Below are 72,089 nucleotides of genomic sequence, written 5' to 3'. Positions count from 1 at the left end.
CTTACCTTGAGCTGGTGGGAACAACCAAATCATAAGCCACCTGGACACCATCTCCATACTGGTCAAATATTCATCAGTAGCCAGTGAGAAGAATACCAGTTTGTGGGCTTTAAGGCACTCACACCTTAAACCGATGCTTAGCCAAGCTTGTGGTCTCTTCCCTGGGCAGTGCAGGAACCTCCCGGCATCCTCCTTCTTGTCCCCACTACTGAAGCTCAGGAACAACGAGATCTGCAGGAACTGCTAGGAACAACTGCCTCAGCTACAGCTTTTCTTCATCATTAAGGTACTGTGCAAACGTGGTGTGGAAATCCTTTCTGTCATGGTGAAAGTTTGTGAAACTTTCCCAAGGTTGGAGTCTTGTTCGCTCCTAAACCGACATATAAATCTTTTTCTGGCAAACTCCTTCCTCGAACATTGGCAAAGACTTAACCGTTTACTACCAGCACTATGCTATTATATACAAGACTCTGAACCATTGACTTTGTCACAGGCCTATCAAATTGAATTTCTGGTTGTAGTGAACTGAAACTATTTGCCCTGCCTATGAATGTAATTGTGCTTTAAATTCTTTTAACCTTGTCTTTCTCCCCCTTTTGAAAGTAACTGAAATACCATTTTGCTCCCACTTCAGGGGAGCTTAACTTGTTCAGAAACCTATTGGTTGTGTACTGTATTATATTAGAGTGGGATATTGAGCTGCTTTCTTACTAGTGGAATGTTTTCCAACTGACAGCAAAAAAAACACAACAAAAGAGAAAAAGAGAGAGAAGAAAAGACAAAGAGAGACAAAGAGAAAACAAAGTGAAAAAAACAAACATAGCTCCAACTTTTAACTTTCAATTGTCTGACATATGATTTTTAGATGGTTAGGCATCCTACTAAGCACTTCAATGGAATGCATAATGTATTTTTTCCAAGCCGGCATAGGTGGCAAACTGTTTCTGTGAATGTTACTTTATCTAGCCACTTTAACTGCTTCTGTGTGTTTAGTTTCTAAATTAGCTTCTGCATTTATTAGTTTTTCCACCATTAATTCTAAGAAAAATGTTAGTTCAATTGTTAGACTACGATCCAAGTCTTGAGAAAGTTGTCTCCACCATTCTTCAACAGACAGCGATGGTTTTGCCAATATGAATCTTCCGAAATGCTTTGTGCGCTCTTGTGTCAGATTGGAGCATGCTAGCGTTAGATGTTTCAAGGTTTCCTTGTCTTCTCCACAAAGACGACACGTTGTAGATCTTAGGCCACCGGTGTCCCGTATGATCATATTTTCTCGGGTAGGAAATTGGTTAAGGTGATATTTCATGAAGATCGCTCTACGATTTTTGTCTGGAAAATTGAGTAAATATGGATGAATCTCATTCAATTTTCTCTCTCCATTTGGCATCAGCTTCATTATTCTATGGTTTCTGCACGTGTCTCCAGTGTCGATCCAATCTTGTATCCAGAGCAATGATTTAACCTTATTTGGATTTTCTAGTAGCATATTTTTATCTACTCCTATATCACCGAGAATTTTTTCACAGTGCTGGACCCACAATGAGAGTACATTGTCACCATGCTCTTAGGATGTTATATTGTATAGTCAGCTTTTCTGCGGATGCTTTACGATATTCATTTAGGGTGTTCCACGTAATCCTCCCATTAATGGATAAGAGACTAAGCTCAGATTTTATACAGGCGGTTGGTATGGCAGGAGGTAATCGCAGCACCTTAGAACAAAAGGAATGTTCCAATGAGGCCCACACTTCCGCAGGACATCCGAACGCACAATCAGCTCCATGGATTAATGCTGGAACAACTTTCATCTTGTAAAAGGTTATAACAGGTTTTAGGGAATGTTTCTCATATTTCATATTCAAGATGCAAGCTTGCGCTGTCAATTGTTTGCATTTGGACTTGACTTTTTCCACCCATGGGGCATCATTGATGCTAGAGCTCATCATCATACCGAGGTACATTTTTTTGTTCAATTGTACCTTCCCCCAATTTCCAAGTAAACTTTTTTTTCCCCACGGCTTCTTTGTTCTTTTGCAAATCTTGCAGGATTAGGATTTCTGATTTTTGCGTGTTGACGTTTAGGCCATTTAGTTGATTAAGTCCAAAAGGACAAGGTCGTCAGCATACAGTAACCAGTGTATCTTATTTCCATTTACTTTTGGAGAGAAAATGTTTGCATTTTTGTATGCATCACCCAGATCTGAGAAAAATAGATTGAAAATAGTCGAGGCCAGCGGTCATACATTTTCTTCCAAAGTAGTTCTCTGTCAATGTTGTCAAATGCTTGTGATAGATCCACAAAAGCAAGATAGATCTTTTTGTTTGTTTTTATTGTGTCCAACTTGAGGATATTCAGCAAAAGGAGATTCAGCTCACAGCATACGCCCTTAACAAAGCCTGCTTGTCGGCAATCCAAGTGGTTTGAGTCTTGAATCCATTTAAGAAGTTGTTTCTGTAATTGAGTTGAAAATATTTTTCCCAACACGTCCAATAGGGCAATAGACCTATAGTTTTTAGGTTCGGCTCTATTGTCTTTTTTAAAGATTGGGATGACAATCGCAGTTTTCCAACTGGTTGGAACTTTTCCTTCTTCGGCGATTACAGCAAACCGTTTTCATAGAAAACTAGCCCACTCTTCAGGGTTTTGTTTAAGTATAACGTTTGTTAAACCATCTGATCCTGGTGCCCTTGATGAGGAGCTACGTTGGATGCTCAGTAGGATATCTTCTCTATCAAAGTGAAGGTCCCATTTTGGAAGCTGGGGCAGCAAAGGAACAATGGTGTTACTTTTCTTTTCTCATGGTGTTTGATCCAGTCTCTTTCACACACCATGCTTAGTTGAATTGCATCTTGCTTGCAATCAAGGCTATTTATTAACTTCCAAAACTCAGAAGAATTTTTGTTGTTGAGACTAGCAAGCATTGATTCGCTGTCATTTTGGAGCATACTAGCTTTATGGGAAATTTGCCAGTTTTTATATTTTTGTTTACTGATTTTGTTCGCCTTATTTCGTTGTTCGGGTTTGAGATGTTTGTGTTGCCTCAATTCTTTCCGAAGTTGTTGCTTTCTTTCCAAAACTATTTTGTCGAAGTGATGTTTCGGTTGAAATAATGGTCTTCTCATTCCGTTATCTATGGTCATAAATTGCTCTAGAAGGCAATTGTATTCAACTCTCTTTTCTGTAGTATTAATCACATGATTATCATATGAGTCTGTTAGGATCTTGACTTCTTGAGGTTTGATTCTTAGTCGAGATTTATTAGGGTCAACGATAACGCGGTTGAGCCATTGTTGGGGCTTCTTATTGTTTGCCATCTTTAACATTAATTTTAATTGGCTGTGATCACTGTTGGAGTTCGCTGTAATTTTCAGAGACACTGCTTCTTGTTGTAGACTCTCCGATACAAAGAAATAGTCTATAGTGGAAGTCTGATTCATACCTCTCCAGGTTTTTTCTGGAAGAATATCACCCGTAATATTTCCATTTAAAATATTAACGTTTCTTTCGTCAAGATCGGTACACCAGTTTTTGCTAAATAAGTTTTGCTCCAAGGGTCTTTGACTCATTCACACAGTCTAGATTAAGGTCACCACAACCGATGATGTTCGGATTTTGCTGAGCACTATTTATTTTGTCAATTGTCTCACACACCATTTTTATGAATTTATATGTTCCTGCATTTTTGTGGTGCCAGTACATGTTGATGATGTGAATTTGATTTATGTTGTTGTTAGTCTCATTTCTTGCAGCGATCACAGAATACTGTATGTACGGACATAAATTTACTGATTTTTTTAGTTTCCAGCCAGAATTTTTTCTAATCATGGTCAAAAGCCCAGCAGAAGGGCGTCCCTTGGATCGTGTTATTGCAGGATTTATGACGATCTCAAAAGCATCTGAAAGTGGGCAGCTTGCCATCCATGTTTCTTGAAGACAGATGGCGGTTAAATCGTCATTCCAGTTTTTGGTGTCATTGAATAAATGTGCGAAGCCTCTCGTGTTCCACGATATGATATTTGTGGTAGGGCCGAGTGGCCCTTGTTGGCATTAGCTTGATTTACCTCCCAAGACACCTGCTAGCCAATTCCAGTTAGTGTTTTTGTTTGGCTTCTCTGTTTCTTGTATTTCATTATTTTCATTTCGCGGAAGATTGGCATTTCCATTTATTGTAATTTTGATTTGTTCACCAAGTGTGAATTGTGTTTGAATTTTAACACTATTCTCATTTTCAGACTGATGGCTGTCGCGTCGCTTGTCGACTTGGTTTGTCATTGTCATTGAAGATGTCTGATCACCAATGATTTTCTCAGCATTTTTTACTTGATTTTTATCTATTTATACACCTTCTCTCGGTGTGTCTTCAGGGATTCCTTCTATCTGGGATATGGTGCCTTCTTCATGAATGTCAAACCCTAGAGACAGCAAGAAGTGAACAGCATTCGTGAGTAAATCACATATTAGTCTGGAATCGATGTGGAGCCGGACTTTGTCATTTTGAAGGTCATTGACAAATTCTACAGTTTGAATATCATTTGATTCTATCGATCGGAGACCAGAGACATGGTGTAACAGGCGTAGTACATTATTTCTATTTAGAGTTAAGCCATCCTTTGTGTCCAGGATCCGTTCTAGAATCAAAACATGCCATCCAGGTTTTTTATGTTTCTCAGCTCGCGGGCTATTTTTTTACTAGGCATTCTCAGAGTTTCATCATTTCTATTGATAGTTGTTTTTGTTATGAGATCCCTCGGGCATGGTTTAATTGTGGATTCATATGGTGGATTATGGAAGCCACGAGTTCCAACGACATCAATCGCCTTGGGGTCAACCTCTGAGAGCCTTGACAAATTTCTGTCATATGGGAATTTATCAACTGCACTTTGTGCATCTTGCCGCTTTCTTTTTTCGTCCATAGTCTCGAACTTAACCTCCTGTTGTATTATCTTTGGAGGTTTAGTGTCATCCTTGGGGAGTATTAATTGACAGATTCTTCCGGATTTTGACAATTCCTGTGTTTTTTTTACCATTGGGTTGTCAGCAGGCTGGGGTTCAGATGGTTTTACACAATTCTCAACTGGTTGCTCGTCAATTTCTTCGTTACAAGATTCTTCTTCATATGTGGATATATTGAGAAGCTCATTTAGTGAACTTTCCTCATTTTCATCCACAATGATTGTTTCTTCGCTAATTGATTTTTCAGTTACTTTGGGATTTGATTTTATGATTGTCACTTGTCTGTTCTGTATTTACAAATACATTCACTGCCTTTAGGTTTCTAAGGAATTTCCTTGATCCCAGGTTGTTTCGTTTCCTTTTACATTTTTGTTTTTTTGTTTTTTTTTCCTCCAAGGCTTGAATAGTAATTGTCGAGTTCGGCTTTTGGAAAATGTCATAAGTTTTATCCTTGTTTGGGTTTTGGTCAGGTAATGTGCCACAGTTTGAGCCGAGACAGCTGACTCCGCTTGACGAGGATGTTGGGGTGGTATCGATCTCACTTGGAGCTTTGGACACGCTCCTGGTCTTTTCCTTTTCACATTGGTCAGGAGGATTTCGCTCGGTTTGTTGGCCTTTTGAAATGGCATCATTAGCCCCTGTAATGCCTTCGGCATTAGCAGATGTAGATGGAAGGGCCTCACTTAGAAGTGTACTGCCGGCGTCTGCTACAGTCCTCTTTTTTTCAAGATGCTTAGAAGTATTTGTTTGTGATTGAACTGGATGACCTGTGGAGGAGTCATTCACAAGGAGGGAAGGTGAACTCATAGTGGGTGGACAGTGATTCAGAGTTGCACATGGCTTTCTTACGTTGGGCATGTCCTTTACTGCCACTTCCTCTGGCTGAATTTGCACCACTTCCTTGTCAGTTTGTCCAGATGGTGACGGTGTTGGGATAGCAATAAGTCTCGCAGACTGTTGAAGCAGTCCATAAATGATTGACTTTTGATTTAGTGCAGACTTCAATAGCGAATGTGAGATTGATATCGCAGCTACATCTGCTTCATCCTTTCTTGCTTTTTGAGTTTGTTTCAATAGTCCCAGTGCTTCTCTTGTCATGTCCGCTAGCACTCTCTTGTCCTCGGTGTTGTTTTTCTTTTGATCTGCAAAGTCTCTTAAGGACTGGTCTATTCTTTGGATATTTCCCCAAGGTTTGGCAGTTGTCGATGCTCCTTGTGTATCAATCAACGGCATTTTTGAATTCATCAGGGCAGATAAAATTGAAAGATCCTTAATATTCTTGTTGATTTGCTCATACATCTTTAGCATGGGCGCCATTGCTATTGTCAATGAGGACATGACAAAGGGTCTTAAGTCATTTACCGAGTCCTTAATCAGTTTTTGGACATGAGCGTCTCTCGTAATTTGGTTTGGAAGAGCTCTATTAGATGTGCGTTTCATTTTCGAGTTATATCTTGGTTTCTCTGGAGAATTTGAGATAGACTCGTCATTACTCAAAGACTCTGACCTCTCCTCTTTATTCAAATTGAAAGTATCCTTCGAAGGAGAACTTCTCCCCGGGTAATCAGGATCAAATTTTGGGGGAGAATTCTTGTTGGTTTGCATGGCTCTGTTCTGTGAGCATTCACAGGGGGTTGACAAACTTGATGCCACATGTCTTCTTTTTCTGGCCCCCATTGTCCGGTAATTCCACGGAGTGGATTCTTTGGCCGGCAACCATGGTGGTAGTTGTGGTCTCCCGGATTCATTTATGGGCATCTCCGGGTTAGATTTTTTGTCACTGGGGGCTGATGATTTTGTGATTAGGGATCCATTCATTTCTGTCAGGTCCAACAGCAATTTGTTCACAATGGCTAGAGAATTTCGCCTTTCGGCGGGAGATTGTGAAGTTTCTTTCTGTATGTTAATCTTTGGGGAGGATGATGGATCTACATTCTCTTGTGTGGTAGAACTCCATGCCTCATTTTGACGAGAGGCGTCATTTTGGTCTACCGAATTGCCCTTTGATGCTTTATTGATTTCAGGGTTCACATAGATTACATCTGCTGCTTCCAATGCTAATTGATCCTCAATGATCTCCTTGTTATTTTCAAATGTCTTTGGCATATCCTCATTGTTTTCTACTAGTTCAAATATATAAATTGGAAGTGCAGGGTCTATCTCATAAACATTTTGAGCATTCGCGAGGCCTCTTGGATAAGTCAGCGCGCACTCTAACCAGGTGCCTGTAATCTCAGATGTCAGGCGCCTCTCCCTCGATTCCGCGATCTCAGACACCGCCCCCACCATTTGCCTTCCAGCTTCCGCAGACCGCGCGGCCAGCATTCGCAGCTGCGGCGGGAGAGCGATTTTGGCAGTGCCACCCTCGACAGCTGCGGGAGGATCAAACGCCCTCCCCCGCTCGCCCCGCTCATCAACCAGTTCGCGGCCAGCTGGAACAGCAAGCTCGGCCTCTTCTCCAGAGCACCGACGGCCGGCTGTGGCTTCAGCATGCCCCCCCCGCAGAACTCATCGCCCCCGTCCCCACAGGTGAGAGCTCGTTAGAGAGCACAATAAAAAGTTTTTTGTGAAAAGTGAGTTTGTAGTAAGGCATCAGTTGAGTGAGTCATATGTGCATTCATGTGAATCGCCGTTGATATTTGTAACCACATTCGAGTCCCTCACAGTGGGGTTATTCAGTGAATATCGTGGTAAAGAAATTATGTGAGGTACAGGGGAGGAGAGACCGCATGCATTTCTTACTTGCAGGCTCGTAGTGCTTGTAGTCTCAGGCATCATCATGGACTCTCCCTTCGCCGTACGTCGCATCTGTAATCTTGTTAATGGGTGATGGATTGTACGTTGAGACAACTTTCGCGGTTGTCACGGTTCATGCTGAACACACGCAGGGTATACTAAAGGGTGCCTCACAAGCCTCGTGAGCCTCCAGAGACTCACGAGACTCTGCACCATCTCTGCGCCGCTCCACGGGTGACACAGATTTTTATGATCCACACCCCTTGCAGTGTAGTGGAGATAGAAAGAGGACAGAAACTTCACTCGCTTAAACTCCAGGTAAGCAAGTTAGCAGACTCACAAGACTCTGCACCGACTCCGCCAAATTCTTTTACCAAGATACCTTGAATAGTGTTTGTTTTAACTACTGTGATTGCAAGTCCTTTGTGTAACATCTGGTACTGCTCACATTGTACTTGAGATACGTCTGGCTGCTCAGCCACTGCTAGCACATAACGGTGTAGTATTGGCTTGTACCAAAGGTGAGATTTTGCTTACACCTGTAGTCTTAATTGTTTGTAGTGTTCCCAAAGGGTACTGCATGTAATTCTGCCTAACAGTCTGCACTGTTGATTCTCTCCAAATGTTCTCATGCCATTGTTTCTGAAACATAGCTCTGCACTGGCCAAAGGCACTATCTGTAGTGGACCTCCTCTGTCTTCGACCCACATCAGAAGCTTTGCAAGCCTCGGCCATAGAGGTTTGCATCCATTTTCCACTCGCTCAATAACTGGCTTGCGATGACCAGTTACTACCACAGCTCTGCATACGACTACACCTTCTTCCCTGCCATCTGGACAAAGTATTTTTCCCCAGATTTGCATCTGGCCTCTTTCCTTGCAGCTTTGAATGTCTTCATCAGTGGACGAAGTTGGCGGGAGCGGTTGGGAGCGGTGCTCCTCTACTTCTTTTAATTAAGATTTACCATTCCTGTACTAATATTTTAAAAAGAAACCTTTCCGGAATGGTTTTGTTTTAAAACAAAAGTGTAGGAAGAAGTTGAACCGTGCACTTTCAGTGCACTGCACAGGACGTTTCCTTAAAGAGCAGGCACATGTGTTTGGGGGGTTTTATTGTGCATGGGAGGGGGCGCGGCGATGGAGTCTGTGGGGAGCGGTGCAGGCCAGTAGGGAACATAGTTCCACAACTTCTTTTCGTACACTTCGACCACTGGTCTTCATCAGTCTTCTCATGACAGTTAAGTTTCTTGTTTAACTCCCATCTGATTCCATCTCCTTTCATGTCATGTTGTTCATATCTGATCACATGGTTTCTGATGTGCTCTTTCTCTTGTCTTTAAATCTTAAACATTATCATCTTCATCTGGAGATGTCAATTCTGTCACCCATACCAAGCATGACGTTCAACCCTGAAATGACCTCTAGTATGACAGAGTTCAAGGTGAGTGAGGCAATAAGCTGTCTAAATAATCATTCAATTCATAATCATCCTCCATTGCACTTCTCTTACGCCTCTTTGTCTGTTTTTCTCTAAGAACCTGTATCTGGTGCTCAGTAGGATATCTAAAGAGTCCCTCCTACAAAAGGAATTCTAGGGACACTTGTCACAGAAATCGGTGCATTCTCATGAGCTGCTGGAGTAGGGACAAATAGATAAGGCCTTGGCCTTCTCACAATCGGCCTCATTACAACCCTGGCGGTAGCAGTACCTGTAAAACAGTCACGGCTGCCGCCGGCGTTGCATTTTTTCCGTCTCCCAGAAATGGGTAGTTACTGGGTCCTTATGGTCTTTCTGGACCCGGTATTTGCCCATTCTTGGGCACCAGAAAAAATTCTTCCCCATTCCCATTTGATCCTCATAGGGCTCAATGGGAATGGGGAAGCCGAATGCACAGGCACCTTTTATTAACGATGCCTGTGCATCCGAAATGCTGTGCTCGTGGGTGCCTTTCATTCGGCCAAGGTCAGACCTGGTGGAATGAAAGGCACCCATGAGGACAACTCAGAGTTTGCCTGTCCGGATACAACGGTACTGGCAAGCTTACCGGTACCGTTGTATCCGGACTGGCAATCTCGTAATGAGGCCCAGTTCTGCCAAGGTGACTAGAGTGGGAAGGATCAATGGAACTCCTTTCCTATTGAGCCCATTAAAGTAAACAGCATGAATCAATAGACATTGAAAATGATAATGGATGCTGAACAGGCATAGATTATGCACCTATACATTAAGCTCCACCACAATGTCTTTCCACACGTCGCTGACTCTGCTCACTTTCTGGAACTGCTATGTGCTCAATAGACCACATGCCTGTAATTAGTTTTCAGGAAGTAAAAACTCGTTTTATTCAGGCAATCTTGTTAAATGCTCCGGTAGCTGTTGAATTTGCTCTATGATCTCCACAAGTAATCTGCTGATTGCAGGACGATTTATAGGATCTCGCATGAACACATAAGTGTTGGTGTTTCTCCAAAAAGAAAAGGGTGTTCTTGAAGCAAATAGTAAAAGATCATGACAAGTAGTTTATGGACATCATCGTTAGATAGGACCATCTGTACGTCCGGAATGATGTTCAGGTTATAGTCTAATCTTCTGCAAAATTGCTGTCACTAGCCGTCTAATCATCAGGCCATTTTTAGGATCCTGGACGAAAGCACATATATCAGTGCTTCTCCCAAAAAGATCAGGGTAAGCTCTGAGTATAAATATGAAGACAGCAAGAAGTAGTCTATGTATGTCAATATCAGACAGCACCATGGGCACCTCCAAAGTAAAACTCAGTGCGAAATGAGTCAGAGAACTGCACCCTTTTCCAGTCGTCGAACAGAAAATCTAGATCAAGCATTTTTCCATTTACTTAAGCACTCCACAGTCCAATGTCAGCAAACTCCTGTGGCTCAAGAGCAATAGCTTTTCTCACTACTTGTTATAGAAAATACAAAGATTGTCTTCAGGGAGCCACAGTCCAAATGTACATTTTCGCCAATCTACTGAATAGTCTTTGCGTCCTTCTTCCTCGTCATCGATCTAGTCTGCATGTGCTGAACTTCTTCTTCTTGACTTGCTTTCGATTGGGTTGGGGTTGCGATGGCCTCTCCAGCGTAGACTTTCACATCTCCTAGATGTATCCAAGCTCGTCTCTCTTGGACTTTAACTGTTGACAAAGTAATATCCTCTACAATTAAAGGGCCTCTAAATCGGGGCTTGTGCCACTTTCTTGTGAAATTCCTTATTAGAACCTGATCTCCAGCAAAAAGTTTAGGAACACATAGTCCTTACGGCCCGGTTGCTGTATGGTCTTCATCCGTGTTTTGAGACCGACACCCCATCCGCTTGACTTTATCTGAAATGACAGAGATCACAGCGGTCATTCATGTTAAGTAATCACGTAACTCATCCCCTAACAATTCTGCAGTTGTAAGGGCATTACACCTAGTCCCCGATGGAGGAGTCAGAGGCGTTCTCATTCGCCTCCCTGTAACTAATGTATGTGGTGTGAGGTGGTGGTAAGAACCAAGCTGATTTCTCAATGCATATAATGCAAGGGGCAGGCAATGCAGCCACCGCTTTTTCAGTGTCAGTTTCAAGTTGGCTATTCTCTCTTTGAGCAGACTGTTGAGTCTCTCACATATCTCCCGCATTGGTTGGCTGTCCCTCATGTGGGTTGACTATCCACAAGTCCTGTGGCGGTTTCAGGGAGCCTAAGCAGACTCCCCGTTCGTTCCCAGAGGGAGAAGGTGTAACGCAACCAAGCCATAGTGAATGGATGGTCAGGGGTTGTCAACCATAGCCAAGCCCAGCCTGGAGCTCTGGCTGGGATGCGTTACAGCCTTTCCCTCTGGGGAAGAAGGGGGACAATGTCATGGCTCCCGGAATTGCCACTGGACTTGGAGACGGTCAACCCACATGGGAGACCGGTGCCCAGGCCGTAGACATCACCTCTGACCTTCCTGGGAATCTGGCTGGCCTGAGTTACAGCTGGGAAAGGACAGGGACCCTGCCGGGGCTCCCTTGACCCACTGCTGGGCATGGGGATGGTCACCCGACATGGGAGATAGCCACCCAAGGCCAGGCATATCAACCCGACCGTCCTGGATCTCCGGCTGGGCTGTGTTATAGAATTTCTCTCTGGGAAGGGATGAGGTCCCTTCCTGGGCTCTCTGGGACAGCCACTGCACTTGGGGCTGGTCACCCCATATGGGAGAGAGTCACACAAGGCCAGGGACATTACCGCCAACTATTCTGGAGCTCTGGCTGGACTGTGTTAAAGCTTCTCCCCGCGGGAAAGGTCGGGCCCCTGCTGGCACTCCCTGGGAGTACCACTGTGCTTGGGGATGGTTGACCCGCATGGGAGATGGGAGTCCAAGGCTGGGGACATCACCCGTCACCATCCTGGATTTCTGGCTGGGCTTTGTTACATAATTTCCCTCTGGGAAGTGTGTGGGAGTGAGGGGTCGTTTGTGCCACCTTCGCACATTCGGCATGTTATGAACCACTTGCTCGTGTAATAGCGGGGGATGCCTCCATTGCCCGTATGCTAACATTAGCATAAGTGGGGCTATTGCGGGAGACATTTGGCTTCCATTTTGTGTGCCATCAAATCCATCTTTGGACTAGGCCTCACTTCGATAGTACAAAAAGGCTTCTCTCCCCTCTGTAGCGCCACACACAGCGCGCTCATGGCCTCCACGTTTTCCTCCCTGTCTGAAAGCTTCACAACTCCCTTTCTCACGGATGTGCCGGAGATAATTGAAACAAATAACTTAATGTATCATCTCACTCTTCCCCTGTGATCACTGTCATGTGTGTGAACCGCTCGAACCATGCCTTGTAACGCATCCATCTCCACAAACCTGCCCCTTCCCCCGTGGCTCTGCTGTTGGAAAATTGCTGTCAATATAACCCTGTGCCCTCCTAAGGTATTCTCTTGATGTACCAGAAGTGTGACCCTGCTCTGCACCCCACCCCACAGTGCCCCCAATAAACCCAGACCTCTGTCTCTGTATATATAGCACCCTAAAACCAACACATATCATTATAACTCCCCACTTGCTTTGATGTGCTAAGAACCACCCAGTCACCCAGGTTATCACAGAGAACAAGCCCTCTACACCCTGTACCCCGTAAAAGTCCCAATGAAAGATGGTATAATCACATACATGCAATTTATAGGTTTTCTAGATGTATTCAAAGGTATACTAATGATCATTGTTTATTGTATGACTAGTGGTAGTTTTTCATGCTAGCTTAGTTAGTGTCCGCGCTATCTCACCGTGACCTAACCCTCACCCTGCCCGGACACAGGCAGATGGACCTTGTGACGCTCACCCTCCCGCAAAATGAGCAGCCAAACTGGAGGAAGCAGCACCTAAAGATACATATGTTACCTTGCTTTTCGTCCAATCCGGAACTATTGTAATCCCTTATGTAATGATGTCACTGATGATGCTTTTCCCTTTATAAGTTCACGTAATTGTGTTATTTGTTAGAGCGCTCTTGAGGCAGCAGAGTTCTCTGGATGCCAACTTTATATAAACGTATCTAAATCTTGCAACCTGTCCTCCTAGTCTCATTCCCCACTGGGGTGTATTATATTTTACGAATATGCATGTGTAAGTCGGGGAGTGAGCCTTTACATTTGGTGACCCCTGCGACGTGATCGAGACAGGTGCGCTGAGGCCCTGTGCCGTGCGGCGAGATCCGGGACGCGCCCAGCAAAACCATTGCCTCCGCTGTTGACCAGTGTGCACACAAAAAGAAAGAATTCAAGGGTCCCTGTCATCTTTGCAAATACCCAACTAACTGCTCGCCGAGGCAGGTCATGGCTTGGTTGGGGTGCGGCCCCGATTGTGGATAGACCGTGAACAGAGGCTCTCGGACCACCTGGCTGAACACATGAGTACTGGTTGCGAGATTCTCAGGGAAGAGAGAAAAAATTCAGGAATAAGGGTGTAAAAGACACGGGTGATGAAAATAGTGGGAAGGTGAAAACTGGAAGTTGGGTTTAGGGTCTGCCAGAGTAAAACTGTGAGGCTTTTTCTTATCTATCCTTTATATGGCCATTAGTTTGTTGTGGAAAACAAGATAAAGAGGAATATGGGATCCTAGCTCTGAAAGGGGGTAGAAGGCATTGCCGCCTAGGATTGTCTCGACCAGTGCAGGGAAGAAGTGGAAATAAAAAGAAAAAAAAGTAGGAGTCTCATATATTTAGTAGGCTCGGAGTAGTAATTTAGAATATTCTTTTTCTGTGTGAGCAAAATTCTTTAAAGAGGTAGCCTAATGGGGCTCAGAGGTGGGGAGTGAATGAGGAGATAAGAAGGAGGAGTAAAGAACTAGAACAAATTAAAGGTGTGATCTAAAGCAAAAAATAGTACATGTTACAAGTTCAATGTTGTTGAAGTACATTGTGTTGGTTTGTCGATAAGTATATGTGTGTCTATGTGTTCTCTGAAATGAGCTTTGATGAAAATTGCTAGTAATGATTTGTGATTCCTGCAAAAAGGTGTAAGTAAAAAAAAAGGTTACTGGTATTTATGATGATGACAGTGAAATAAGGTTGAGAAAGGTGTCAGAGAGGGTGTGTATTTGATGAATTGCATTGTGTAATTGCACTCATGAAAAGAGTGAATACCTATACGAATACAAAATAAGGTGTCATGGGGGGGGGGTACACCGTTAGCGCATATCTGCCAACACCTCCCTTTGTATAGTGAAATAATACAGAAAAACCACGAACAATAGCTAACTGAAATAAAAGGAGAACAGTCATCCACAATATGGCCAGAGGGAGGGTCCTTCGAGAAAAGAGTTAGATCTTATAGCAACCCATTTGCTGGCCAAATACAGTGGGAAGCAATTGCAAAATAGGTGGGAAGTATTAGACTTATGGAGAATGTTTGAGGAGGCAGCCCCTAGCGGTGAGGGAAGTAAAGAAACATCAGTGGAAAACCCAATAGCCTCATAGGGGGTAGAGGGAGCCACAGGGGATGCATGCACAGTAAAAACAGGAGAGAATGACCTCACTAAACTTTACCCATTACTGAAAAGGCCTGCTGTGGGATATAGTGAGCCCCGGTATGTGCCGGCACCGACCACTCAGGCAGCAGCAGGTGCCACAGTACCCCCACCGTATTAAACAGGAGGACTGTACGGACCAACTAGTGCCCTTCCAGTGAATTTAGCACAGTTAGCTGGAGATTTAGATAGGCAGCTCGCTCATGCCCAAATGGAAATAACACGACTAAGAGCATTGTGTGATAAGGGCCAGATGTTGCCAGGGGGAGGAGAAGTACCACCATTGGTAGCAATAGATTTGACACCTCTGCCAAGTGTAGCGAGGGGGATCTACACTGTCCCCGCCGCCACCAGCGCAGATACCGAAAGGGCAAGAACAAGAGTGGCAGTCAGGAGAGTTCCTCTTCCATTTAAATGGCAAACCTGTAAGAATAATACGACCGGAGACACCAGAACACCAAGGAGGAGAGGGACAGGGAGTCAGAAGAAGAAATAGATGAAGTATAGAGCGATTTAGATGAATACGAAGATGGGGCAGCAGCGGTGGGGTCTCCACTACCATTTCGGTTTGACCAAGAGGATGGAAGCCTCCCAAGGTGGCAAGGGAGGATGAGGCAAAGAGTACGAAACATGTTGGTAAGTAAAATAAAGAAGGGAACGGTAAGTAAAAAAGGAGGTAAGGCCAAACTACAGATGGCTTCGATACATAAGGGAGCAGGGAGAACACACTGCATACCATGGGCACAGATGGACAAAAATAACTGTTGAAACTCCTCCCTACACTTTTGGGTGGGGCAGGGAAGTGTATACACGCATTCGAGAAGAACACAGCAGGGGTACCATTAGCAATAGGGGATGTAAAAAGTTTACTGGTGTCCTCCGTCGGTGACCAAGCAGACAGATGTGGGAGAAGGCTGGCTTCCCAGGGGTAACAATGAACTGTGACCGCCATGATGGGTTGTCATTCAATAACATAAGGGCACAAGTGTGTGATGTATTACGGAGAACTTTTCCAGATACTCCAGATTTACATTTAGTGATTCAATGCACTATGGGAGAGGAGGAAGAGGCTACGCAATTCATCCTTCATGTGCAAGACCTGTGAAGATCTGAAACGGGCACGGCGTGGGACCAATCCACCGTCTTGTATTTACTTCAAAATTAAAAAAGGGCTCCCGAAGGAGGTACAGAAGGCCTTGGATAAAACAGCTGGGATAGAAGCCAAAGGCTGGCTGGAGATTGTACACCATTGTAGGAGGATCAAAGAAAGAGAAAAAGAGATAGTACAGAGAAGGTTGACAGATGAAGCAAAATTGGTTAAAAATAAATTAGTGAAGGTCGTGGTAATGAATTCAGCACAACCCACTGACAGGCAGGGGGAAGGAGAGGAGGGGTCAGGAAATAGACCAGCAAAGATGGCAGCAACTTGGTCCACAAACGGAAAGGAGCAATGGGAAGGAGAGGAGCAGTACGAAGGTCCCCAATGGCAGAGCAGACCCACAAGAGGACGAGGTGGGTACTGAGGACAGAGAGGAGGATTTGGGGGAATGGGAAATAGAGGATTTGGAGGGCAAGGAATGAAGGGAGGACCACAAGGGTCATGTTGGAATTGCGAGAGGTGGGGACATTTTACTAGAGAATACAGAATGCAACTAATGGGATATTACCAAGGGCATACTCCCATGGGAAACGCACAGCAGTATGGCCACCCACATCCAGGCAGTCCCTATGGGTTACCAATGGTTGGAGGGGACAGACAAAAAATGCTATAATGAACAGCTGAGGGTACAGCAAATGCCACGCAGACAACAGCAAGGGATGCAACAACAGGTAGCACACCAGAATACAATGGGAAACGCAAGCACTAACATTTTTGCAACAAGCGCAAACGGTGTGCCAGCGCCTTTTGGTGGCGTAGCCATAGTGGGGGTCAATGGGCCTCATTACACGTTGTGCGGTAAAAATCAACATTTACCGGCATGGCGCTATTAACGTGTCCGCCTTGGTAAGAGGGTGCTAATAGCGTACCATTACGAGTACGCGGACACGAGCATAGCGCCATGCCAGTAATGACCCTACCGCCATGCCGCTAAAGACCCAAAAAAGTCCCTTACCGGCTTCGACGAAAGTGCAGATAGTACCTCCGCCCTCACTCTGCATGCAAATAGCGGTCACCGCTATTAGCGGTAACCGTTAAAATGCGGAACCGGAAATAGCGTCATCGCACAGGAACGGGAAGGAGCACGGCGGCCATCTTTAAAAACACAATCCATTGCCTTCCTCTGCATCCAGGACCTCTTTCGGCAAGACTCCAACAGAAAATCATCCAGGACAGTGCGAAGATGCCCAAGGCCGTCAAGAAAGGCACTGATCGCCAGCGAAAAGAAAAATTCAGCGACAAGGAGCTGATCATGCTTACTCAGACACTTGCGGCAAATGCCAATGTCGTTTTTACAAATGACATGCAGCGGGAGACCCTCCTCAAGAAAAAAGGCCATCTGGGCAGAGGTTGCCCACAAAGTCAATGCGTTGGGCACCACCACCCGCACTGTCAAGGACTGCCGAAAGCGGTGGGACGACCTACGGGTCCATGTACGAAACATCCTGTCCGTGAATCGCAAGCTGGCAATGGCCACAGGAGGTGGCGCAGATTCCCCTATAAAACTCCGGGAGTGGGAGGAGACCTGCGCCGCCACAATTGGTGTGGAATCGATCGAGGGTGTTGGAGACTTGGAGCATGGTGTGCCCACTTCATCAGATGGAGGTGAGTGTATACATCAAACAATGCACAGTGAAGGGTGATGGGCCCCCCAAATATGAGTCCATAATCAGGCCATCGATCCAGCCACAAACCTACATGCACGCATCACCACATACACATGCAACACAGACCCATTCATGCATGACCCACCCAACATCCCCATTACCAGATTCCAAAATAAAGAGGCCCCAATGCATAGAGCGGCATGACGTAAACATTCTGCATAAGGCACGTAGAACCATAAACGATGATATTCCCTATTTTTGTCCCCTACATGGTCACAGACAGACACTGATGAACCGGGCACTGTGACACCTGCTCCACCAGCTAAGAAAAAGCCCAGGACACATGACAGAGGGGACACCGCCACCACCTCAAGGGGAACCGGGAGGAGTGATCAGCAGCAAAGGGTCAAAGGCAGCAAGAGCACCAGTTCTACACAGCCTGAAGCCACGGCTGCTGCAATTGTTCCACCCACGGCAGTGTACCCCATGACATTGGAAACCAGCATGGAGGGCCCGCACTCTGCTGCCACCAGTTCCACTGGTGAGGCAGCAGCCACTGCCCTGCTTTCGGACGTTGAGGAGGCAATTGACTTTCAGATTCAAAGCCAGACCCCCAGCCCACCACGGTCCATTGAGCCAAGCCCAAGGCCATTATCATGATCAGATAGCCAGGTAGAATCAGGCAACAAGACTGTGGAAGGGTGATGGAGCCCCCAGGTGTCCTCACCTGATGCCAGAGGCATGGACCAGGGCGCAGCAGCCACCCCAACAGCTGGATCCAGTCAACACAACCTTGCTACCATCAGCCAGAGTCAGGTTGAAATCACTGCGCTGGTTGGCCAGCATGTGGCAGAGGCAGCCCGTCTGAGGGATGACCTTAGTACGTAGGCAAGCCAGACAAGGGTGCCATGGAGGGGCCTGCACGAACAGGATTTGTGAGGAAATGGCCCAACTTAGGCAGGCACTCACACGTATTGCGGACGCCATGGAGCGACAATACCCCCCCACCACAGGATCAACCTCCTCCTCTGCAAGTTCCCGACAAACAAGCCCCCGGCGCCGGCCTCTGCGCACCATGAGGCGCACGCCATCCCAACCACCCAATGGCTGAGGAGCCCATGAGAATTAGGGCCATCAGGAACTTGCTGGCACATGTCGAGCAGGACACCTGCACACTATGAAACTCACATGGGGGTGTTGTGGGGGGAGGGGGTAAGGGGGAAAGGGTGTTTTTGGGAGTGTTGTTGGGGAGGGAGGAGGGAGGCAAGGGTGTTTTTGGGAGTGTTGTGGGGGAGGAGAGAGGGGGAAAGGGTGTTTTTGGGACTGTTGTGGGGGGAGAGGGGAGGGAGGAAAGGGTGTTTTTGGGAGTGTTGTGGGGGGAGGGAGGACGGGGGAAAGGGTGTTTGCAAAGTTGGGGCCATGCACTTTTTGTACACATTATGATCACAATACACTGTTGAAAATTTGAAACACAGGCTTGGTCTCCATCATTGTGTATGTGTACTTCATTGGGGACAGCGTCCTTTGTGGGCCTCACCACATACATCAGGGCAACAATACCCATCTCCATACATAATAGTTCTCCCTTGTATCTCATTGCATTTGATACATCAGATGCTGATGCTTATCGTGTCCCTCCTGGCAATGCAAGAGGAAATGGCCAGGATGTTGCCATGCTGTGTTGCATCACTTCAGTGGTGCTATAGGTGTGTGGTTCAATGGTATGGCTAGGGGTGTTATCTTTGCATGCATTCAAGGGCGCATTGTTGTCTTGATGTTGTGCTGTGCTGATCCTGTAGTACCATCCTGACGCCATGTTGATGATTTGTGTGGTATGTGGTGTGGCATGATGTGCAATGTGGATGTGGATGGATGTGCAATATTCGGAAACCTGGATTGTACTCTATGTTGTGCAGCTCATAATTGCATGTGGGTTCTCCTCAAGGATATTGCGGCCTTCCCTGATGGACATTGGCCTACATCTGTATGTCCATTTGTCCTACAGACGACAGTCAACACCCAGTAGGAGTATGTATCTCTCCCCACCACATCACACTGCGATGTGCTTGCCCTGCTACTCACCAAATAGCCAGGAATGTTGACCGGCTTGTCACTCCATGTAGCGTGGCATGTCTGAGTTACGCAGGGCCATGGAATCATGGGTCGATCCGGGAAATTGGGCACAACAATGTGTGATTATCTTCTTAGCGTCAGATGCCATTTGCACTTTGATGGAGTGGAATTTTTTTTGTGTTTTGGTAGACTACTTCATTTTGATGTGGGACCACCAATTCCACATGGGTAGAGTCACTGGCCCGATGCAACTTGGGATGCCTGCCAGTGAATAGGAGCCAACTTTGGTGTTTGCGATCTCCTGGGCAGTCCGTGGCAGGAATATGTGTTCCCGTGCATGATTCAGGAGGGCATCGAGTACCTGGTTCAGCGTGCGTGAGGATACTGGTTGTGATATGCCATGCATCTGCCCCACTGTATGCTGGTAGGTGCCTGTGGCCAGGAAATGGAGCACAGTCACCACCTTCTGTAGAGGGGGGAATGGCAGTTATGATGTCTATGAGGCTGACAATGTCGTCATGTGTCATGTACATGATGCTGGTGATGGTATCCCGGTCCAGACGGTACAGGGTGTGTATCTGCTCAGGGGTTAGGTTTAATGGACTGGCTCGGATCCTGGGGATTGGTGGCTGTCTCTGTGGTATGCCTAGGTGCCCTGGTGGTGCTTGCTGCGCCTGTATTGCCATCCTCCTCCTTCTCCTCCTGCGTCTCCTTTGTGCTGCCTGTTGTTGTTGCTGATGCACTGCAATCATGTCCTCCAGCCCATGTAATGCTGGTGTGGGAATGGGTGTGTGAAGGGGTGTGGTGTGCTCCTTTTGTGCTCCCACAGTCTCCATTGCCTACACCTGTGCTGATTTTTTCCACCTGTGGCAGGTGGGAACACTGCTAGGTTCTGATAACGGGTGGTTTGCAAAGCCGGTATTTACTCCATGCCGGTAAGGGGTTTTGGGGGCTTTTCCATGCCGCTATTAGCACGGCCGCCTGGCTTGTGATGATGTGCTATTAGCGGCATGGTGTTATTTACGGAATCGAGGGTCGTGCGCCCGCGGACTGGCCGCTATTAGTGGCACCGTACTTAGCGGTGCCGCAAATAGCGGTGAGCCGGGTCGTAATTGGCATGGGGATTTAACGGTACCAGTATTCCCTTACCGGTAACGTTAAATCCCTACCACACAACGTGTAATGAGGCCCAATGTCTTTTCTGTCCCTGGAACAGACACAGATTAGGACAGCCCACAGAAAGCACTTGCATGTCCAGTGCTATCAACTACCCTACGTGCAGAAGAGGAACCACTGGTGGGGGCGGAGATAGGCAACAAACAGTTCATCTTTATGGTCGACTCGGGAGCTGAAAAATCATGCCTCATGGAAGTCCGGTTCCGGCTCTCGGGAAAAATTTGGAAACACAGGGGATCTCTGGGGCTATTTTAAAAGTTCCTTACACAAAACACATCGACGTAACGGTGGGAGGGAAGACGGTGCGAGCCCCACTACTGTACCATGAAGACTCACCAATTAATTTATTGGGGAGGGACCTCATGAGCAAATTGAATATGACCATCTCATTTACAGAACAGGGATAGTGTACTCTACCCCAGGGGTAGGTTTAGTAAGGGCCATGCTAATGATCAGCACCATGACGAATGAGAGTGCAGTGCGAGGGGTACCCATTGATATTGATTTGTTCATTTATGGGATAAGGGTACTTGCCAGAGTTGTGCCCGAGATAACACGAAAGGAATGTGTTCCGCTCCATTGTACACTCAGATGTTGTACCAGGGACAATTATGTCCATTGATTTGGAAGTAGTGCAAGTTTAAAGCAAACGTGTTGCGGTTATAGAACTGGACAGACATGGATGTGAGTGGAAAACAGTGCTGTGCATAGACCCAAACATAGCATTGCGTGATTTGACTGATGAGGAATTGCTCACTGACAATGATAATGATAGGGAAATTATAATGGAAATAAGTGTACCCTGTGACATAATGATCCAACACCGAGAAATACACAACCCTCTCATGGCTAGTGTAAGTGTGCTGCCCACTATATTTGAAGAAGATATGGAAAAGGTGCTGCCAGAATTATGGACTACCGGCCCCCATGACGTAGGGCTATTACAAGATGTCACGCCCATAAAATTAAATTTGAACACCAGGTGCAATACTGCCGAGAGTAAAACAGTACCCATTATCACGAGAAGCAGAGGAGGGAATAAAATAAACAATAAACACATTATTAGAACAAGGTATAGTAGTGCCGTCAATTTCTCCTTGTAATACAGCGATTTATCCAATCAAAAAAGCAAGGGGTGGGGCTTGGAGGATGATACAGGACCTACGCTCACTTAATGACATCATAAAGAAATAATTCCCTCTAGTGCCAAATCCTGCATTCATTTTATGTAGCATACCTAAAGATGCTACTTGTTTCACGGTAGTCGATCTGAAGAACACCTTCTTCTCAGTGCCACTTGAACAGAGTTGTCGGTATCTCACAGTATTCACATTGGTGGGCAACAGATATGAGCATTGTAGATTACCACAAGGGTACTGTAGGAGCCCTAGCATTTTCAATAGAATATTGCATGAAGATTTTGGAAATGTGGACGTAGAGAGCACAATAATCCAGTATGTGGATGCCCTGCTCATCTGCAGTAAATGTGAAAAACAGTGCAGGGCTGATTCAATATCATTGCTAAATTTACTAGCCACAAAAGGATACAAGGTGGACAAAGGTAAACTGTAATATTGCTTAGCACAGGTACTCTACTTGGGGCAACTGATTTTGAAAGATGGCAAAAGCATCATACCGGACACGGCAGCAGCATTACGCAACTTGATGATACCAAAGACAGTTAAAGAAATGCAGACATTTCTTGGCATTTGCAATTACTACCGCACATTGATACTTGACTTTGTAGCAAACACGCACCCACAGGGCTTAAACGAAGCACAAAAGGACAGCGTCCCCCTAAAATGGACACAAGAAATGATGACCCAATATTTCAAATTGAAATACCTCATTGCGCATGCACCAGTTATAGTGAACCCGGATTAAGACCGGGAGTTCTACTTGTTTTCACATTGCAATGGCATATTAATGACTGCAGGTCTAACACAAAAGACATACTTAGGCCACATGCCGTTGGCCTACTACAGCAGCACACTAGACTTGGTAATGCAGGGCCACTTCGCATGAGAACAAGCTCTCACAGCAGCGGCCTTTGCTTTAGAAAAAAGTGCCACCATTGTGATGGGTTGTTCCGTGACACTGTACGTGGAGCACTCACTGTTTGGCATTTTAGAAAGGTCCAAATACACCCTCACCACACAAAGGGCAACAGCATATGAGGGTGTATTTGGATCATAATATCGAGTCCAACCGTTCATGTGGTGAGATGTAAGACAGTGAAACCAGCCACATTCATTACTGAGCCATGCACGGTAGAAGACGTGCAGGTACATGATTGACACACATTTGAAGAAGAAGAAGATGACATTCCAAAAGCAAGTGAAAATGCACTAGAGGAGGGGGAAATATATTGTGTGGATGGTTCAGCATCAATAGACAGTGGGACAGGTGAAAAACATGTTGGGGCGGCCGTGGTAAGAATGGAAGAAGAAGGATATGAAGTTATCGTACAGAAACGCCTCCCTTCACATTATTCAGCGCAGGCAGCAGAACTTATAGCGCTAATTGAAGCACTATATACAGCCAAAGGATGTGCAGTGACAATATATTCTGACTCTCCATATGTGACAACAGTGCATTCAGGGTTGTCACAATGGCGACGAAAGGGTTCAGGAGGGCAGATGGATCACCAGTACAGCATGCAGCACTATTGAATGACTTGATTGAATCACTAGCAGAACCATCAGTGGTAGCATTGGTGAAGTGCCAAACACATACCAATAACACAGTAGCTTGGGAACGCGGCAGCGGACACTGCTGCAAAAGAAGCAGCATACTTCAATGTTCTACAACCATTAGAGTGCATTGTAAAAACAACAAGTGCAGAAGTACAGGAGGAAGGATACAACTGTACACCCATTCTACAAGTTATAGAATTGTAAAAGCGCACACCATTAGAAGAACAGGAATTATTGGGAAAGAGAGGATGTAAACAGTCTCCAACAGAGTTATTATGGTGGCAAGAACTTACAGGGAAGCTGGTGATGCCAGTAGAATTATTATTGATTGCTTTCTAACAGCCCCACTTCCCAAAGCATGTAACAAAACAACCCATTGCAGCAGAGATTCAGGAAAAATGGTTTGTACCAAATTTGCAGGTACACTTATCAAAGTTAACAACTGAATGCACTACATGCCAAACATATAATTCAGGAATGACTCTTTGAACACTATGAGGAACACTACCACATCCTGTGGGGCCTTTTAGAGAGCTCCGCATAGCCTATGCAGACATGGGAGAAAGATGCAATGGAGCAAGATATCTTGTGATAATTTGTCCCTTCTCATGGTGGCTGGAAGCTGAGCCATGTCCACATCCAGATGCAAAGTGTGTGGCAACATTTTTGGTGTGGGAGGTTTTCTCCAGGTGGGGTATATGCTATGTGATCAGATCAGACAATGGCACCCATTTTGTGAATGACCTCTTCAAGGAGGTGACCACCTTGTTAGGTGTAAAGCACAAATTATGTTCGATTTGTCACCTGCGGGCTAACAGACTGGTAGAAAAAATGAATGGCCTGCTTAAAAGTGAATTGTCCCAGTTATGTAACGCACTTAAAAAGAACTGGGTGTATTGCTTGCCCCTAGCACTGTTCCAACTCTGAACGCAACCAAGTAAGGACCATCATTTGAGCCTGCATGAAATAGTGACGGGACGACGCATACATACGCCATTGTCACCAGTCAGACGAGCATCAGATGCCCACAGAGCTGCCACAGTGCTGGGGGATGAATTTAAGGAACACCTTACCCAACTGACACGTGCGGTACAAAGTATAGCAGGACAAATAGCATCTGCATTCACACGAAATAATGAAACAGATACAACACCAGCCCAAGACAGCCCCACAGGACAATTAATGTCAGGAGAAAATGTGTATGTGCGTAGCTTCATGCAGAGATAGAACTCCCCACGATTCCAATACCCATACGAGGTCATTTACTACATACCCACTGCAGTGAAGGTTAAGGGGTTGAAATATTGGTTGCATCTCTCAGATGTGAGAAGAGCATGTGTAAAGACTTGTTCTCAAAGTTTACACAACCTCTCTCTCTCTTTTTTTCTCTCTCTCTCTCTTTTTCTCTCTCTCTCTTTTTCTCACTCTCTCTCTGTCTCTCTCTCTCTCTCTCTCTCCATTCTTCTGTCACTGCTTCTTTCTCATGTCATCTAAATAAAGTTCATCTTTTTCAAAGGACATTTATGAAGTTTAACAGAAATGAAAGAGATAGAGGTAGAAAAGGTGATTAGTAGTGAAATTAGGTATTAATGTGGTCATGTTTGAAATGAAAATATGCACAGAAGTGTAAAATGTTTTTGCAATGTACTTAACCATTTTATATCGCTGCTTCAGGTGGAAATATGACAGAAAGTAGGGCACTCACTAACAATGATTCAAATGTAGATAGTGATAGAGTCGATGGTAGACTAAATAAATGGTACAATTATGAATGCGGATCAGCATTTGCAGCAATAGTATTTTCTGTGATGTTATTTTTTGCTGCCTTGTAATGGACATTTACTTTCATAATTGGGATATGAAAGGGGGGAAGAGTGGGGTAAACCTGATAAGGGAAGGCTCAAGCCTCATATGGGCTGGACCTACAACAATTTGGAAACACAATGGCTCTGTAAATGACAATCTCACTACGTTGCATAAAAAACAAACTGTCAAATGCCCCATTTTTTCACTTGCTGCTGTGGGGTTCGACAAGGATAATGAGACTAATGTATACAATGGTGATTATTCCTGGTTTGGTGAGCCTGACCTGACACATACAAATGTACATGCAACCTCAAAACCTACCTCACAAGGCACTGTAATGCACTTTAACACTGATACTCCAATTACCCAGGACCCTCCAATATCACAATCTTGGCAAGCTGCTAGTGAACTAAGGGATGTAACGTGGGCAGATGCCTTTCCCATAAAGTACAGGAGAGTGAAAATGATAAATAATAGTGAAGCGGGTGGTGGAAAAGGGGTGTAGGAGCATAAATTTATGACGCATACCATGGCCTGGGATTAGGTGATATTGAAGACCCCCGCAACCTAGATCAATCAAACAAATGGTACTCGGACATGAGTGCAACAGCCAAACAAGCAATAAATGAGAGCTGTTATGTCTGCTCTCTTATACCACATGCCTCAAGCACACCTAAAATACTTATACCCCAAGAAGTTCCCTTGTCAGATGCCCAATGTTTAATTCATCTCGTATTGTATAGGATTCGGAGCACCTTCCAGTCACACACAGTTACAATAGAAATGCTGCAGAATGAAAAAACCTGCACGAGTAAGCCGCAAGGAGTGATCTGTATCAAAGAACCATTTTTGTTATCAGAGGGACACGGTTCACAGAAAACAAATGGCATGATGAGACGATCACGTGCAAAGCAGAGGCGTTGTCATGACTTACTGAGGAGATCTTTCAATGGGTCAAGGAAACATGCACTGCGGTCTGGTCCCAACACATTGCAAAGCTCACATGGGTCACAACTCTCGAGAAACCCATCAAAACACAGAAAGAAAATTAACACCAAGTTTTCTTCCATGGCGAGGGAAAGGTGCAAATGGGCTCAAACAGAAAATGCAACAAAACAATTATCATTCCGGACATGAAAAAGGGCACAGCAGTGCTTATGGACATGTATTGGGTATGTGGAAAACCAGCATACCTGCATCTCCCACCATCCTGGAGGGGTACATGTGCCCTAGCCACACTGCACTCAGCGCTAATGGTGATTCCTGAAAGCCATATCCAAGGGGGAGAAATTCGGCTGACATATCGGCAGCACCCCAGCCAGCAATAACAGAGCCTTGCACATACGACATTCTGTCTGAAAACGAACTACAAGACAGGGTGTCTTGTAGCTCCAGCAAATTATCCGACCTCCTTGCTGAGATTCCAGGCAAATATAAACTGTTAAATTCTGCTGAAACCTTCTTTGCTTCCCTCCTGGTGCCAGGACCTCAAGCATGGACAAATGCCAAAGGGCTGCAGATTGTGCACTGGGAGCTGATCAAATTGGCCAATGACACTGAAGAAGGGTTCAATGTTATAAAGGTGGAACTTCGCGCCCTGCGCTTAATGCCAATGCAGAACTGGTATGTCCTGGACCTCCTCACAGCAATGGATGGCGGTGTTTGCCGAAAAATAGGGAGTTGCACATTCGTACCTTCTGAAGACGCAGACAATGGGACCCTCTCCCACATCCTCTCGGCTGTGCACAGTTTGGGGGAGAGAATGCGGAAGGAAGGAGGAATAGAGTCGAGCAACTGGTTACCATCATGGTTCAGCGTCATGATGAACATTTTTGTTCAAGTCATTGTTTTTCTTTGCTATTTTTCTGTGTGTGCCAGATGGGCATACGATGTGCAAAATCTATGCCTAGTTCAACAATGATCATGGTAACAATGGGCAAATCAACAACGGTAGCAACCATGATAGATGCTCAAATGCAGGCTAGGCAGTCAAATCCACCAAAGTATCGCCTGACAGTGCATATCACCAGCACGGGGACAGGGTAGATAACTTATACTGTGAAAACATAAAAATTGATATGAGGCTGGGAAGCCCAAAAGAAACACACCAACACAGGTTACAAAGGACATACAAGTGCTTTATTAAAAAGCTACAACAGTTACCAAAGTCAATTGACAAATGGATAGCTATTCGGTTCTCAGAGTAACGAAACAAACTTCAACGAGGGTTCGATGCATTAGTAGAGAGAGCGTACATTCGGAATACTTGGGCTTTTATATCCTTTATCCAGCCCTTGGCCAACCCCCTCGCGGGTTATCCATTCTTGGGATCAGGCCTAAGGTTCCTTGCCAGGTCAATCCTATAATGTATGCATTTTGATTAGTTCCGCTGATACAGTTGTTCATTTACACATAGGTCAGGGATAGGACAAGGTCTCAGTTCGCGACCCCGACAAGTGGCCTGCAGGCATATTAATTATTCGTGTGTGCGGAGGTCACAACGGCCAGAATCTCACTCAGAATGTCATTCAGCCTCCATTTTGATGTTCAGGGTGACTTCCACATTACAAGAGAACCTAAAATGGTGGCTAAATCCAAGATGGCGACTTACATTATTTTTCGTTAAGGTCAAGACCTTGCCGCGGAGTCTATTTACATGATATTTTAGACAACTTGGCGTAGGCCAATACACATTCAATTACTGCGATAGGAGGAATAATATTATTTCAATTCCGACAATACCACACCACCATTAAGGAGCCACATGAGTTACAATGGTACAGGAAGGTGTGGGAGGTCCTGGATAGGGATGGGAGAATAGATATGACCTGCACACCTGATGAATACGCCAGGAGAGGTCAAAGCTTACAAAGTGTTTGCAAGGCTTGGATGCCAATTAAAGGGACATCCGCATAGGTCGAAGCAGTGCAAGAATCAGAATACTATCGAAATTAAAATAACCATAAGGATTTGTTTGTTATGTTAGTTCTAACAAAAGGGGGGAATGTGTGGGAGTGAGGGGTTGTTTGGGCCCCCCACGCACATTCTGCATGTTATGGACCACTTGCTTGTGTAATAGCGGGGATGCCTCCATTGCCTGTATGCTAACATTAGTATAAGTGGGGCTATTGCAGGAGACACTTGGCTTCCATTTTGTGTGCCCTCGACTCCATCTTTGGACTAAGCCTCACTTCGATAGTACGAAAAGGCTTTCCTCCTCTCTGCAGCGCTGCACACAGCGCGCTCATGGCCCTCACCTTTTCCTCTCTGTCTGAAAGCTTAACAATGCCCTTTCTCATGGATGTGCCGGGGATAATTGAGACAAATAACTTAATGTATCATCTCACTCTTCCTCTATGATCACTGTCATGTGTGTGAACCGGCTCAAACCATGCCTTGTAGCCCATCCATCTCCACAAATCTTCCCCTGCGCCCGTGGCACCGCTGTTGGGAAATTACTGCCAATATAACCCTGTGCCCTCCTAAGGTATTCTCTTGATGTACCAGAAGTGTGACCCTACTCTGCAGCCCACCCCACAGTGCCCCCAATAACCCAGATCTCTGTCTCAGTATATTGTACTCTAAAACCAACACATGTCATTATAACTCCCCACTTGCCTTGATGTGCTAAGAACCACCCATTCGCCCAGGTTATCACAGAGAACAAGCCCTCTGCACTTTGTACCCCATAAAAGTCCCAAAGAAAGATGGTATAATCACAAGCATGTTATTTATAGGTTTGCTAGATGTATTCAAAGGTATACTAATGATCATTGTTTATTGTATGACTATTGGTAGATTTTCACGCTAGCTTAGTTTATGTCCGCCCTATCTCACCGTGACCTAACCCTCACCCCGCCCGGACAAAGGCAGATGGACCTTGTGACGCTCACCGTCTCACCAAATGAGCAGCCAACCCGGAGGAAGCAGCACCTAAAGATACATATGTTACCTTGCTTTTCGTCCAATACTGAACTATTGTAATCCCTTATGTAATGATGTCACTGATGATGCTTTTTCCCTTTATAAGTTCATGTAATTGTATTATTTGCCAGAGCGCTCTCGAGGCAGCAGAGTTCTCTGGATGCCAACTTTATATAAACTTATCTAAATCTTGCAACCTGTCCTCCTGGTCTCATTTCCCACGGGGGTGTATTATATTTTACGAATATGCATATGTAAGTCGAGGAGTGAGCCTTTACAGAAGGAATGGGGACCCTGCCGTGGCTCCATGGGACTGCCGCTGTGCTTGGGGATGGTCAACCCACATGGAAGACAGCTGCCCAAGCCAAGGAACTTCACCACTGACCATCCGGGAGCTCTGGCTTGCTTGTATTACAGCTTTTCCCACCATTGAGCCCCGGCAGTGTGCCAATACCTCCCAGAAGGGGAAAGCTGTAACGCAGCCCAGCCAGAGCTCCAGGACAGTGGGAAGTGATGTCCCTGGCCTTGGGCATCCATCTCCCATGTGGGTGTATGATCCCCAAGCACACAGCAGTTCCAGGGAGCCCAGCAAGGTCCGACATCCGTTCCCTGAAGGAAATTATGCAATGCAGTCCAGCCAGAGCTCCAGGATGGTTGGGGGTGATGTCTATGGCCTTGGGCACCTGTCTTCCATGTGGCTTGACCATCCCAAGTGCACTGGCAGTCCCAGGGATCCCCGGCAGAGGCCCCTCTCTTCCGAGGGGTACATTCTGTAATGCAGCCCAGCCAGAATATGCCTCATATGGTGAGATTAAAGCAGAGAATTTACCTCCCTGGAACAGTTAGTATGGCACCACCCGGTCCTGAATACTATGAACAGCATTGGGTTGACCAAGAAGGAGAATGTGGCTGTACATATCTCACGTGTACCCTGGAGCAGTATTCTCAGGTGTCAGAAAGTTTGCGTTCAGTTTATAAGATGTGGGTAACCAAGAAAGGAATGTGGAGGTATGAAGAGGATGAAAAGATGGCAAGGGAGTTTGTTAATATTGAATTAACTAAAGGTGGGACTGTTAGGGGCCGGGCAGATGTCCCAGGCCCCTCAGCGATTTAGGATAAGGCGATTGTAGACAGAGATGTTGTAGGGGAACTGGGAACCTAAGGGGGGAGTGCATCACCAATAGAAGGTGGATTGTAGTTGGAATATAGCCAATTTTGGTAGAAAAATCACAGGTGTTATGAGTTGCTATTTTAGAAGTCATATGCCATCTTGAAATTGAGACCTATTGCCATAAACATGCCAGTACACCTCATTCTGTCCCGAGTAATATAATGTTGCATGTGCATCTTATGCTTGCACCCCTGCTAGCCCTGCAGAAGGTTAATTTACTGAAGACACCACACAGCTCTCCATCGTGTCTTATCATTAGTACTCAGAACCCAGAAGGAATGAGCCCTGCAAGGCTAGAGGAGGGCTGCAATTATTATTTGGAGAGCTATCCCACGAGAAGGTGGGCTAGGGCTCTAGGGATTTTCCAGTCCAGATCTTTCAGTTAAAGTGCACAGGGACCCACGGGTCATGGCCAAAAGCATTTGAATGCATTAACAAGACAAGACCCCTGGCCATAAGCCTATAAATTGGCCAATTTATCAGGAACATCAAAGAATGGTGATGGGTCACCCCCCACCATCAGTTTATTTGTGCTGTGAGGCACAAGAGCAGAAGGTAACAAATGTAAACTACGGGTGGGAAAGTTGTGTATGCACTGTCGTGGCTGGCATAAGCAAGGGGGGGGCTCATGAACTTCTCAGAAGTTATTTGCACCTTAAAAGTATACACCTCAATCATGTCCTCATGACCAGGTTCACTGGAGAGCTATAATATATTGATTTGTGCAACTAAATTACCAAGTACAGTCTTTTTATCTGATGACGGAAGAAGAAGATCCCCAAGTGGAAGAAGACAGACAGAAGATGCTGGGGTCAATCTCCTGGCATCATATGCGCAGCAGACTATATATGTATGTGGTTGCACCAACAAGCTACATGGGTTAAAACCCATTGCTTGTGCCGTTTTTGTCCGAGCACTCTGTGGCAGAAGCGTTTTTTATGATGCTATGTGCTTGTATTTTTGTGAGATTAAACCTTGTTTTCGTTGCAAGTGTATAAGAGGTACTAAACCCCTCCCCCCTCAAACGGAACACAGATAACATGATGGGCTGATCAATGGTTCCAGTTTTTCAAAAATCAGAACTATAGTGTTTTTTAAAGATAAAAGGGTGTATGTGGGGTGACATTTATTTTGGGGGCAGATTGACCCAGGAAGTGAAGGGTGCCTCAGATATTAAACGCACACCATGAATATGTAAAAATGTATTCTGGAAACCAGATAGAAAATGAGTTTTGCTCAAAAATAAATTGAATTACCATTTGGTAGCGAGGCTGCGATAGATTCTAAAATTGATGCCAAATACAAAATGGTGTTGTGAGACCTGGTGTGCAAAACCCTTACTCATGCAGAAAGCAGAGATTATTTGGCAGCAGTTCACTGTAGATAAGCATGTCTGGGATGGTATATTTAGAAATGTTGGCAAGGAAAGCAGACATGCTTCATAGTAAATCCGATAAAGGCATGGGAGAGCTACCAATTAGACGGAACAGCTGCTTACTTGACAACAATTAAAATTAGCTCATGAAGTTTTCCACAGTATGAACTGCCAATTAAACTTGGCTGGACCACGAGAAGCAGATGATTGGCTCTTGGCAGGAATTAAGGGATGTGTAATTATGTCAGGCTGGGACTAAAATAGGTTTATCAGTCTATGTGTCAGTCAGTTGGTGCTTGCTAATGTGGTCTTTGTAAGTGACCAATAAGCCAACCAATCAAGAATAATAGGGCTTTAATTCTGGCTGAAAGAACCAATCGGAGATGCATTCTAAAAAAGTGCATGGAGGTATTGCATCATTTAAAAAGGCCTATGAAAGCAAGCTGATTGTAGGAGCGATGTGTGCCTTCCAGTGTGTCTTATTGGACTTATATTAAAGATGACTGTGAACTTGTACCCGGGTGTCCGTTCCTCATTTGTCCAGTCTCCAAAGTCAGAGTCCACAGATGCCAGAAAACTTGATGGGATGGAAAAAGACCCTCCTGCACACAAGAGTTATGTTGGGCCATATTCCCTTGTGTGTTGTATTCTTTATGATGTGGGAGTTAAAGGGCCACTCAACAGTATTTATGATTAGCCAGACATTACCACTGTTGCTTCTCAGAACAAATAGTATCAGATGGGTGCAGCCAATTTCTTTTTTTCTGACAGAAATTGCCTTTGGTTTACACAAAAGATAGTGACCGGATTTTTGACTTCTTGGAAGTAGACACAAATAAAGAAGAACATTATTTCTTAGAAAGGGCATATATCTATGTGTTCAAGTGGCTCCTGAGCTAGTGGCAACTGTGATTCTTTTACTTGGGCCAGATAAAATGTTGATGATATAGGTTGTGCATTTTCCCTAGGCTACAGTTGTACATATCAGAGCTGACATTTTCAATTTAAAATTGCGACTTCATGTGCTCTGTGATATTCATTTGTACGATTGAAAGGAGCCTTTCCTCTATTGAGTTAGTCAAAATGGTCAAAAACGGATGATGTGTGTATTTGTTATTGGGAGATCCTTTTCCAGAGTATTATCTTTATTTACATTATTTAAAAACTTGATCTGGGAAGCATGTTTTACTATCTTCAATGTTATGATGACATGATTACTTGCTGGGTTTTGAATTCTAGGACGTAGTGATTTGAAATTGCCAAGCGTGTAGTTTCCCTCCTGATTGTGTCATTAAATGGATTTGGGATACCTGCTTGAAATACAAGTTAACCTTCATGTTGACTTAGCATGATCCCTTGACCCAGCTCTTACGGGCAACTATGTAGATAGTGAAGCCATTAGGAACACAGCACATGTATGACAAATAAGCATTCAGCATAGGTAGGCAGATGCGCATCTCTCTTCACAGAAACATCTTCGCATTTTGTTTCAGTATTCTGCACCCATTGCGTGCCCCGTATATTAAGTCCCAAAGTCCTCTATATTAAAAGTCTTTAAAAAATTGGTGAAAATTTGCCAGCCATATTCTTTATGAATATCTTGACTGAAATTATTACTCCCTTAGTTTGAATCCCTGCATTATTGATATGTGTATTCCTTTTTTAGCAAGCATCACTCCTAAGTAAGTGAACTACATTTCCAGACCTCTATTTTCCAACCTTAAGCTTTTGCATGTACTCTGTAGTGCTTGTGGGCCCCACAACATTATCTTGGACTTTCATTGATTTGTGTTTTTTGTTGAAAATTACATTTTGCCATCAAATGCAATTACGATTGGAGGGAATTACATGTCCTGGTGGTAAAGATAACTAGTAAAGATAACTAATCCACATATTTCGAGATTGGTATGGATACAACATTTATATCAGAAACGTGTGTTCCAGCTTTTAGGGATTGGGCAAATGGTTGTTTGTGTATGGGTTAAAAAGAACCGGGTCTATCAGACAACCCTGCTTGAAGCTGATTTGTTTAAATAAAAACTGTTATGTGGCTCTGTTTGCAAATCTAGTCATATGAATCTACACATTACACCGGGTTCATTTCTACCATAAGTTGTTTCATTCCAACCACAGTCATGACCCATCCAACTGCTGAACATCCTGGAAGAAAACCAGAATGTTTTTAAAGCTGACTAACTCATTTTCTGGTGACGTTTTCCCAAATAATTTTCTCAAACATTAATAGTTGATGTGTTATGTCATTGTGATTTATACTGTGCACTGCTGCCATTTTCATGGTCTCCAGGAGCACTGGTGGATTTGAAAAGGAAAGGGGTTGGGGGGCTTAGTTAGTAGTATTGAGAGAGCAAAGCAGAAGAGAAGCCTTGATGTGCTGTTGGTAGTTCCAACTAGGGAAATAACGGTCACTATGTGCTGGTTTGTTTTTAGTTTGTCCATGCTATTTAGTGCATGAGTGTATTTGGGGTGATTTGTGAGCGATTGGTTACATTTCCTGTTGTGTGTTGTGGTATATGTCTGATCTATTCAGTGTTTGAGAGTGAGCATTCAGAGTATTTGGAGATTTTTTTAGGGCTAATTGGGTAGTCATCTGAGTATTTTTCTGCAGAATATGTTGTTATGATGAGTTGGTATTATTCTGTGGTGGTTTGCTGATAGGATGCTTTATTCCTTTGGGTGGCCTGGTTTCGGGCAATTAGGTTTTCATTCTCTTCAATGTTTCTGTTGTGCTTTGTTACTGGTTTCCTTCTATGATGTTTCCTAATTAGCTTGGTGAGTTGAAGAACCATGTTTATAACAGCATTCTGAACTTTAGGTTATCTTATGTTGTTTGTATATCCTTAGAGAGCAAGTTCCAGAGTCATGCCGCTAGTCAGGAGATGCAAATTCCCCAAATGTATGCTTTTTGTATTGTTTCGGTTTGAAAACAAATATTGTTGCTGGATCTTAATGTTTGTTTTGGTAGTAGATAGAGATATTTCCCTGTATGAGTTCTGCTCCTTGGGTGTGGATTGCTCTATGTGTTATGCAGAGTGTTTTGAAGACAATTTGTTTTTTGACTGGAAGCCAATGTAGTGTTCTCAGTGCTGGTGCGATGTGTTCTCTCTTAGTAAGTCTGAGGAATAGTACTGCTGCTGGATTTTGTATTCATTACAGTTTTTTTTTTCAGCAGGTATTCTGGCATTACAAGATATATGCTGGTGGTGTAGTCTATTCTTAACAAGACGAGAGAGATAGCAGTGAGTGTTATGTATGGGAAAATGAAGAATGGGAGTATCCTATTGATTGTATGTAGGTAGAAGAAGCATTTCTTTACTACTGTGTTGACTTGTGGTTTGAATGTTAGTTCATTGTCCATTAGTGTCCTGAGGTTTTTGACCACTTTGGAAAGTTATGGTAGTTTTCCCAATTCAATTGGCCATGGAGTGTGGTGATGGTTCAATGCGTCATTGGGTGCAATCATGACTTCTGTTTTGTCCGGGTTGAGTTTCATGCTGTTGGTATTCATCCAATGTTTTTTTAATTCCAGGCAGTTGATAAGGGTTGGATTTTGTTCTTCGCTAGCATAGATTTTGTAGATGATATGTGTGTTGTAGCAGATGGGCAGTGTCTTTTGATGAGGTTAATGGGGGAGGTAATTTATATGTTGAATAGTAGTGGTCAAAGTGGTGATCCTTGTGGGACTCCACATGTTGTTTTGCGGGGTGTTGATTCCAATGGTGTTATCAGAGTCAATTCTGTTGTTTCTCTCATTAATGATTTTATCCAGAGTAGCGCAGTGTTGCCGATTCCTATATCTTTGAGTCTTTTGATGAGTTTTTGGTGCTGGTCTGTTTGGAAGGCTGCTGATAGATCAAGTAGTATTAGTAACGATTTGACGCTGGATTCTGCGTTGGTTTCTAGATTGTTCCATCTCGATAGTAATGTTGTTTCCATTTCTCTCATGGGTCTGAAACCTGCTTGTGCCTGGTCTAGTGTCTGATTGTTTTCTATATGTTCCAGTATTTGTTTATAGATGTAGCTTTCTAGTAACTTCAACAGTTACTTTGCAGAGGGTCAGGTGCCATCCATTATAAAACAGGCATTGATTACTGCCCTGCTAAAAAAAAGCCATATCTGGACCCCAGTATTTTGGCTATCGTCCGATTGCTAATGTGCCTTTTCTGCTATAAATCTTAGCTTGAGCTGCCTATTTGCATATTTAGGAAACATCGAATGAACAATAACATCTTGGGCACTTGGAAATATGGTTTCAGACAGGCACACAGGACAGAGACAGTGTTGTTAGATTTGAAAGCAAATTTAATGCAAATAATGGATAAGGGCAGTTTTGTGTTTTTAATGTTACTGGACTTATCAGCTGCATTCTATGTGGCCGACCATGCTATTCTGGTTGAAGGGTTAATACACTCAGATGACTTCATGCCTTCAGCAGGAAATTGAGTAGAGTCATTTCTATCCAACCAATCAGCTAGGGTATTTAGTTGTGTCGCAGTAGCTGATGTGGTCAAACTATCCTATGCTGTTCCAGAAGGATCCTATTTATTGCCCACACTGTATAATATCTTAACTATGCCATTATTCAAACTGCGGGATAAGAGGCCTATAATTTACACCAACTACGCTGACGACACACAGTGCCTGATCCCAATTTCGGGAAACTATGAGAAGGACACAGAACTCATCATCAAAATTTACTACCTTATTCAGAATTGGATGATTACCAATGGTATGGCCCCGAATGATTCAAAAACTGAGCTGATGCTTGCAGGAACAGTCAACAGATTAACTAAACTAAGTGCTCAATATGACAGCTTCACCGTGGCTGAGTGCACCATTTCATTGATTAAAAAAGTACAAACCTTTGGCTTGTTTCCTGACTCTGAGATGTACATGAAAGTGCATGTGTCTAAAATAGTCTCCACATCATGGTCTCGAGAGGATAGCTCAGGAGCAACGTGCTCGCCTTGGAAGCAAGACGACACCTAGCAACACAGGTTCGATCCCCAGGTCCGTGCTTAAAAACCTCTGGGTATTAAGCGCATTATAAATAACGTATCATATCATATCGTAATGGGGGAGGTAATTTATATGTTGAATAGTAGTGGTCAAAGTGGTGATCCTTGTGGGACTCCACATGTTGTTTTGCGGGGTGTTGATTCCAATGGTGTTATCAGAGTCAATTCTGTTCTTTCTCTCATTAATGATTTTATCCAGAGTAGCGCAGTGTTGCCGATTTCTATATCTTCGAGTCTTTTGATGAGTTTTTGGTGCTGGTCTGTTTGGAAGGCTGCTGATAGATCAAGTAGTATTAGTAACGATTTGACGCTGGATTCTGCGTTGGTTTCTAGATTGTTCCATCTCGATAGTAATGTTGTTTCCATTTCTCTCATGGGTCTGAAACCTGCTTGTGCCTGGTCTAGTGTCTGATTGTTTTCTATATGTTCCAGTATTTGTTCATAGATGTAGCTTTCTAGTAACTTCAACAGTTACTTTGCAGAGGGTCAGGTGCCATCCATTATAAAACAGGCATTGATTACTGCCCTGCTAAAAAAAAGCCATATCTGGACCCCAGTATTTTGGCTATCGTCCGATTGCTAATGTGCCTTTTCTGCTATAAATCTTAGCTTGAGCTGCGTATTTGCATATTTAGGAAACATCGAATGAACAATAACATCTTGGGCACTTGGAAATATGGTTTCAGACAGGCACACAGGACAGAGACAGCGTTGTTAGATTTTAGAGCAAATATAATGCAAATAATGGATAAGGGCAGTATTGTGTTGTTAATGTTACTGGACTTATCAGCTGCATTCTATGTGGTCGACCATGCTATTCTGGTTGAAGGGTTAATACACTCAGATGACTTCATGCCTTCAGCAAGAAATTGAGTAGAGTCATTTCTATCCAACCAATCAGCTAGGGTATTTAGTTGTGTCGCAGTAGCTGATGTGGTCAAACTATCCTATGCTGTTCCAGAAGGATCCTATTTATTGCCCACACTGTATAATATCTTAACCATGCCATTATTCAAACTGCGGGATAAGAGGCCTATAATTTACACCAACTACGCTGATGACACAGAGTGCCTGATCCCCATTTCGGGAAACTATGGGAAGGACACAGAACTCATCATCAAAATGTACTACCTTATTCAGAATTGGATGATTACCAATGATATGGCCCCGAATGATTCAAAAACTGAGCTGATGCTTGCAGGAACAGTCAACAGATTAACTAAACTAAGTGCTCAATATGACAGCTTCACCGTGGCTGAGTGCACCATTTCATTGATTAAAAAAGTACAAACCTTTGGCTTGTTTCCTTACTCTGAGATGTACATGAAAGTGCATGTGTCTAAAATAGTCTGCGCATCATGGTCTTGAGAGGATAGCTCAGGGGCAACGTGCTCACCTTGGAAGCAAGACGACACCTAGCAACACAGGTTCGATCCCCAGGTCCGTGCTTACAAACCTCTGGGTATTAAGCGCGTTATAAATAACGTATCATATCATATCGTATCATCCAACTATTATCTCAAACAGCTGAGACGGGTAAAACCATTCTTATCTAACAGGAGCGGCATTATGATAGCCAGAGCAATAATTGGTGCTAAACTAGACAATTGCTGTAATCTAATTCAAATGATCAAAAAGGGAGAGATCTCAAAACTGCAAATGATTCAGAACAGTGCAGTATGCATAATTGAGGGGCTAGGTAGGAGGGAGCATGTATCTGAAGCGGTTGTAGGTGACTTGTTCAAAATACAAAGGATCAAATGCCTTTTTTACAACACCAAAAGTGTTGGAAAAAAGATCTAAATGCTTTTTTTAAAGTTTTTTTTTTTGAGGGGTTCCCACTAGCCCCCCATTTTCTTTTTAAGAAAAACATTTTTATGCATACTAAACTTAAAAAATATATATAAATAAATAAATAAAAAAGCATTTGAATTTTGTTTTTTTTTGGTCCTTTTGGTTTCGAAAAAAAGGGCATTCGATCATTTTTTTTGAAACTATGATTGGACACCATCTGAAGCAAGGAGGGCACTGCACTTATTACCAGTGGAAGCCTGTATTCTGTTTTGAGTTTTGACATTAACGCATTAAATTCCTTTTTGGTATAAGTCCAAGCTACCTCTCAAAAAACATTTTCTGGCTGCCAATTCACAGGACCTTAAAATCGAATTTTTAAAACCTTCTGTTTGTCCCCCGAGCAAAATTGGATGCTGTGAGCAAGTGTGCCTTCTTTACGGCAGTTCCTAAATTGTACAATGCACTTTTGTAAGATCTGCAGGGCTGTATGTCCCTAGATTTGTTCAAACGTCTCCTGAAGACTCACGTATTGGCATAAACACTCAGTATGCACTTTTACCTTTGTCTCTGATTAGTTTTATGTAGTCTTTTAAATTAATCTATGAGTATATATTGTACTAGCCAGTGTATGGCTGAAGCATGTATGCTTCGTCTTCGTATTAGTTAGATAGTATACCTTCATCAACTTCCATGGTAAATGAAGTTGCTGTAATTATTATGAGAGATTTGCCATGATGTGACAGAAACGTCATTGCGGACACTATTGAAGAGACATAGACCATTTCCTGTCACCTGCACTACTACAAAAGCACTGTTTTGTGTCACCCACATGACTTCAAAAGTGATAGTGCCGAAAGTTTCGGAACAAATAACTCCTGAAGTTTATGCAGAACTATGGCAGAATTATGGTGCGAACAGCCATATGGCTGGGGAAAGCATTGCGGACCACTTAAAATAATATTTAGGAAAATGTATATTTTATACTGTTCACATTGTCTACACCATTGAAACTATCCACATGCCAAATTTCAAGTTTGTACCATGTTGGGAAGACTGACGAACATTTCAAGCAGGCACACACACACACAAACACATATCCACATATGGCAGGGATAAGCATTGCAGACTGTTTAAATAAACATGTTAGAAACATGTAAATTGTATACTTTTTGCATTGTCTACACCATGGAATTTACCCACATTTCAAATTTCAGGTTTGTAGCATGTTGGGAAGTTTGCTGAACATTTCGAACAGACACACACACACATATCAACATGTGGCAAGGGTAAGCATTGCAGACCACTTAAATAAACATATCAGAAACCAGAAGGGGCTTAGCTTACGCCAGGGAGGGCTGCGACCATGCCCCTACGCCTCCGCAGAGACCAGGTAAGCATAACAGAATGCCAAGCCTCAACAACTCCCTGCCTGGGCATTATGGAAAATTCTGTGACAGATCTGTTGGCCCAACTACTAGGGGAATTACTGGCTGAAGTACACACCTCACAACAAGAGGCCAGTGCATTAAGGCAGGATCTTATTGTAACTCGGGGAAATAACCGATGATATAGCAAGACAGGTGCTACAGGCACAAGCAGGACAGGTTCCCTTGCTTGGGATAAGCCACGCTGCTCCGCCACAACAATCCACACTGGTTCAGGTAGTCCTTCCAGGGGCAGTGTCCTTAGCACCACCATAACGCTTCAATGTCAACCCAAACAAGTTCGCCATATTCATGAAGCAATGTCGCCTACATTTTTTATGCAGACTGGGAGCCTTTCCTAATAATCAAGCCAAAGTGGCATTTGTACGTTCATATCTGGGGGTAATGTGGCAGACTGGTCAATACCATAAGTATCCCAAGATGACCCTTTGCTTCGGAACTTTGGGGTTTACAACACGAGATGGAGAAATTGTTTGCCATACATGCTCAGGGACAAGCCGTGGACAATGAGCTACTGTCACTCAGACAGGGAAATCAAGATCTATTAAGCTATATTGCAGCATGCAATCGTCTCATAGGTAAAACCAAATGGCCAGAAGAGAAAAGGACTACACTCTTCTATCGAGGGCTACATGGGGAAATTAAGGATGTGTTTGCGCAAGTTGTGAACCCACCTGAGGGGTGTGCAGACTATATAGACCTCACAGTGCAACTCGACCATAGGTTGCCGAATAGGACAATGGATTGAGCCAGAACAGAAGGGAGGACCGTTTTTGTGCGACCCTGCGAGACCCACACCAATCCACATGAACACTCAGAACCAATGCAAATTGGTGGGTTACGGAGTGTGCTGACCAAGGCAGAAAGAAAAAAAAGAAAGACAACAACAACTTTGTCTATATTGTGGGAAATCAGGCCATTTCCTCCATGATTGCCTGGTGAAACCTCCCAAGAAAATGGTTGGGGCAACCGATAAAAACAACGACAAAGAAGAAGAAGCACCGGACTCGGGAAATTCCAATGCCCGGCTAGCATAGGGGTCCACTTGTCGAGCGAGAAAAAGGAATGTGCACAGACCTCACATCTAGACCTTGCGGTACTTTTGGTAAATCACAAGCAGCCATCAAAGATACATGCCTTGGAGGCATACATTGACATGGGGCAGTAGGAAACTCCATTGACCAAGATCTGGCAATACGAATAGGCCTTCCTCTTCAACAAAAGCAGAAATCGGAAAATGTCACTGCAGTGGATGGATCTCAGTTCTCATCCGGCCCGGTGACACAATGCACAGAGAAAGTCAAGCTTCTGTTGCAAGATGGGCACCAAGAAGACATCAGCTTTGATCTTATCAGTGCTCCACAGTTCCGGATGATATTGGGAATGCCCTGGCTAGAGACCCATAATCCTAAAATTGACTGGCAAAAACGAGTTCTGACCTTTTCTCAAGATTGCGCTGACACCTGCTACAACAAAGACGTCATCAACCAAAAACCCAAGAAGAGTATCGTGCTGGGCCTCACTGTCACCTTACCACCTGAATACCACTGTTACCAGGATGTCTTCCAAAAAGAACAAGCTAACATTATGCCCCCGCATAGACCCTACGATTGCCAAATAGACCTCGTACTCAAAGGCCAAATTCCCCGCAGCCGGATTTACATCTTAACGGAGCAAGAAATCCAACATCCTAAAAATTACCTGGATCAGTAACTGGCAACTGGTTTTATCCACCCATCCAAGTCTCCTGCCTCCTCGCCCCTCTTCTTCGTGCCTAAGAAGGAGGGGGACTTGACGACCTGTAATGATTACAGAGCAATCAACCAGATTACTGTGAAAAATCGATACCCTTTGCCACTTATACCCGAGCTCCTGGATCAGGTGTAACACGCTCAGATTTACACCAAGTTGGATTTGCGAGGGCCCTACCACCTTGTGAGAGTAAAAAACAGAGACAAATGGAATATGGCCTTTCGCACAAAGTATGGCCTCTTTGAATACCAAGTCATGTCTTTTGAGGTATGGATCGCCCCTGTGACATTTCAAATCTTTATGAATGATGTACTCCGTGAGTTGTTGCACATTTGCGCACTTTTCTACATAGATGACATTCTCATCTACGCCAACTCCAAGGAAGAACATGTTGGTCATGCCTGAGCAGTTTTGAAAAATATTTGACAACACCAATTATATGCCAAGCTGGAAAAATGTTTCTTCCATGTGACTGAAGTTGAATTTCTTGGTTTCATGCTCAGACCGCAGGGAGTACATATGGACACATGGAAAGTTCAGCCAATCCTCCAGTGGCCCTCACCAACCTGCACGAAAGGAGTACAAAGTGCACTTAGCTTTGCTAATTTCTACCGTAGATTAATTCCTGGGTTCTCGCAATTTGTTCACCCAATCACTTCTTTGCTGAGGAAGAACAAGAATTTCCATTGGTCCGCAGAAGCTGAAGAAGCCTTCCAGAAACTGAAACTAGCATTTACTACAGCAGTGGTTCTTCGACATCCCCGTCCAGACCTACCATAAGTAGTAGAAACAGATGCTTCAAACATAGCCATGGGAGCAGTGCTATCCCAAAGAGACCCGGAAACTGGACAGTTACATCCTGTTGCATTCTGGTCCCGCAAATTCTCAGCTCCCGAACTGAACTACGCAATCACATATAAGGAAATACTGGCAATCAAGACTGCATTTAAGACATTATCTCCTTGGGGCACGACACACGGTCACAGTCATCACAGATAATTGTAATTTACAGTATTTAAAGACCACCAAAGCGCAATCCTCACGCCAACTTCGTTGGGCGCTCTTTTTCAAAGAATACAACTTTATTATTGCCTATAGACCTGTAGTGCGGAATGGAAGAGCAGACGCATTATCACACATGAGTGAGGAAAAAGAGGACTGTACAGCATCCGATCCCGTAGCCATCATTCCTGAAGAGCGAATTCAAACCACGATCGCTGCTACCATTTGTTTTTTATTTAAATTTCTTTATTGGTTTTAACAACATAAAGAAAGCCATTATCATTAATCAAACGGTATACTTTATCAGAAATAAAAGTCCCCTCCCTTACTCTCCCTCCCCACCCTCTCCCAAGACCAAGGTTAGTTCCCAGTTCTCCTCGAGTCTGTTTCCTGGTTTGGGCTGCCCATGCTGCTTGAGGCACTATCTGCTGCCCTGGGATGGAGCAGGGGCACCGTTAGTGGTACCCAATGGTGCAGTTCCTCGCTGGAGTTCAGCCTCTGTACTTGAATTGCATTTTTCCATGCTGCAGTTTCAGCAGTAATCTACTTCGTAAGATCACCCCACCACTGGGCCTCATTCAAACTCCTGGGGCTTTTCCATCCCATGGCTTTACGTCTTTTTGCCATTATATATATTAGGTCTCTGAGTTTGTTTAAGGGCTTATTTTTCCTATTGCGCCTATATCTGCCCAGGATACAGGCTGTAGGCTCACGCACCTCCACTTCAATGTCTGCGTTAGCCACTCTATCCTTCACTTGTGTCCACTTATCACTGGACAGCCCCAGAACATATGGGTCATTCCCACCTTGGGCTCGCTGCATTTGGGGCATATTTGGATTCCTGCACCGGTGAACCTCAATATGACTTCAGGTGTGAGGTAAGCCCTGTTAGTGATATACAGTTCGATGAGCTGCAAGCAGGCGTTTCTGGAGATTTTTTTGTGATAATAAGTTATTTCCCCCCAGTCTTTGTCTTCAAATACGAGGCCCAGTTTGGTTACCCACTTCTTCCTGCATTTGAGTTTGTTCCCAGTCGTGCCCAGCAACAGGGCCTCGTAGATTCGTGAAGTCTCGTGGCCTCCCTCGGCGGTGTCTAGCATTGTTTCTATGCACTCGTTCTCCAAGGCCTGGTCGACAGCCTCCGGCCATCTGTTTTTCACGGCTTGCACCACTACCCTGTGGAGCAGGAACTGCCCTGCTGGAAGACCTGTGGCTTCGCTGAGTTCCATGAATATCAAGGTCTCTTGTTCTTGGATCAAGTCTCCCAGTGTGGCCACCCTGTAGGGTTCCCACTGGGTTCTTGTTTCAAGTTGCCCCCATGAGTGTTTTGCCATAAGTGCCACAATGGGGATCTGCGGGGAATACGGATCCGCTGACCCAACTAGCTTACAGGCCCTTCTCCAAAGCCGGATCCCGAGCTTGGCAAGGTATCGGCTGTGTCTCAAAGCTCCCTCCCCGGCCCAAAGTAAGTCTCTTAGTAGCAGATGAGGCAGGGCTGGTTGAAGGAGGCGGGTATCTGTCGTTTCCTCGTCGGCCATCCATCGCGTCACGTGTCTCAGCTGACTTGCGAGGAAGTAGAGCTTGAAGTTGGGGACCTTCAATACTCCCCTCTCGTAGGGTCTATGGAGTGTCTCCAGTGACACCCTTGCTACCACGTGTTTAGATGATGTAAAAGCCAGTTTACACTCCAAGATGACTCAGGTAAAACAACAGGAATGGCTTTTAATGGGACACCGGTACACCATCGAAAACAATCTACCATATTTCCAAGGATGGTTATATATCCAAGACAAGAAACTGCTGACTCAAATCATCACAAACTACCATGATTCATTAGTGGAAGGACATCCTGGAATAGCCAAGACACAAGCTAAGGTAAAACAAAACTATTGGATACCCACTTGGAGGAAAGACATTGCCCGATTTGTTACAACCTGTGGTGTCTGTGCACAGCACAAATCTCAGAAGCAAAACCCTGCTGGGTTCCTACGTCCGTTAATGATTCCACCGGCACCTTGGCATACACTATCGATGGATTTTATCACAGATCTTCCTCCCTGCAATGGTTACAACACCATCTTAGTTAGTGAGGATTTATTCTCCAAAATGGCCCATTTCATCCCTCTGAAAGGACTTCCAACTGCATCAACTCTCGCCACTTTGTTCTTGGAGCAAATTGTCCAGTTACATGGATTTCCATCAATATTGATAACGGATCGTGGGACTCAATTTGTTTCCGCCTTTTGGAGTAGGTGTTGTGCAATTGCCAAAATTGACCTCCGGTTGTCCTCTAGCTACCACCCTCAAACCGATGGACACACCAAAGGAACCAATCAGATGCTAGAACAATATTTAAGATGTATGCTTCAACACTCTGAAGACTCCTTGAAAAACATACTTTGGGTAGCCGAGTATGCCTATAACAATTTGGTTCATACAAGCACTGGCCATACTCCATTCTATACCCTACATGGAAGACACCCACGGACATCAGTGTTTGATCCACTCGATACGTTGGAAATGCCAGCAATGAAAACTTTGCACAAATCCATCACCCAAGTTCTTGAGGAAGCAACAGAACACTTGAACACTTGGACAAGGCCAAAGAAAGACAAAAGCTGTCTACTGATCGGCACCGAAAAGAATCTCCCAATTACCAGATTGGAGATAGTCTGGTTAGCGTCTAGACACATACCTTTGAAAGCACCACAGGCCTTCCGCCCCAGATATCTAGGCCCCTATACTATCAAGGCAACAATCAACCCTGCCTCCACGAAGGTGGAGTTACCTTCGCACATGAAAATTCACCCGGTATTTCATGTCTCGCTCCTAAAACCCATGAAACCAAATACACAGACTGATTCTCTGCCAGAACCTGAATTACTAAATGGGGAACCCAAATATGAAGTTAACTCTATCTTGGATTTCAAGGTGGTTCGATCCAAACTCTATTACCTAATAGACTGAAAAGGATACGGACCTCAAGAACGAACATGGGAACTCAGCGAATATGTTCATGCCCCTCGATTGGTGAGACAATTCCATCATAATAACCCCACGTAACAAGGGCCAGGAGGAGGATTAACCTGGAGAGGAGCCTTGAGGGGGAGTGCAGTCATGGCCACTTGCCCAGGTTCACAGGAGCGGCACCATCAAGTGGAGGGAGCAGGGGGCATCATGATTCACGCACGTCCCTTTGGGACGTTTATACATGGGGGGCCTAGTTGGACGCATTCCTGGCTCCTTTGGCGCCAGGCTCATGGAAGAACTGAAACAAGAAATGTTTTATTATGGACAGAAGTGCTTGAAATGGAACAGGAATTCTTTTATTATGGTCAGGAATACTCATAAGAACTCTCATTTGTGTGTATCTAGTCCGGGTGTGGTCTTCATCTGCATTTGCATGTGAAACTTCTAGGAGTGGCAGGGTGTGGCATGCACGACTATGCTGGGGGGCGTGGCCTTAAGAGCTCAGCTGTAAAAGCCAGCCCAACCCCAAGGCACACACTTTGCTTTATTCTGCACCTCTGTGCAGCGTAACGCTCACCGTCACCTTGAATTCATCTTACCTGGAGAGATCCTGCCATCTTCATCCGTACTTACCATATGGAGGATCCTGCTCTTACCTGTACGCTTCTTCCTGACACCGCGGCTCACCTACAAACATCTCAGAGTGCAGACTTCTTCTTCCTGATACCGCGGCTCACCTGCAAACATCTTGGAGTGCAGACATCTTCTTTCTGGGACCACGGCTCACCTGCAAACATCTCGGAGTGCAGACATCTTCTTCGTGACAGCACGGCTCACCTGCAAACATCTTGGAGTGCAGACATCTTCTTCCTGGCACCATGGCTCACCTGCAAACATCTCGGAGTGCAGACATCTTCTTCGTGACAGCACGGCTCACCGGCAAACAACTCGGAATGCAGACAGCATCATCTAGGCACTGCGCATTTCGGACACCATCCAAACTCGCAGCACCTGCAAAAGAAATGCAAAATACAAGGTTAGACACTTAACAGACATTACGTTAAGGGCGCACTGCCATTAAAACCTTGCGCCTTCCCTAAAGCCATCACTCACCTGCTGCTGGACATCGAGGTCGCATCCATCTTCCACTCAGCCGCATTCTGCGCCTCCACAGCTGTTGTTAGACCACATTGCCACCTATTTGGGAGAAAACAGAGAGGAATGTTAATCATTGAAAAAACAACTACATTGAGAGAAATAACATCAAGACATTGAGAGGGAGAAGAAAGAGGGAAAAGACAAGAGACATTGAGAGAAAGCAGAAAGAGGGGAAAAGACAAAAGACATTGAGAGAAACCAGAAAGAGGATCTTAGTCGCAGCTGGACTGGACTATTACTCAGGAATCAGTGTCGAACTGGATTCCATCAAAAAGCACCCCTATAGAAAGTAGCAGGATGGAGAGCTCATCATTTACACTTACCAGGTGAGCCCTATGGGCCGGTACGTGCCCACAGAAATTGCACCTTGGGTCAAAGGGGTTGGGAGATACCACAGTCACCGATCAGCTCATTCACATTTTCCCATATCCACGAAGGAGCAGTGCCACTGATTGTCACCGCCCATAGCTGATCCGCAGGGGACGAAACCAGAAGGGGCTGATCTAACGCCAGGGAGGGCTGCAACCATGCCCCAACGCCTCCGCAGAGACCAGGTGAGCGTAACACACGTTGTCTTCCTGTCAGGTCCTGGTATGTAGAATGCTGCCTCTTAGAGGTACTGAGTACCCAGGAACTCTCTCCCAGCTCCTGGCAATACCACAGCTTGTCCTGCTCTTGCACACCATTTCTCTGCCACACCAGTACCTGTCTCCAGTGCTCGTACATCTGTGCATAGGAACCAACATCTTCTCCTGCCCTGCCAAGCTTAGTAGTGCAGTTGCCATTTTTAAATTCCCTGTGCACTGGTGATTCTGTAGAACAGCTATTCTGCACATTGTGCTTTGGGCTCCTGTTCCCTTGGAGCAACTCCTTCATCCTGCTCGTCTTAATACTTAGGTGATTATGGGAGTTGGAGTCCATAGGTGTCATTGGAAATTTAGCATTTTTCTTAGTGGTTTCACATGTGCGAACAGTTTAAATAAATTGAGCAAAGGGGTTCCTCTTTTTTAAATCTGGGGGCTGAAGTGATTGAGGAAGTAAACATATATACTAGCACTTTCAACACCAGCTACCCATTTCCCAAAACATAGGCTATGGGATAACTATTCCTTTAGTGAAAACAATTCTCACTCAACTGTGTGCATTACCATAATTTGGGTATCAAAAACAACATATTTTAATAGGTATATAACATTGTATAACAAATACATCATAAAAAAGAAATACACTCAAATGAATAGAAAGGCCTCATGTAGACCATATTGTAAACCAGCGTTTTTGACGAAACAACACAGGAAAATTACTGTGCAAACAGAACCTGATATGGTAAATCAACAAAATAACTCTATACAATCAGGGATGTGTGATGTTAGTAACAGGAGTGATTATTAACAACCATGGATGGATTTCTGTACATCATGGACCGTGAGAACAGTTACACATAAAGGTATATCAGAAGAAAAAAAGGGTTTTGTTGGAGCTTTGTGTGTTTAGGTCACTGATGGGTGTCTGACCTTAAGAGTATCGAGAAGAGAATTGTTTACTTACTGTACAAGGGAAAACACAAACTGACAATAGGCCATTAAGGTTTCTTCATGGTAAATGGGAGGATACCATGTCTCATCCAATGAATTAATCACACCACCCATCACCTTTCTTGACATCTCATGTCTGGGCAGATTTTGCAAAGGATTCAGTAGTTCTTGATATTTCTGATTCACCATGTTATTCCCTTTGTCCGTAGTAGCTTCTGTTTTAGATGTGCTATTGGACTTTTCTGGCTCTCTCATTGTTCAGAGGTTCATACTGTAACGCTCACCTGATTCCCGCAGAGGCGCCGGTCTTGACTGGGTGAATGCCGTATCTTCAAAGGTGATGTGTAACACACGGTTGGCTCTTTGGGCTGGACCTCTGTGCACTGTATGTCTGACTCGAAGAGTAAGATGTCTGCAGATAGAATATATGGGATTAATGAACTGGGGTTATTGGGTGCCTCTCTCCTCTTCCCTTTCTCTTCTCCTGTAGAACCCCAAAGGTTAACACCCTCACCTTAGGTAAGTGAACGCCGAGCTCTCCATCTGCCTCGGGGCAGGGTGCCGTAACCAGTTTCTTCACTGGATAAGGGTGCAGGCCTCTTGACCTCAGAGGACTGCTGTCCGTCGTTAACTGCACGAACGGTAAGTTCTGGGCACTTCAAATGTCTTAAAAGTCTTTTGTAATGATATCTCTTGTTTTGCAGGGTTCCGGCGATGGCGGATGGCGGGCTGATGAGAGTTGAGGATCGAACCCGCGTGAGGAATAGAAGCGCCTGGAAGCACGTAAGTAAGCGCTTGTAGCCTGCTTCACGATGCGCACTAACTGTCCCTTTTATCTTGCAGGTACAAGTTCGGAGCTTTAGAGAAGCTGAAGGGTGCTGGAATACCCACTGGATTCGGCGTTGGAAGGAGTAATGGCACGTGCGTAATAAAGTTGCCCAATGTCTTTAAACGCACCTTCTTCTTTCTTTCAGATGCGGGATGCAGCTCCAAAGGCCTCCGGAGCGTGCGAAGAGCTGGTAAGCTTTTGTCTTTCAGATGCCGGAATGCAGTGCGAAGACCTCCGGAGCATGCGAAGAGTAGGTAAGCCTTTGTCTTTCAGATGCCGGAATGCAGCGCGAGGCGTTGGTGACAGCCGATGGACCAGGTAAGAGATGCGCTGCCACTGAAGACCGTAGTGCTAACCTGTTCTTTCTTTGTCTTTACAGGTGCTGCTGAAGACTGTCTTTACAGGTGCTGCTGAAGACTGGATTCCAGGATGGTAAGCCTTTGTTCCCTTAGGCCCAGGATCAGAAGCAGAAGACACGATGAGCGTTCTGCTGCAGAGAATGCAGAATAACGCAAAGCAAGATTCATCCATCGGGTGTGGTTTAAATAGCCTCCTGTAGTGCTTAGGTCCCTCCTTCCACAGCCACGCCTAGGTAAGAAAAGAGTTCCTGCTTTCCAGAAGAGTTCCAGTGTTCTGAACCTAGGGAGTGGCTCCTGCCCCACCCAACAGGAAAAGTAGTCCCAAACAGAAGAGGATCAGGGTTTCAACTGGCAGGTAAGTAAGCAGCATGGTCTGCTGCAGGTAAGTCCACCCAAGCATTATGAGCCCGGCGCTTCCAGTGCTGGGACTGGGCATCTTTATGAGCCTGGCACCACTGGCCCCAGGACAGGGTCCAAAAGGTCCCAATTGGGACTGGCTGGCACTCGGAACCGGGGTTATGGGTCTGCTTCCACGGGAGTCGGGCAAGTCCTGATCTTTTGGAAGCAGAGATCATGACACATACTCTCCATGTCTGATTCCTCGTTCCTCATCCTTCTTTCCTTCCCTGATTATATTATTACAAATCATATATAAACATCCCTTCTTTCCTCTCTCTCTATCTTCACCCCTTATTGCATCTGTTCTCATTCGCTGTCCTCTGAACCTTCTCCCACCCTGCTTTTCCCATCTGCCATTTGTCTTCCTTTTGATCAAAATGTATCTCTTTCTAAAGTTCTAAATGTGTGACTGAATTATGACAACCACTTTCTTTCTTTCCATTTCCTCATGTTTCTTTCTGAGTTGTTACCTTTGGATGCATTTTCATTGCTTTTTTAAACCCATCAACTATCTTTTGATTATAGAACTGGGAGCTAGGTTTGATAATTGGCTGGTACTTTTCTAGTACAGTTTGTGAATGCAGTATTTTGGCCTTTGACAATAATTCTAATGTAATGATGGCACGGCCGGCTCCTATTTAATTTAGGAAATGCTTTTTGCAAACTGTACTTGCAGTCTGCTATTGTACATGAGGGGTTGACTTTGTCTTTGTTCTGGCAGTACTGGCTGCACTTACCCAACTCTTGTGAATCTCATTCCTGAGAATGGACACCCCGGATGGGTGATCCTCTAGTGCTATCTAGCAATTAAAAGCTCTAAGTTACTAAAAACATTGATCTATTCAGATTTCCAAGCCTTTACTGATACAGAGATATCCGTAATATCGGTAATGCTAACCTGTTAGGCCATTATTAATAATGCACAAACATTTACACAGCTCCACATATTATAGCATGACCCTAATCAAACTTAGGAATGGATAATACTGAGCCAAAATACTAATAATGCCAATCATCTGTGAAGACATTGATAATGTGTCACTGATAAGGAGCCACTGATGAGAATGAACCACTCAAGGCAGGTGGTCATTGATGAGTCATTTGTGCAGTTGGGATGCTAATTATTCTGCACAATAATAACGAGTTAATCGTCAATAGGACTATCATGCCAATGATAACTTATAGTCACTGATGTTCCTTATTTTGATACACTTTTTACTGTTATGTTGAGCCACGCCTCATATCGCATACACATTTGTTACCCTAAAGAGAAATAGTTTTTGGTACAAGAATAAACATGTTCTCTGATTGTGATCCTAAATGCAAATATTCTATGTTGATTGAGGAACCATTAAAAAGGGTGTGCTAGCAAGATAGTTCAGGAGGTTGAGTATGCGCTACAGAGATGTGTCTGTGGCTGTGACAGAATGCCATCCTCAAGGGTGTACTGTCCTGCGTGTTTTTGAATGTGCTACGCAATGTGCAGGTTGCTTCTCTGCAGAAAAGTGGGTGTTGCTAATCAGGAAAACATTCCACATATGCTCTGTTGCTAAAACGGTAATGAAAGTGATTATTACAGTTGATAATATACATATATTTAGCTGCATTGTTTTTGTTTAGGTCCTGTTTTGTCAACTGAAAAGAAGTAGCATCACATTTTTCTTTGGCATACCTACTGCACGTGACCCCAAAGGATTTGTTCCTAATATGTAGAAAAACAAAATTATGAATGCATTTGTTTTGGCCTTTTTTAACAATGATAACCAGAAATCATTTTTCTTTTTAAATATACAGTGGCTCCAAATATCAATATACTTGGTGTCAAACTAGCAGCCTGTTATTTATTGGATGATAAGGTGAGGTACAAATAGTTTTTCATCCCAAAAATGGATATACTGATATATAAGTAACTGGACTAATTGCAAAATTCAAATTTGGGATATGAGTATGTTTCCTGCCTGTTTGCCCCTCCCAAAACCTGCACACTAATGCAGAGCCCACTCAAAAGCCAACCAAATTGATTTCTCTTTTTAGGGCCCCCATGAACTGCAGCCTGTGCTCTGTGCAGCCCACAGCTTCCTCTACCAGCCATAACCTGAGCAGGCCCGTCTCCTTTTCTTTCTCCCAAACCACTTACCTGCTCCCTGTACATGTTACATCATTGTATGTGTACAGACCGCTAGGAGAACCTGTTCCTAATGTGATGGGGACATTGTGCATGATGCTCTTCTCCCAGTGGTATCCATACATATATTGACAGTCTTGCAAAATTGCTAATCCATTGTACCTGTCCACACATTTGCACCAAGTGAGCAACACTTTGTTTAATGCTCCTTGACATAGAATTCCTTACCACAATTCTGGGCAAGAGGAACACGCTGCTTTTGTCAGTTCTGATATTTATTTTATTATGTACAGGAGAGAGCAGCACAGAGCTTATATAGGAAGCATTCAAGGTCACCATTAGGGGGGAACCTATTGGGATAGGCTTCCATACAAAGCGTGAAGAGAACTTCCTGAGAGAGAGGATCGAAATGTTGTGACCAAATGGGTGTAGCAACATGAGTACCATTGCCTCGAGGTTGAAAGACCACAGGGCATGCAAGGCAGATCCTAAGGCACGCCTCGGCATTGAAACACTACAAGCAGTGGTACTATGAGAACAGAGAGAAGGTAGACAACATGCTAGCATGGATATTGATGGCACAGACACAGTGTAGAATGGTGAATGGGTTGGAGTGGGAAGGGGTGAAATAAGGATGAGCAGTGTAGGGATCGCACAGGAATTTAGACAGTATTGTGCTTTTCTCTATTCATCCAAGTGAAGGGGTTATGTGGAAAGGATTAGAACATTACCTAATGGTTGAAGTTTCTGGTGCTGTCATAGAAAAATGGGATCGTATTGGATTCTCCAATTATGGTGGAGGAAGCGGTCGCAACCATGAAAAGTATTAATAGTGTTAAATCCTCAGGGGAAGACGGCCTTACAATTAGGTTTTATAAACTTTTCTAATCAACCCTGACTTCCACATTGGCAACAGTTTAAACTGAGGTGTTGACAGCTAAACCTCTACTGCAGTCAATGTTCAAAGCCATAATCATGGTGATCATGCAAATACCTGCCAGCTCTTACTCACCTTGTCACTATACTACCCAAATGCAATCTATATGCCCTCATGTAACCTGACAATGTTCCTTTTCACGACTCACATCACCACTCACGGCAACCCGCCACCCACAACACCAATTGGCAATGTCACTATGGCAGAACATCACAGCCTTAATACAGACCCGCTGGTCGAAACATGTGTCGGCTTTTTTCATGTGAATGGCACTACATGTGCTCTAAAAACAGCAGCAACCTCATGCTAATAAAATCAACACTACACTACTAACCAACTAGTAAGACTCATCATTTGCTTGTGCTAAACGCACTACCCCAATGGGTGAAATTGTTTGAAATCCAGCACCAAGACTGACAGGGTTCCCCACCCCCCTTGTGTACAATTCACTACAATGGACTCGGGAACCCTTGATCAGGCAGTAGGACAAACCATTGAAGACGGAACAAGAACAGAGCTGGGATCCATCTTTCCATTAATGCTCTTGCTGCTACCTTGTATATTTACTTGCTTGGGTAGTATATCATATTTATATACATTTCACTTTGGTGATCCCACGGTTTCAATTCTCTTCCCCTTTTTACAGTTTCCCTCTTTCTGTGGTTTTTGTTATGGTTATAGATATTTGATCTGATCGCTGATACCCCCGGGTCCCCACTGTCTTTGGCCCGACTCAACGGTTCTTGCTGGCATTCTAGGTCCTGTTCATGGTAATGTGGTGAAGTTATGCCACATGGTTTCACTTCATGGCTGTTTCTGAATCGTTTTCCCATCTCTCACAGCGTCTCTTCCACTCTCCGCATTGCCTCAGGCTGCAGTAGGAAAAGGGTCGCTTGTGGAGGGTGCCAAATGCCCAGGAGTCTCTCTCTGTTTTATGGCATCCCGGCAGCATGACCTGCTCTGCAGCGTCTCCCTTCTTCTTTGCTGGTGAGCCACCTGGCTAGACCACACCTGCTTCTGTTTTTCAGTACTTTGAGCCACACAGACAGGCAAAATGTCTCCCCAAAATCAACATCTAGCATCTTGACTCCGTCCTTTACATTTCCCGGGCACAGGTGCCTGCGGGAAAAGACTAGAGCAGTCACTGGGCGTGTGGCTTCTCCTGCTCGGCATTGTTCTTTCCCTCTTCTTCGTCCCAGTACTTGAGTGATTCTGGGACAGGAAGACCATTATTGGTGATTGATTTCCAAAGCTTGAATAATCACTTTCAATCGTTTTAAATGGCAAAGTTCTTTTGGATGCTTGAAAAATGGAAATCGAGAAGGTGGTCTTGTAATTTTTACAGGACAGATCAAGGTTGGAGGTTTGACTCATTTGATATGGGGAAATGTTTTCCCTATTCTTCAAAGGGGTAGGTGCAGACGAATGACAATAGGCCCTAAGGGTCTTAGGTATGGGAGGGTTGTCTCCTCCCATTATATATATAGCTTGGCTTGAATGGTTTTGTGCCTCTGATGACCCACGTGACCCATATAGGGAAGGCTGATTTCCCGGACATGGGCTGACTCAAAGTGCAATTCAAATATATATGGCTAGCGTGGGGAGGCATAGGCTTTCAGAAGACAATTATTAAGGAGGCTTTTTCACATCTCTTTTCTTAACCACCTTAAATTGACAATAGACGTGATCAGCTGAAAGTTGAATCTTAATAAGTCATTCAAAGTACTAATTTGTCTTTTGCACTCTTTCTTCTTTCTTGCGTGCACTTTTTACTCCTCCTTATCTATTATCCAGTGGGTGAGCAATATTTATATCTAGTATGTATTTTCTGTGTACTTGCTTTACAGGATGGGTGGTTAATGCTTTTAGTAAGTTGTCTGGGATAAGTAAACGCAAGGCTTTCAATATCGACTCACTTCTACAACCTGACATCAGCCCACGTTACCAAACCAAATTTGAAAGATGTATTCAATTACTTTATGGCTTTAACACTGTTTGACTACGTTGTAGAACAAGGTTGTGCAGTATCTGTTAGAAGCCCTCACTCTTGCATGCACTACATCTGACCAGTATCAGTTGTGTCACAGTGACCTTCAGATTTGAGGTTTGAATCCTGGACAAGGTCTTCTCCGACTGTAATCTAGATACAATTATTTCCATTGAATTGGGTAATACGAACACCATGCATTATATGGCAATAGACATTGCTATTTTTCATGTGTGCACTCACTATATGGTTATGTTAGTATTATAATAATATTCATATGGGTTATTTCATGCACGATATTGAACACCTCTGTATTAAGGCAGGTGTGACCTAAGGCCTAGTATAGTAATTGCTTGGCTGATTTTAAGAATGTGTTCCAATCAAATGAGCTTTACAAATGCACTTACGTGCTCTGTTTGAGCAATTATGGTGTTTTACTTCTAGCCTGCTTGCCAAAAAAGCAATGTAAAACTGCTCACAATTGAACCATTTTCGTTATTCAGGCGATCACTTCATGCACTTGACACAACTATTAAAAATCACATACATTTTGTTTTCTACATTATTTTGTAAACATTATTTAGAATCAAATTCTACATTCCTTACATAAATCACAGTGCTGTACCCCTAAAATATAATCTGTCAAGAAGTGCAATATTTACATTCTAGTTGTTCTAAAGTGTGGATATAGTTGTGTCTAAACAAATCTGAACTGTTTTACCAACGCGTGATGACAGAAGTGATTTTAAGGGGAAAGGTGGTTTGTATGCCGTTTTGGACAGCACTAGAATCTATAAAAAAAAACATATCACACACGGTCAACACCACTTTCCAAAATGCAAACTCTGATGATCGGAACCCTATTTTGCTTGAGAAGAGCAGGCGATGTAGTCTGTGCATTGCCGCCGACCAGGGACTCTACTGTGAAATTGAAAGTAGTCATCGCATTAAACCTGTGAGGGGACTTACGCTCATCTTTCCCTTTTCTCTTACCCATGGACTAATGCACCGCACACCTCCCGCCATTTAAGACCTGTTCATCTCCGACTTCAACAGTAATTATATGGGTTACATATAATGGGTTGTTAAGGCCTGACGCTGGCACCGTGCAAACTGAAAACGAGCGTGTGGATGACTGAACCCATTCCTCTAACTGCATGGGTGCTGGAGTCCAGTGCATATGTAGGTGTGTAGCCAGCTTCTGAAACGTACAAAGTATAAAGGCCAGCGTCTGAAACTCGTATGCACTTAGCCATGCTCCTCATCTGTGTGCCCTCCGCTGTGTGAATCTGCGACCTGAGCGCAACACCTGATGCCAGTGGGATACAAAAAGCATTTTCCTCATCGTAATTTGCTGCCAGCATCATTTGTGGATCTTGTCCCATGTGTGCATATTGTCAATTTTCAGTTAACCGCGGAAAAAAAAGTACATCATCAGTAGTAGTCAAGCCAATGTAACTGTGTAAGTGAACAGGATCTCTTCAACAATTGCCAATTCTGCTCTATTGATTAACTTGATGACAACAGCCGTCTTCCACCTCAGGACTCTTACACATTATCTCACAAAAATCAATTGTCAATTTACAACAACATTGCTCCTTATTTTACGCAGACTTGCTCATTCATACTTCAGTGAGAAGGAATAAAAATGAGATTTCAACTGGAAATTGCTGCTGTCCTTCTGACGACAAATGTTTCTAAGTGAAAAAAAAAAAGTTTCATCTCCCTCATCTTAGATTGTAATTTCAAAGTTTTGCAATAAAGGTAACATTAGTTAACTTAAACAGCAGAAAACTTAATGCCACTGCCAAGCAATGGAACAAATACAAAGTATTTGCATTGATGTAAGAAGTTAAACTGCACATAAAGCAAAGTGCCTAGCATAAAAATAAATATGGTAGCATATATGTCGGTGTATCCTAGCTTTCCAAGATGCACACGATTTGCAGTGTATTGTACACAGTTCTATCACATTGCTGAAACCAACAAACAAAGACATTTCCTTATATATCGGAACATGGAGTCTGACTTGTGACGCTTCCCCCTGGCATCATTCAGCACATTATAAGAGACACTGTTCCATCACCACTCCATCCTTAATTTGACACTTCCTCCTCCATCACAGGCATAGTCATTCTCTCCTGTCCTCGTTCCTGGTTTATGTTACCACCTTCCGATGCAACATCTGGTCTTCAAGTCACATTCTCTGACCCCATTGTAAACGGCCAATGTCATCTACACTCAGTTACCAATGGTACATTTTGTGAGCATTTCCTTGCAAAAATGTATTGACTTCCCGGTGATTTTGTTAAATAAAAAATAACTTGGAAATAACTTGGAGTAGCAGGTTCAAATGTTGGCCTACAATGATACTACAGAACGGCAGTAGCGGCTGGCGACATTTGTAAGGGGAGGGGTATACATACTTACTTCGATAATGTAGGAGTGACAAGCGTAAAGGGAGATCCAGAACCAGTAAAGGGAGGTTGGTGGGGGGTCCTTTACTGGCGAACCTGGTGCTTTTATTGGCAATCCTGGTGGCTGTATCGTGTCAAGGGATATATTGCGGATAGACTGTAGAGGGTATGCAAAGCGTCAGCTTCTTAATTGCAACTTGGCATTCATTCTAAGTGGTTTAAAGTGAATCAGACGACACATTATGTCATTCAGAGCACTGGCAATACCATGTTTAATAGATGTGGACTTTGCAAAGATGTGGGCCTTTTTACCAGAACCAATGAAGATGTGTGGACAAGGATTCTGCTCTTCCCAGCCAGGGAAGGATGCAAACTGTGGACAGGGTTGTGGCACTAAAAAGAGCAGTTAGATAAATGTACCGCAGGAGGCCAACCTTCAACTTTCAGATGCTCACATCTATTGTCAATTTAAGGTGGTTAAGAAAAGAGATGTGAAAAAGCCTCTTTAATAATTGTCTTCTGAAAGCCTATGCCTCCCCACGCTAGCCATATATATTTGAAATAAACATTGAGTCAGCCCATGTCCTGGAAATCAGCCTTCCCTGTATGGGTCACGTGGGTCATCAGAGGCACAACGCTATTGACAGTGAAAACCTGAAAGAGGGAAGCTGGCAGTAGTTGCTGCAGAGAGAAATACCACCCAAGCTATTTAACAACACATTTTCTGTGAACAAATGGGTAAAAAGAAACACATACGAAATGGGGATTGTACTGTAGCACATGTCACCAAGAGTGTGCAGGAGAATTTCTTTGATGCCGTTGTCACCAACATATGCCTGTATAAAAAATATTTTCTGCTGACCATGACCATACATGTCTATGCAGGATGCACCAATATATGCCTGCATAACCATGAAAAGAATTGAATTATGTTGACTTTGCCAGTAAACAATACCATTCAAAAGTAAGGAAACATGCCCCAACTGGTTGGACCAAAGGAGGCTAGCCATACAACACAACTCATCTTCTTTTAGTTACGCTTGACGCCCAGTAAAAAGAATGCGATTCCACAATAAGAAAGTATAGCCAGACTGGCTGTTCAATTTAGGGCAGTATAGACCACCTCATAACACTGATCATGCTTGTTTTAAACCTGACATGCCACACTCAGAAACGTGGCCCAAATGCTTTTACCACCAATGTGGGATAATCTAGCAATAGTAGTAATCATTTATATAGCTTGTTTTCCCATTGATATGGTCTCAACGTGCTTGTGGTGGGAACACCCTCAGCGACCGAAGTCTAAAGTATGGGAAGATCTCAGCATAGGCTTACAATGTGTGTGTGCGTTTTGGCTGGGATAAGGATTTAGGAGGGCTGGTGGTGCTCCCATGAGCGGCCAAAGAGATCAGACATGTGGGTGGGTGCTGAGGTCAGGAGAGTGTGTGTGAGCCAAAGACACAAAATATTTGTCCCACTGGACCAGATTTTTTGTCGTAGGTCACTGCTGTAATCTGATGGCAGAGGTGTTGAGGCATTGTCCGGTGTAGGGAGGCATAACGTTATGTACCCATCTTGACCATAGTAACACTTTTCATGTTTGCTTGTGTTAGACAGAATTGCATGCAGTACCCTCTCGGACCACCACATACAATTAGGACTACTGGTGTAAGTCAAACCAACCTTTGGTATAAGTCTGTACCGCACAGTTTTTGGTAGCGAGCTGAGCAGCCAGGAATATCTCAAGAGTGAATGTGAGCAGTACAAGAAGTTACACAGAGGTCTTTCAATCACAGTGGTTCAAGTAGACACTTATACTCAAGGTTTCTTGGTAAAACACTTATTAATTTATTACACAATCATTTATAAAATATTTCACTAGAAAAAGGAATCTTAATATTATAAACCAGTACACTTCAATATAAAACTCCACGATTTTTAGACAGTTTGAACTCCCCTGAAATAGGAGTCAAATGGCAGTTCAGTTACTTAGAAGTGAGCAAAAGGGACAAGGTAAGTAGAATAGACCACATAGACTTATTCGAAAGTGCAAATAGTTTCAGTTCACCAGAAGAGTTCAATTCAAGTCAATAGGCCTAGGCCAAAATCAATGGGCTAGTGTTCTGGATAGGAAAGAGCAGTACTGGTATTGAACAGTAAAGTCTTCGCAAAAGCTCTCAGAAGTAGTTTAGGTGAAAAATTATCATTTGTTGGGTCACAAGCTGATTAGGCCTGCAAGTTGGGAAAGTTTCACAAACTTTCACGGCGAGAGTGGTGTCCTCTCAATCGAGTTGGCATAGTACCTTACTATGAAGAAAGAAAATGCAGCTGAAGTTGTTGGTTCTTGCAGCTCCTGCAAATCTCGCTGTTCCTGAGCCTCAGTCATGGGGACAAGAGGGAGGACTTCGAGGGACTCCTGCACTGCACGGGATTGTCGGAAAAGACAAACAAAATGGAGTCACTTCAGTTCGAGTAGCTGTTCTTCAAGCACACAAGCTGGTGTCCTTCCCCCTGGTTAATCCTAACCACATTCGAGAATGGTATCCAGGTGGATTACGAGTTGATTGGTCCAACCAATTTAAAGGGAGAAGTCGTCCTTGAAGGGGCTTCTCTGTGGAGATGAACTTGGCAATTCGGACCTGCAGCAGGGCTTCACCGGGCAAACCAACGGTCCAGGAGTTGCAGCAGTCCTCTTCCAGCTCGTCTTTGGGTGTTTCGTTCCAGTGGTCGACTCTGCTTTCCAGTCCAAGAGACTCGCCTTTTAAACAGTTTTCTCCAATTCATTCTAGCCTAGCTGTCACTCACCCAGCAGGGTGACGGACCTTGCCAGACAGTCAACCAGCCAATCATGCCAGAGTGCATTTGGGTCTCCTAGGACACTAAGCACAGGGAGTTTCAGGCACCTCCCTCACTTCCTGCCCACCGTAGACACTCAGACGCCAGAGGTGGTCTTCAGTCCTGAAGCCCGCCAAAGGCATACCAACAAAGGGACCAAACCTGATTTGGCGTGCAGAGACAAACACTAGATATACCTTTCCAAAAAGAAATGGCAAAAAAAGAAGACCGGGACCTGTTTAAACAAAGGGGCTTAAGGCGCCATCTTGAAAAACATGGCTCCTGTGATTTTTATCTATCAGTGTTCGTGGTTGGGAAAAATCATGGTAGTTTGTTGTAAAACTACTGCCACCAGCCTTTTCAATAGGAAAGGGTGGCATTTAACTGCCTCATGAGTAGTTAGACACAGGGGATACTCTTTAACCACTAGAGCACTCCATTGTAAGATGGAGTGTGTTGTGTGTATACATTTGGAAAGACTAATAGAGTCAATTTCACTTTACATTCTCTGGGAAACAGTAGTTTATCCCAGAGACGGTATTTAAACCTTTGGGAAGTCTAAAGACACATCCCTGTGTCACTGCACTGAGGGTGCTGTGTAACACACTTGAAAAGATGATGCCTATGGAGTTATCTTAAAACTCCATAATCAAAGAACACAAGTGTAAAACACACATCAAAACACATGAAAGAGTGGGTACTAAAAGCTCACACTCTTTCCAGGTAAAAAAATCAAGTCCTCAAAAATCCAGTAAAGTTGCTGGGTGTCTCTAATGTGAAGGGAATTGGTACATTTATGAACATTCTCCCTAACACTCGTCCTCGTCCAGACTAAGGGACAGGAGGATGTAATCCATCACTGGATGAAACTCCTTACTACAGTCGGTCAAACATTCTGGAGAGACCATCAGCATTTTGGTGATTACACCCTGACCTGTGTTCAATGATAAAATCAAACTCATGTAGGCTGATTGACCATCTTAACAATTTACTATTCTCCCCCTTCATCTGCATTAACCAAGGGTTGGTGGTCAGTCTGAATCACAAAAGTAGATCCATACAAGTATGGCCCACACTTCTTCAATAACCACACAATAGCAACACATTCTCTTTCAATGGTCTCCCACCTTGTTTTTGGTTCCTTCAGCTTTCTGCTAATGAAGCAGATGGCGTGCTCCCTACCTTTCTCATCCAGCTGACTCAGAACTGCCCCTATACCTGTATTGGAAGCATCTGTTTGCACAATGAAGGTTTGGCTATAGTCAGGAGCTTGACCACATTCAAGGGAGAAGCTATGGACCCATAGTTCTCAATGAAGTTCCTATAATAACCAGTGAGACCTAGGAAGGCTCTCGCTTGGGTTTGAGTAGTAGGGGTGGCCCATTCTTGTACAACTTGTACTTTGCTAGGCAATGGCCTTATTTCACCTCCTCCTACCTCATGTTCAAGGTAGAACACTTTGCTCTGACCAATTTGACACTTACTTGCCTTTATGGTCAGATGGGCCTCCTCAAGAGCCTGCAAAACATAGACTAAGTGGTCAATGTGTTCCTTCCAAGTAGGGCTGAACACTGCAATGTCATCCAGGTATGTCATGCAGAAGTCCTCCATCCCATTCAGAACTTGATTAACCATTGTTTGGAATGTTGCAGGTTCATTCTTTAATCCAAAAGGCATTCCCTTAAACTGGTAAAGGCCTGCTTGGTTTGAAAAAGCAGTTTTCTCCTTGGCATGGTTGGTCAGAGCTATTAACCAAAAACCTGACGTTAGGTCAAATGTACTGAGGTACTTGGCTGAACCAAGTTTGTCCACCAGATCATCTGTCCTTGGTAAAGGATGGGCATCAGTCTTAGTGACTGAATTTAGAGATCGATAGTCCACACAGAATCTCAACTCCTTGGATCCTGCCTTTGGTACTAGCACAACTGAACTAGACCATGGACTGGTAGAGGGTTCTATTAGCCCGAGATCAAGCATCTTGTTGACCTCCTCCTTTATGTGGGTTCTGACATTATCTGACATCCTGTAACCTCTGCTTTTAACAGGTAAACAGTCACCAGTGAGAATATCATGCTGGCCCCAAGGGGTTAAGCCTTGTGATAGTGAAAACAGGGAGGCAAACTGATTTAACAGAAACTTGCACTTCTATTTTCTCATCTAAAGGAGGTCCCCTGAGGAGATCAGGTAGAGGTTCAATCTCTTCCTCCTCTTGAGCTGAAACTAGAAGCAAAGCTCCAACTTCTGGTCTTGAGACATAGTCTTTTAGACAGTTGGTGTCAAAGACCATGGGGGCCTCTTAGGATTGCCTAAGTGTTACGCTCACCTGGTCTCTGCATAGACGTTGCAGCATGGTCGCAGCCTTGAATCACCCCCTTCAGGCCTCTCCCTCAGTAGAAAAGTTGTGAGCAGTGGTACGTGGCGATACTGCTCCTGCGTGGAGATAAGAGTGTGTGAGTGCACCAATCTGTGATTGTTGTACCTCTCAAACCCTTCACCCCAAAGTACGGTTTCTGTGAGCATACGCCGGCCCATAAATTATGGAAGATAAGCTCTTTGTTCTGCTACTTCTGGCAGGGTGCATAGAATGGGATCTAGTTCCTTCACTGATCCCTGATAAGGATTAGTCCAGTCCAGCTGCGACTATGCTTCCCCTTATGATTGGTAAGTCTTTCTTGAGCTCTTGTGATGCTGTTCGTTCTGGTTAATGTCTTTATATGTGGCTCCTATTCATGCCCGCAACAATGTCCCTCTTCTGTTTTCTTCCCTTAGATGGAAATGCGGCCTCAATGCAGCTGTGAGACGTGAGATGCGGCCGGATGGAAGCTAGATGCTACCGCAATGTTCGACAGCAGGTAAGTGGTGGTTTAAGGAAAGCGCGAAGTATGGTGAAGGCAACCTTAAACGGACTGTTTTTTATTCAATGTCTAACCTTGTCTTCTGTTTTTCCTTGCAGGCGCTGCTGTCGACAGTGGAGCGTGTCATGCTGTGGTGCCAAGATGAAGATTTCAGCGTTCCAGAAAGTGTAAAGATGAATACTTGGTTCGTCAAAGAGATGTAGAGATGTACAGGTAAGAACAGCTTCCCCCAGTCGGTAAGTATGCTGGCAGGAAGCAGGATGTCCAGGAAGCAGGACCTTCAAAGGTAAGTCTGACCTCAGGTGACGGTGAGCATTACACTGCTTGCAAGTGCAGAATAACGCGAAGCGTCTGTCTTGAGGATCGCAGCAGTTTATATAGCTGAGTTCAGGGGCACGCCCTTTAGGGCTAGCTTACCAGCCACACTCTGGCACTTCTAGAGAGTGAGCGTGTGCAAAGGTAATCCATTAGCAGCCACACCCAAGAATACACTTGGGGATGCTTAATGGATGGAATGTTCAAGGTTAATACATCCTGCTTAAAGGATGGAATGTTCAAGGTTAATGCATCTGAAGTGCTATGTCCATAATAAAAGCTTTTTGGTGTTAAATTCATGTTCTTGTTTACTTTTTTTCATGAGCCTGGTAGGAAGGAAGATGAGTGGGCACCACTTGATTATACGTCCACGTGTTTCAAATATTTGAAATTCTTAAACAAAGCAATACGTTTGTTCCAATGATTCGTGTCTAAATATTCAGAAGGGAGCTGGCTGAGACGAATTTGGAGACACCCAAACTCAAAATACATGTGAGGCAGAAGACCAAGTGAAATACAGGGTCACACAGCCGCTCTCCAAAGGACCCGATCCGGGTGTATGAGTAGTCCAAAACTTCTTTGAAAAAATATATACTTCAAAGTAAACAAAAAATTATCTTTTGATTGAAAAAATAACAATATTAAGATTCAATTGTTTTCAAGATGGTTTTATCCACAAGAATTCTATCAAAAAAAATAAGTCTCATACAAAAATGAGAGATCACTAATGCTTTCTTAGTGAGGAAGAAATCGCCACATTCGCTTTTTCAAAGGTGCCAGGACAGTGTCTCCTGTGCATGCAACCCTGCAACCCCTGCATGCCCGTGTTCCTGAGATCATGACCATGACAACACTCCCCCTCAAGGCCCCTCTCAAGGATGGTTGTCCTCCCGGTCCTGGTTTGGTGGGATTATTGCAATAAAACTCTCTGATTAAATGCAGAGCATGGATGTGTTCACTGGGTTCCCAAGTTCGGTGTTGAGGTCTGTAACCTTTCCAGTCAATTAGGTAATACAATTTTGATCGAACCACCTTGGAGTCCAGGATGGATTTGACTTCATATTCTGGTTCTCCATCTATCACATCGGGCCCTGGTGGAGAACTAAGCCGTGCATTGGACTTCATTGGTTTGAGGAGAGAGACATGAAACACAGGGTGAATTTTCATGTGAGATGGTAACTCCAGTTTCATGGCGACAGGATTGATTATGGACTTTATAGGATGGCGGCCCAGGTATCTTGGGCGGAAAGCTCTTGGCCCCTTCAGGGGAATATATTTGGATGCTAACCACACCTTCTCTCCAATCTGGTAGGCAGGAGCTTCCTTCCGATGTCGATCAGCAAACAGTTTTTGTCTTTCCTTAGCCAGATGCTCTGTCGCCTCCTTAAGAAATTGAGTGATGGTTTTATGCAAGTTTTTCATGGCTGGCGTTTCCAGGGTATCGGGTGGATCAAATACTGATGTCCTCAGATGTCTTCCGTGCACAGTGTAGAATGGGGTTTGCCCTGTGCTTTTGTGAACTGAGTTGCTGTATGCATACTTAGCTATCCAGAGTATATTTTTCCAAGAATCCTCGGACTCTTGCAACATACACCTGAGATATTGCTATAAAGTTTGGTTGGGTTGTTCAGTTTGCCCATCAGTTTGAGGGTGATGGCTTGTGGACAACCGGAGATCCATTTTGGCAATGGTACAACACTTTTTCCAAAAGGCAGAAACAAATTGCGTTCCGTGATCAGATACTAATATTGATGGAAATCCATGCAATTTAACTATTTGCTCTAGGAACACAGAAGCGAGAGTTGACACAGTTAGGAGTCCCTTCAGAGGGATGAAATGGGCCATTTTGGAGAATAAATCCACACTGACTGATATGGTGTTGTATCCATTGCAAGGTGGAAGATCTGTGATGAAGTCCATCGACAAGTTATGCCAAGGTGTTGGCAGTACTGTTATGGGATATAGTAAGCCAGCAAGGTTCTGCTTCTGAGACTTGGGTTGTGCACAGACAGTGCAGATTTCAATAAATTAGGCAATGTCTTTTCGCCAGGTTGGCCACCAGTAGTTTTGTTTTGCCTTAGCCGGACTTTTCGCTTTTCCTGGGTGTTCTTCCACTAATGAATCGTGGTAATGTGTGATGATTTTATTTTGCAGTTCTTGGTCTTGGACACATAATCGTCCTTGGAAATATGATAGATTGTCTTTGATGGTGTACTGGTCACCTTTTAACTGCCATTCCTGCTGTGTTGATTAATCCATTAGGGATTGCAAACTGGTTCTTTGGTCATCCACACACATGATGGCAGCTATTCTGTTTTGAATCCTTTCCTCAGTAATTATGGCCATGAGGTCCGATGCTGTAAAAGCCTCTTTTTCTTCACTCGTGCATGATAGAACGTCTGCTTTACCATTGCATACTCCAGGTCTATAAGTGATAATAAAATCGTATTCCGTAAAAAAGAGAGCCCAGCGAAGTTGAAGCGAGGATTGTACTTTGGCGGTTTTAAGTTTTGCAAATTACGGTGGTCCGTGATGACAGTGACCGTATGTCTCGCCCCAAGAAGGTAATGTCTCCAGGACCTGAATGCTGCTTTAATCACTAGTAATTCCTTATCTGTGATTGCATAGTTCAACTCAGCGGTTGAAAATTTGTGGGACCAGAATGCAAAGTGGTGTAGTTGTCCTGTTTCAGGGTCTCGTTGTGACAACACTACTCCCATGGCTATTTTTGAAGCATCTGTCTCACCTATGTAAGATTGGTCTGGTTGTGGGTTTTGAAGCACTGGTGCTGTATTGAATGCTAGTTTCAACTTCTGGAAGGCTTTTTCAGCTTCTGTCGACCAATGGAACTTTTGATTTTTCTTTAACAAGGAGGTAATTGGATGTACAATATGTGAAAACCCAGGTATAAACCAACAGTAAAAGTTGGCCAATCCGAGCACGCTTTGCATTCCTTTCATGGATGTTGGTGAGGGCCATTGGAGGATTGCATCCACCTTTCGTGTATCCATATGTACGCCTTGTGGTGTGAGCATGAAACCAAGAAACTCGACCTCAAAACATTTTTCCATCTTGGCATACAATTGGTGTTGTCGAAGTTTCTCAAAGACTGCCCAGACATGGCCTACATGTTCTTCCATGGAATTTGAGTAGATAAGAATGTCGTCAATGTAAACAAGAGCGCAAACGTCCATACTTCATTCATAAAGAATTGAAACACCGCAGGGGCATTGCATAGCCCGAAGGGCATGACCTGGTATTTAAAGAGGCCGCACTTTGTGCAGAAGGCCATTTTCCACTCATCTCCCTCTTTTACTTTTACAAGATGGTATGCTCCTCTTAAATCCAGTTTTGTGTAGATTTGAACATGTATCACTTGGTCCAGTAGCTCTGGTATAAGTGGTAAAGGATATATTTTTACTGTGATCTGATTGATAGCCCTATAGTCGATGCAAGTTCTTAAGTCCTTAAGAACCTGGGATTGGTAACCCTAGGTCTCCTGGGGGCAACCAGACGTGGTCTCCCTCTCACTGTGCTTAGAGAGGCATCAGCTTCACCTCACTGATGATCCCCAACAAGGGTGAAACACGTGTATGGGGTTGCTGGTGGTACTCTCGTTCAGATTGGAGTTGCCATTGTATTTCGGTGCTGGACTGCCCCTGGGCAGGACAAAGACTGATATGCAAATGGATATTTCCCATCTGTGAAAGGCACAGTGAGTAAAAGCAGTGGCTGCGAACTCTCAAGTGGTTAATAACCACTGAACAGGTTATCATGTCTGTTCTTGCGAGAGAGGGGCGCCCGCTACCTTTGTAATACTATTTGTTAAGGAACCTGGGATTGGTAACCCTAGGTCTCCTGGGGGCAACCAGACGTGGTCTCCCTCTCACTGTGCTTAGAGAGGCATCAGCTTCACCTCACTGATGATCCCCAACAAGGGTGAAACACGTGTATGGGGTTGCTGGTGGTACTCTCGTTCAGATTGGAGTTGCCATTGTATTTCGGTGCTGGACTGCCCCTGGGCAGGACAAAGACTGATATGCAAATGGATATTTCCCATCTGTGAAAGGCACAGTGAGTAAAAGCAGTGGCTGCGAACTCTCAAGTGGTTAATAACCACTGAACAGGTTATCATGTCTGTTCTTGCGAGAGAGGGGTGCCCGCTACCTTTGTAATACTATTTGTTAAGGAACCTGGGATTGGTAACCCTAGGTCTCCTGGGGGCAACCAGACGTGGTCTCCCTCTCACTGTGCTTAGAGAGGCATCAGCTTCACCTCACTGATGATCCCCAACAAGGGTGAAACACGTGTATGGGGTTGCTGGTGGTACTCTCGTTCAGATTGGAGTTGCCATTGTATTTCGGTGCTGGACTGCCCCTGGGCAGGACAAAGACTGATATGCAAATGGATATTTCCCATCTGTGAAAGGCACAGTGAGTAAAAGCAGTGGCTGCGAACTCTCAAGTGGTTAATAACCACTGAACAGGTTATCATGTCTGTTCTTGCGAGAGAGGGGCGCCCGCTACCTTTGTAATACTATTTGTTAAGGAACCTGGGATTGGTAACCCTAGGTCTCCTGGGGGCAACCAGACGTGGTCTCCCTCTCACTGTGCTTAGAGAGGCATCAGCTTCACCTCACTGATGATCCCCAACAAGGGTGAAACACGTGTATGGGGTTGCTGGTGGTACTCTCGTTCAGATTGGAGTTGCCATTGTATTTCGGTGCTGGACTGCCCCTGGGCAGGACAAAGACTGATATGCAAATGGATATTTCCCATCTGTGAAAGGCACAGTGAGTAAAAGCAGTGGCTGCGAACTCTCAAGTGGTTAATAACCACTGAACAGGTTATCATGTCTGTTCTTGCGAGAGAGGGGCGCCCGCTACCTTTGTAATACTACAAGTTCTTAAGTCCCCCTCCTTTTTAGGCACGAAGAATAATGGCGAGGAGGCAGGTGACTTGGACGGGCAAATGAAACCGTTCGCCAGTGTCAAGATTACCACAAAACATCCATCCCTAAGTGTTCGACAATGGGTTTTGCCCGTTTCAAGGAAACTCTGTTCCTTTGTTAAAGAGCCAAAATGCCTGTTCCGAACCCGTGCTGCCATGTTGCCATGGCGACTATGGCGTCCTCTGCGCAAACAAAACTACCGCGCTGTAGGGAGGAGGAGCCAAATGATGTTGCGGCTACCTGTTATAACACTTCCGGGTAGCCTTACTCGCTGCTTCTGATTTTTGTCTGAATCGCAGCAAGCTCTCATTCCTATGTCTTGTCCCCTTTGACTGCGCCTGTTCTATTCCTGGCCTTTGACCGCAGTCTGTGTTTCTTGAAACGCCTTGTTTCCTTGTTTATCTGCACTTGGATTGTTTACACGCTACCGAACCCCAGAACGTTAATTGACCTGTCTACTGTTTGTCACCTCCTGAACTGCTTGCACGTTGCCGGACTCCGGAACGCTATTTGACCTGCCTTACCTGCTGTTCTCTTCTGCCTTACTGTCCACACGCTGCCGAACCCCAGAACGCTATTTTGACCTGCCTTGCCTGCAGTTCTGTTCTGTTTATACTGTCCGCACGCTGCCAAACCTCGGAACGTTATTTGACCTGCCCTGCCTTCTGTTCAGTACTGCCCCTACTGTTTGCCCCTGCCTTCCAACAGAATCCTTCTTCAACATTCGGATTCATCACGCCGGGTCAAAAGGAACAACAACCTGATTCTCTAGACTGTGGCATCATCATCATCCTAACCTGAGTGAATCTGCATACCCAAGAGAATAGCGCACAAACTAGAGACTGACACCCTGCTCTCAGGTCTTTAGGCGTCCTCGTTTCGTCAGGGTAGTCTGTGGACCAGAGACTGCCAAGTCCCGTCTAGGCAGCCTCGTTTCGTCATGAGTTAGGGATAGGTTGGGTTTGCAGAGTTTTCTCAGTAGTGCCTTCCCAGTGTTTGCCCGTTGGTAATTCTCTCTGCTTGTTATTTGTTCATCATACAAGTTTCCTTATTGTCGTTTATTGTCAATTCCTGAAGTTGTCTCTCCCCTCTATGTCTTGAATCTTCTGATATATACTTTCCCTTCTACAGCCCATATTCTCAATGTACATCAACACCCGCTGCAGTGTTCTCTGATCGGCTGTCTTGTCTACACTCCACTGTGTCTGTCTCCAGCTGCTGCAGTAGATCCATCTTTTGACTAATTGGTTCCTTTGTAGTTTATTTTGGAAATACTAAGGGACACATTGGTAGGAAGAACTCAACGGCTACTCTTCGAGTTCTTCTACCAGGCCTCTTGATCAAGAGTCGGACTAACTTGACATAATCAGAAGCCATAAATAAAAAATAGAAAGATGGATGTCAATGATACTTTGGTCAATCTTATGCAACTGATGGCTAAATTGAGGACCGATATGACGGCCGCTCATAATGCCACTCAAGCAAGGATTGACGAACTACAAGCACGTGCCCCACCTATGGCGTCAGTGCCCCCAACGGCAATAGCCTCTGGTTCTGCCTCTCCGAATCCTCAGCCAGCCGCACAGCCTCCGGTGGTCATGGCCACACATTTCCCATTAGCTCCTCCTGAGCGTTTTCATGGCGACCCTAAAGTTTACTGGACTTTCTTAAACCAATGTTGCCTGCATTTCTTGTGTTGCCCCACGGCCTTTCCTGACTCGGCTACAAAGGCAGCCTTTGTCTTGTCACATTTAGCCGGTACCACAGCCACATGGGATAACCCTCTATTGGAGGCCGGTAGCCCGCTGCTCTTTGATTGTAATGCCTTGCTGGAGGCAATGGGTCGGGTGTTTGATAATCGCTATAGAACCCAAGCCACCGAACTAGAACTCCTGGCTATTCAACAAGGGGACTCGTCTTTGTTATCATATATAGCTAAGTTCAACCAACTGGTAGCTGAAACTGGTTGGCCTGAGGACAAGAAGGCCTCATTGTTCTATAAGGGCTTATTGGATAATATCAAAGACATCCTTGCCACGGTTCAAGTGGTGCCTACGGCTTTCCATGAATTGTTAGACCTCGTCCTCCAGATAGATGCTTGGAGAGCAGAAAGGAAGGGCGAAAAAAGGAGCACAATACCTGTGTTGGTCATCCCTTCTCTTGCATCCTCTAATGCACCTGAGCCTATGCAAATTGGTGCCGTGCGGGGTACTTTAACATCTATGGAAAGAGAAAGGAGATGTTTGAACAATCTCTGTTTCTATTGCGGATCTCCCGACCACCTTTTGAAGGCTTGTCCAAAGAAACCCAAGAAGTCGGGAAACGCACTGACTCGGTAGCAGATGGGGTCCGCCTATTCAGTCCAGTGTCCCAGGACTCCATGATGTACTCTCCAGTCACGCTCAATGCCTGTTTCCAACCCGTGTCGGGTTCTACTTGGATCCGATTCTGGACTCAGAAGCCACTGGAAACTTTATTGATCTCTCTTACGCTCGTGAGAAAGGCGTAACCTTTGTGGCCAAAACCCATCCAGAGGTTGTGAATGCCGTAGATGGTACCTCATTATTGCCGGGCTTAGTCACTGAACAAACGGTGCCCTTGGTTATGACCACGCTCACAGGTCATGTTGAAACCATCACCTTTGATGTTATCACAGCACCACAGTTCAGAATCATTCTTGGTTTACCTTGGCTCAGAACACACAACCCTACTATTGACTGGATCGAAGGGAAGGTTTCTTTTGACTCTAAGTACTGTGAAAAACATTGTAAAACACACCAAATGTCTAAGGAGGGTCCTTGTCAGGCTCTCATGGACGTTGCATCCACAGTGGGTGCTCTTGTTGTCATGTCTTTGCCTCACGAATATTCGGCTTATCAGGACGTCTTCGATGCCAAAGGAGACAAAGTTCTACCACCCCACCGGCCCTATGACTGCCCTATTGATTTAATTCCTGGTGCTAAAATACCTAATGGAAGGGTATATCCCTTAACTACCAAAGAGGATGTTATCTTAAAGGAATATATAGATAAGGCCCTCAGTACGGGCTTTATCTGTCCTTCTCGGTCTCCTGCGGCCTCGCCTAAGTTCTTTGTACCAAAGAAAGAAGGGGATCTTCGCCCCTGTATTGATTACGGGAATTAAACGCAGTCACGGTCCAAAATCAGTACCCAATACCATTGATTTCGGTACTCTTAGACCAATTATGCAGTTCCAAGATGTTCACGAAATTGGATCTAAGAGGTGCATACAATCTTGTAAGAATGCGTTCAGGGGATGAATGGAAGACTGCATTTATGACTAAATACGGCCTCTATGAGTATTGTGTTATGCCCTTTGGGCTATGCAATGCCCCTGCTACCTTTCAGCATTTTATCAATGATGTCTTGCGGGATATGTTGGACACTTATGTGGTGGTATTTCTTGACGACATCCTCATCTATTCTCCATCACACCAGACCCACATTGAACATGTGTGTGCAGTCCTCCAACGCCTAAGAGACAATCAGTTGTACGCAAAGTTAGAGAAATGTGTGTTTCGTGCTACCTCCATTGAGTTTATAGGTTATAACATCACAGACAAGGCCGTACAAATGAATGACACCAAAGTCAAGGCGGTTTTGGAATGGCCGGGTTCCGGAATGGCTACTCTTCGAGTTCTTCTACCAGGCCTCTTAATCAAGAGTCGGACTAACTTG

Source organism: Ambystoma mexicanum, chromosome 6q, assembly GCF_040938575.1.
Source record: "Ambystoma mexicanum isolate Mex_15411 chromosome 6q, UKY_AmexF1_1, whole genome shotgun sequence".
Taxonomy (NCBI): Eukaryota; Metazoa; Chordata; class Amphibia; order Caudata; family Ambystomatidae; genus Ambystoma; species Ambystoma mexicanum.
The sequence above is the reverse complement of the archived record's forward strand: the minus strand, read 5'-3'. Positions refer to the sequence as shown.